The following is a 64,919-nucleotide window of genomic DNA, read 5'->3' as shown; positions in this document are numbered from 1 at the left end:
AGCGAATTCCTAGCTGACCAAATAGCTTCCTTCACACAATTAATGACCAACCAAATAACAATCTTTTTCTCAACCAAAACAAAATTAGTCATACCAAACAATCCACACATGATCCACACACCTCAATCCACCAATCCATTTCAACAAAACTCCAAACTTCTTCCAAACATCTTGCGCAAACGTACAATTCCAAAACATATGCATCACACTCTCATCACTCCTACACTCATCTCTCGGACACTGTGCGCTTGCCACCAGACCTCTAGCACGCTGAAAAGCCCTTGTAGGCAAACAGCCATGAACAATAGCCCAAGCAAGATCTCTTTGCTGATTAGACAAGGACTTATGTGAAACACATTTCCAAATCTCCTCAGACATTTTTGCATTAAAAGGAGACACCAAACAAACTTCCATACCCTCACATGCTTTAGCTTTAATTTTTTTATAATCCCTCACCACCTCCAAAGGCTCATTCTGCAACTTAAACATCCTCACAGCTTTCTCCAGAACAACATACTGCCATGGTAAAGACCAACATAAAGGCAACGCATTATCAAACAAAACCCACTTATGGTGCCTAAAAAAGAAACCAGCAGCATACTTCACAAACCTACCACACAACCCACCTTTCAAACAAGCATTAATATAAAAAGACAAATATTTAGAAAACAAAAAAATAGAAATATTTGGAAAATTCTTTCCACCTTTAGAATGATCAAGATATAACTTCTCTCTCTTCAAACTTTCCATTTTACAACCCCAAAAAAACAAAAACAATTCTCGAACCAACCTCTTTAAACACAAATCTGTAGGGGGAAAAACTAACCCCAAAAACAAAATCATAGGTAACACAATTTGTTTTAAAACTAAAATTCTGCCCTCTTTCGTTAAACTCCTCAAATTCCACATAAGCATTTTCTTTTTGATCTTCCCTAATAAAATTTCCCAATTAATTTCACCTTTGAAATCTTGGGAAAAATAAACACCCAAAATTCTTAATTTATCAAAAACAACCTTAACACCAACATTATCCACCCCTTCACATTCCCCATACACCAAGCACTCAGACGTATCTAAATTCAACTTAAAACCTGAAACTGTACTAAACCACTCAACATTCCTAATCACCCTTTGAAGGGAACACACCGACTTACACAAAATAGTCAAGTCGTCCATATAACCCAGGACTTTTAAACACACCCCTCCACCACCAGGAATTGGAACCCCACGAATAACCTTATCACGCCTAATAGCTTGTAACAAAGGTTCAACAGAACAAATAAACAACAGAGGAGAAAGGGGACACCCTTGTTTCACCCCACTCTTCAAACTCACACCTCTAGACAAAAAACCATTAACCAAAATTTCACTAACATTCAAACAATACATAGTAGAAATCTGTTTACATATGAAAACAGGAAAACCCATTCTTCTCAAAACAGACAACATCCACTCATGATCCACACGATCAAAAGCCTTCTCGAAATCCAAACTCAACATAACAACACTCTGACCTCTCACCCTTTCATACCATACAGCATCTCTCAAAACACTTAAATTCTCATGCAAACTCCGACCAGGCACACCACACACCTGATTCTCACCCACAACCTTAGCAATAACATTTCTCATCCTAAAAGCAATCAACTTAGCAAAGATCTTATAGTCACAATTTAACAAAGTAATTGGACGCCAATTTTTCAAACATTCTTTATCACCTTTCTTCTTATAAATAAGAGACACAATACCCCGTCTCCAAGACAAAGGTAACACATCCACTCTCATACATTCACGAAAAATCAAAACAAGATCATCTTTCAAAATCTCCCAAAACTGCAAATAAAACTCAACAGGCAACCCATCACATCCAGGAGTCTTACCAGAAGCAAAACTCTTAATAGCACTCAAAACCTCATCCTCACCAACCTCCCTACACAAAACTTCTTTATCATCTAAATCCAAAAATCTGACACACCATCAAGAAAAAAATCTTTCAAATGGGAATCAACAGGTCTTTTGGAAAAAAGATCAGAATAAAAATCAAAAACAATATTAAGCAAGTCATCAATATTAGAATGACCATCAAGACACTCCATCAAATCTCTACTGCGTTCACTAATTTTCTTAAAAAAATAACGAGAACATTTCTCATTATCTTCTAGATTTTGAACCCTAGAATTAAAGATAATTTCTTTCCCTTTTTCATGAAGGGCAGACTTAATTTCTTTTTTAGTTTTTTCAATTAGAGAAGAAACATCAATTCCTGCACTTCTCATCCTAAAATGAGACTGCAACTGAAAATTTAAATTTTCAAAAAACCACCTCTTTTCCAAAACCTTCTTCCTTCCACAAACACAAAAAAACTTCTTAATTTGACCTTTCGCCCATTCCCACCATAACAAAATATCACTTGTCCTCCGATTTTTCAATTTCCGATACAACACAATAAATTCATTCCTAATCCCATCCTCACCTAACAAAGAAACATTCAACTTCCATAAATCCGACCTACCTCTCCTAATACACGTACAATCACACTCACTCAACAACAATACATGATCAGAAAACCCATTAACAATCAAGGACATATGACTAACCTTAAAAAACCTAGGAATAAAAACAAAATCAATCCTAGAAGAAACAAAATTATTCTTCCATGTAAACCCATCCTCCACCCTATTTCCACAATTAATCCAAGCATCACATAACTGAAAATCCTGAAGTAAATTTTCCAAAAAATTAGATGTTTTGTCAATCCTACCACAATCAGCACCTCCTAACCTCTTTTCCCCAGGCAGCAAACGATTAAAATCACCCACTAATATAACAGGTGTAGAACCAGACATAAAGAAAGGTAACATTTGAAATAAATCTTCCCTATCATGAATCCCCACAGGGCTATAAACATTAATACATTTAAATAATTCTCCACAAAAACTAAATACAATAACTAAAGCTCTCCCTGGAAAAATCTCCTCAATAGATTTAATAAAAAATATTTCTACCACCTAAAATAACCACACCCGAATTCTTAGTGTCATTCTTAGTGTCATTCCCACCAGACCAAGCCGAGGGACCAAGGGACCACTCATGCTTCCAATCTGTATAATCTTCTTTTTTTTTTTTTTTCCTCTCAGAAACCTCTTAAATAGTCACTTATTATAACCTTTGTTTTCACATTTATCAGGTACAAATGACATACAGGAATCATCACAGAGGAGAGCCACGGAAAATCACAAAATATTATTCCACACCCCCCATTGCCACACTTCCCTTGCTTTCACTTTACCTAAATATTTACAATCTCTAAGAAAATAAATATACATAAGACTTAAAGTTAACCTAACACAATCCTCAACCGACATAACTTCTCTTCTAAACAAAAGCGAATTCCTAGCTGACCAAATAGCTTCCTTCACACAATTAATGACCAACCAAATAACAATCTTTTTCTCAACCAAAACAAAATTAGTCATACCAAACAATCCACACATGATCCACACACCTCAATCCACCAATCCATTTCAACAAAACTCCAAACTTCTTCCAAACATCTTGCGCAAACGTACAATTCCAAAAAACATGCATCACACTCTCATCACTCCTACACTCATCTCTCGGACACTGTGCGCTTGCCACCAGACCTCTAGCACGCTGAAAAGCCCTTGTAGGCAAACAGCCATGAACAATAGCCCAAGCAAGATCTCTTTGCTGATTAGACAAGGACTTATGTGAAACACATTTCCAAATCTCCTCAGACATTTTTGCATTAAAAGGAGACACCAAACAAACTTCCATACCCTCACATGCTTTAGCTTTAATTTTTTTATAATCCCTCACCACCTCCAAAGGCTCATTCTGCAACTTAAACATCCTCACAGCTTTCTCCAGAACAACATACTGCCATGGTAAAGACCAACATAAAGGCAACGCATTATCAAACAAAACCCACTTATGGTGCCTAAAAAAGAAACCAGCAGCATACTTCACAAACCTACCACACAACCCACCTTTCAAACAAGCATTAATATAAAAAGACAAATATTTAGAAAACAAAAAAATAGAAATATTTGGAAAATTCTTTCCACCTTTAGAATGATCAAGATATAACTTCTCTCTCTTCAAACTTTCCATTTTACAACCCCAAAAAAACAAAAACAATTCTCGAACCAACCACTTTAAACACAAATCTGTAGGGGGAAAAACTAACCCCAAAAACAAAATCATAGGTAACACAATTTGTTTTAAAACTAAAATTCTGCCCTCTTTCGTTAAACTCCTCAAATTCCACATAAGCATTTTCTTTTTGATCTTCCCTAATAAAATTTCCCAATTAATTTCACCTTTGAAATCTTGGGAAAAATAAACACCCAAAATTCTTAATTTATCAAAAACAACCTTAACACCAACATTATCCACCCCTTCACATTCCCCATACACCAAGCACTCAGACGTATCTAAATTCAACTTAAAACCTGAAACTGTACTAAACCACTCAACATTCCTAATCACCCTTTGAAGGGAACACACCGACTTACACAAAATAGTCAAGTCGTCCATATAACCCAAGACTTTTAAACACACCCCTCCACCACCAGGAATTGGTACCCACGAATTACCTTATCACGCCTAATAGCTTGTAACAAAGGTTCAACAGAACAAATAAACAACAGAGGAGAAAGGGGACACCCTTGTTTCACCCCACTCTTCAAACTCACACCTCTAGACAAAAAACCATTAACCAAAATTTCACTAACATTCAAACAATACATAGTAGAAATCTGTTTACATATGAAAACAGGAAAACCCATTCTTCTCAAAACAGACAACATCCACTCATGATCCACATGATCAAAAGCCTTCTCGAAATCCAAACTCAACATAACAACACTCTGACCTCTCACCCTTTCATACCATACAGCATCTCTCAAAACACTTAAATTCTCATGCAAACTCCGACCAGGCACACCACACACCTGATTCTCACCCACAACCTTAGCAATAACATTTCTCATCCTAAAAGCAATCAACTTAGCAAAGATCTTATAGTCACAATTTAACAAAGTAATTGGACGCCAATTTTTCAAACATTCTTTATCACCTTTCTTCTTATAAATAAGAGACACAATACCCCGTCTCCAAGACAAAGGTAACACATCCACTCTCATACATTCACGAAAAATCAAAACAAGATCATCTTTCAAAATCTCCCAAAACTGCAAATAAAACTCAACAGGCAACCCATCACATCCAGGAGTCTTACCAGAAGCAAAACTCTTAATAGCACTCAAAACCTCATCCTCACCAACCTCCCTACACAAAACTTCTTTATCATCCAAATCCAAAAATCTGACACACCATCAAGAAAAAAATCTTTCAAATGGGAATCAACAGGTCTTTTGGAAAAAAGATCAGAATAAAAATCAAAAACAATATTAAGCAAGTCATCAATATTAGAATGACCATCAAGACACTCCATCAAATCTCTACTGCGTTCACTAATTTTCTTAAAAAAATAACGAGAACATTTCTCATTATCTTCTAGATTTTGAACCCTAGAATTAAAGATAATTTCTTTCCCTTTTTCATGAAGGGCAGACTTAATTTCTTTTTTAGTTTTTTCAATTAGAGAGGAAACATCAATTCCTGCACTTCTCATCCTAAAATGAGACTGCAACTGAAAATTTAAATTTTCAAAAAACCACCTCTTTTCCAAAACCTTCTTCCTTCCACAAACACAAAAAAACTTCTTAATTTGACCTTTCGCCCATTCCCACCATAACAAAATATCACTTGTCCTCCGATTTTGCAATTTCCGATACAACACAATAAATTCATTCCTAATCCCATCCTCACCTAACAAAGAAACATTCAACTTCCATAAATCCGACCTACCTCTCCTAATACACGTACAATCACACTCACACAACAACAATACATGATCAGAAAACCCATTAACAATCAAGGACATATGACTAACCTTAAAAAACCTAGGAATAAAAACAAAATCAATCCTAGAAGAAACAAAATTATTCTTCCATGTAAACCCATCCTCCACCCTATTTCCACAATTAATCCAAGCATCACATAACTGAAAATCCTGAAGTAAATTTTCCAAAAAATTAGATGTTTTGTCAATCCTACCACAATCAGCACCTCCTAACCTCTTTTCCCCAGGCAGCAAACGATTAAAATCACCCACTAATATAACAGGTGTAGAACCAGACATAAAGAAAGGTAACATTTGAAATAAATCTTCCCTATCATGAATCCCCACAGGGCTATAAACATTAATACATTTAAATAATTCTCCACAAAAACTAAATACAATAACTAAAGCTCTCCCTGGAAAAATCTCCTCAATAGATTTAATAAAAAATATTTCTACCACCTAAAATAACCACACCCGAATTCTTAGTGTCATTCCCACCAGACCAAGCCGAGGGACCAAGGGACCACTCATGCTTCCAATCTGTATAATCTTCTTTCCTAGAAATATTACATTCTTGTAAACAAATTAAATCACAGTCTAAAGATTCTAAATAAGAAAACAAAGCAGCCCTCTTGGAAGAGCTCTTCATAGATCTCACATTGAGTGAGACAACCTTAAGCATCCTCACAAGATAACTTAAGTTATTTCCTCTTGATGTTTAGCTCCAGAACTTCCATCAGGCAAGGATTCCATTTCTGTTATAGCTTTAAAAGAAGAAACACAAGCATCCTCCAAGAAAGCTGAGGTAGATTCACTGGACAACATCACTTCTTGCCTTGTAGGATCATACGATGGACTTTCTATCCCCAAAGGGGAATCCGCCATAACTGACAAGACAGGAGTCCGCTCTAACTCAGATTGAAAATCCAGCTCAGCAGGAGGAGAGAAAGGCAGACGTTCCCCTGCCAGATCATCAAAAACAGAATCAAAAGAATCTTCTTTCTTAGATTTCTTAGCCAGCTGCTCAAATTCCAAAGAATCATGTTTATTTTTAGAAGATTTTACATCAACCTCCATCTCACCTTGAGCAGCAGTTTCAAGACATGAAGGACCTGCAACCTCATCTTTATCAGAAACAGCCACCTTTATATTAACTCCGGCCCCAGAGGAAACAGGTTTGGCAGATGACACACCAACCCCAGGGCTGGAACACCAAACACCAGGATCCCAGGATCCATCCTCTCTCTGGGTCCAACCGGAGCAAACCAAAGTCTCAGCAACAGGCAAAGCAACAGCCTGTTCAACAGCTTCGGGAGTAACAGACAAATTCTGCTTCCTCCTTACAAGGGATGAAGATTCACCCTGGAAACGAGCCTTCTTAGGACAAGAGTCACACAAATGACCAGTCTGCCCACACAAATCACAGGTCTTCTGTTTAGGACATTTGTCACGAGCATGCCCTTCCTGCCCACAATTTTTACAAGGATCTTTCTTAGGGCACTCATCCTTCATATGGCCAAAATCCTGACAGTTCCTACAAAAAAAGGGCTGCCCAGGATAAAACAAATAACCCCTATTGCGCCCAATAGAGAAATTTGAGGGAGGATGATCAAAACCCCCATGGCCATCAGAATTTTTATTGAAAATGACCATAAAACGCCTCTTCCCATTCCAGATGCCAAAATCATTCACAACCTTATATGTGAACCGTACCTGAGCAAAGTATCTTTTAAGAAAAGTTACAATATCCTCAGTTTCCACATAAGGATTGTACATTAGTACTGTCAAAGGCCTCTCAATATTTTCAGATGTGGAAGTAAACTCCACACCTTTGAGCAAAGGATGGCCCCTATTCTCCCTATACTTCTTGTACAAATCAGTACACAGGTTTTCACAAGCAAGGGTCAAATCATAAATACCTCGAACAGGATTATCTTGAAGGCAGAAGATTGATGCTCTTGCAAAGCCAAACAGACCTTCCAGAATTTCCTCCACCAGACATTTCAAATTCACACGACGTCTCTCCTCCTCCGAAACCGTCACCCGAAAACTGTTCCTCAAACGAGCTGTTGCCAACCGAAATCCAGAAGAACTCGCCATGATGCAATCAGGATCGCCTTTTCCCACAAAGCTTACTAGGGCAGTCACCCCCCAATAGCAGCAAAGGGCTTAAGATGACATAGTCACCGATGCCCTAAGGCCGAGGGGTCTCTTACCCTGATTCGCAAAGCCAAATGACACAACCAAGGATCGTGCCAAAAGGCCGAGAAGCGATAACGCAAAGCTCTTGTCTGGAACGCCGCACGCTCCGAGAACTCCCTCTGCCTCGAGGAGACACATCACAAACTTTGGAAATTCACAAGCTGCTGCTGCTGCAAACCACAACAACACAGGCCAGGCTGCTAGGCCAGGCAAACAAACACAACTAATACAATCTGCTTCAAGACAAAAAAGCAGCAGCGGCGACGACGACCACCAGGAACCTGCTGCCTGACTACTGGACAGATAGCTGCTCTCCAATTTGCATGGCTCCGCCTCCTCCACCCTCCCCCAAAAACGGCCCCCCTCCTTCCCCCCCCCCCCCGCCCCCGCCATCGTCAGCGCTGCACTCTGGAGACAGACAGGCAGAAAGGCGACAAAGCCACCAGGCTGATCAGGCTGATTGCACCTACCTAGCTGTTAGTGGATCTTGTGGGCCAAGCTGCCCGCCTACCTACCTAGCTAGCTAGCTAGCAGGCTACAATCATTTTCGAAAAAACTTCCATGAGCGGGCACCAGGTGGAGAAAGAAGCACACGGACAACATTGACAGCTCCAAAGACTTTTATTGTCTGCCAAGAAGGAGGGATAGATAGATAGATAGATAGATAGAAAGAAAGAAAGAAAGAAACAAACAAACAAACAAAAGAAAGATTTTATAAACACATAGATGTAAATCAAGCGATGGACACATCAAAATACATACAAGAGGATGACACACATACATCAATAAATAAATAAATCAACAAATAAATACATAAATAAATGCATAAATAAATTATTACATAATTACATAAATAAATTCACGCTGCAATACATAGATTTGTGCGGAAAGGCTCGGCCCATGAAAAAGGAACAACCAAGGCTAACAAACACGTCGCCTCGCCAGGTAAATACCGCTTCCTAGGCTTTTTGGGCACAGCACACAAGGGGTTAACAAGACTCGGAGAAGAAAGCAGGCGGGAAAGCTGCTCGTCGCTGAGGCTTTCTTGCAAATATCTGATGCTGCTGCAGCTCTTTTTCTGGCTTTTGGTTGTTGATGAGGAGGATCATTCTGTTTTTGTCACACTGCAAAAGAGAGGGGTGCACCGGTCCTGGAGGTACTGCAATACCAGGTCAATGCGTGGAGTGGACAGAGCAAGCTCTTCTTCCATCTCCCTGTTTCAAAAATCCATTTAATATATGGCACCCAGATAGGGCGCGTATCAGATATTAAACTGATAAGAACAGATTTTTTTTTTTTTTTTATATTTTATTGAAATATTCAAATATATACAGAACAGAAATAAAAACGTTAAAAACATATATATACAAAAAATATTGAATTACAACATATTCAATACATACAAATACACTTGCAAAAAAAACAAATAAAAGGAAAATACAAACATTACAAAACAAATTCAATAAAACAAACTGTCCCTAAACTGACCCTCACTTTCCCTAATTCTTATCCTTACATCTAAACTATAAACTAACCTTCACCCCAAAACTAAACCTAACACTAAACTAATCCTTTCCCTTCTTCAATCCCTCGTCATCTGTCCCTTCTTCTGTCCCTTGTCACACGAAGAAACATCGGAATAGATCTGCAAAAAAAGAAAAACAAAATATTAGACAAAAATAAAATTAGTTACATCACTATTTTCTTAGACCAATAATCAGGTTTCCATAACTCTAAAGCTCTTTGCTCATTCTTTTTCTTATCAAGCAAAAAATAAAGATAAACTAAACTTAAAGTAAAACCAACACAATCATCAACTAATAAATTATCTCTTTTAAATAAAAGAATATTTCGGAATTTCCATAAGGCTTCTTTGACACAATTAAGAAACTTCCATGCCATTACATGTTTATGATGCGCCATTGATAAATTCATACCATAAATCACCATTTCATAAGTAATGTTGGTCACCCCTGTCAAAAAAGAAACTAAAGGAAGACAATTACGCCATACTTGTTTGGCAAAAAAACAACTCCAAAAAAGATGATGTATAGTTTCAGATCCCCAACATGTGTCTCTCGGGCAAACCTCTGATCTTACCAACCCCCGTCTATGCTGGAAGGCACGAGTAGGAATGCACTGGTGAACCGCTGACCAGGCTAAATATTTCTGTAAATTAAAAAGAGAAACATGAGATACCTTTAGCCAAATCTCTCTACAGACACTTTCAGGGAACCTCTCTACTGGGATTAAAGTAGATGTTTTACAAACCCAATCAGTCAACTTTCTTTGATTTTTAATAACTTCCACAGAAACAGACTGTAACTTAAAGTTATTAATTATTTTAACTAAACCTAAAAAGAACTTGGGAGGAGAAAAAGCAAAAGGAATATTTAAAGAGATCTTAAACCAATGATATTTATGCAAAGATCCTCCTGCAAAATACTTAAAGAAAGCTGCAGTCTTACTATGGGAATCAAAATTCCTAACAATATAGGAAAGGACCTTTAGATAAATAAAAATGGCAAGATCTGGGACCCCCTTACCACCCAAATCCTTTCTTTTACATACATTTTCTCTATTGATTTTATCCATCTTGGAATTCCAAAAGAAATGAAAAAGTGGCTTTTTAAGTCTTTTAAACCACAAATTATTAGGGGGGAAAATCATGCAACTGTACAAGATAATGGGCAACAAAACAGCTTTAATAATTAAAACTTTCCCTTCAAAAGAAAGATCCCTCAACTTCCAAAAATTTACTTTTTCTTGTACTTTACGAGTGACTTGCACCCAATTCTCCTGTCCTAACAAGGCTTGGTCAAACCAGACCCCCAATATTTTAATCTGGTCATACTTAATTTGTATGTTATCAGGCAAATCATCTTTCCATAGACCATAAACCATACAAGCACATTTGTCAAGATTTACCTTTAGGGCAGAAGCGAATGAAAAAAGCTGAACCCACCAGAGACACCTGTGAATAGAGGCAAAAGATAAGCATAAAACATTTAAATCGTCCATGTAGGCGACACATTTTGCCTGTTGTCCTTTAGTACCTGGAACAAAAACACCCTTAATAACTTTATCTCCTCTGATTTTATTAAGAAGAGGCTCCAGACAGCAAATAAACAAAACTGGAGACAAGGGACACCGCTGCCTTACCCCAGACATAACTGGGAAGGATTCCCCACAGTGACCATTAATCAAGATCTTACTGGTGCCACTACCATATAAAACTTTAATAAAAGACACTAGGGATGATGGAAAACCCATTTTAATCATAGTTGCAAACAAAAACTTATGGGAAACAGAATCGTAAGCTTTTTCAAAATCAAGGGAGAGTATTGCAACAGGTTGTTTCCTACTTTTTGCATAAAGAATGGAATCACGCAACAAACTAAAACTGTCTACAATACATCTCCCTGGTACCCCACAAGACTGGTCATCTTTGACCACAAAATTAATAACTCTCTTAATCCTGTTTGCAAGTACCTTAGTTAACAATTTATATTCACTGTTTAATAAAGTGATGGGTCTCCAATTTTTAATGTTTTCTTTTCCACCCTTTTTATAGAGAAGTGTAATAACTCCTCTAGAAAAGCCCTCAGGAATTACCTTAAAGGACAACAGACAATGAAAAACCTCCAACAAATCATTCTTAATAAGCTCCCAAAAAACTTTAAAAAACTCATAAGGGAGCCCATCCAAACCAGGAGATTTATTCTGTGCCGCCTCATCCACTGCTTGTTTTAATTCAGCCTCAGAGATATCACCACACAGCTCCACAGACTCATCTTCCGGAACAAAATCTGAAATAGAATGTAAAAAATCTTCCTCCGATTCTGTCTGCTTCTCAGCAAAAAGATGGGAATAAAAATTATTAGCAACATCAAGCATTCCCTCATTGGATGTGTGGTGAATCCCCCCTTCCTCAAGTGCACTCATGTGATTAATTTTAAAAGATTTCTTAAAAAAATATCGTGTACATTTTTCATTCTCTTTAATATCCCTAACCCTAGATTTAAAAATAATCTGTTTCCCTAAAGCAGTAATTTGTTTTTTAATCTCAACTTTAGTTTTAACAAGATCTTCCTCTACCTCAATTCCCTGATCCCGTAACCTATACAGAAACTGTAGACGAGATTGCATACCATCATACACCTGTCTCCTCTCTCGGGCTATGATTTTACCCCATTTTACAAAAAAATGTTTAACTTCAGTTTTAACCCTAAACCACCAGAAAACACAAGATTTATAAGATGACTTGATAGCCTGTAAGTTACGATATAACTTATGGAATTCTGCAAGAACTACTTCGTCTTCCAGCAAAGAGGTATTTAGCTTCCAAATCCCAGGCCCTCTGAAATGATCAGAAACAATTAAAGAGGCACATAAACATTTGTGATCTGAAAAAATGTTGTCTAAAAGCACTGTCTGTTTAACTGAAAAAAAGGAAGAACAAAAAATAAAATCTATCCTAGACTGAGTGTTTGTTCTCCCCCACGTATAACCTGGATCCTGTGGGTTCCCTTGGCTCCACACATCAGTCAGAGACAGGTCTTCCACAAGCTCACGGAGAAGTCTGGAGGTTACATCAGTGACAATGTCACCTCTTTTGCGCTTCCTTCCTTCACCCTGGAGCACCGTATTAAAATCTCCTGCCAAAATGAATGGATCCACACCATGCAGAAAAAGGCGAATGGTCTCCAGGATCTCAATTCTCTCCTGCTTAGAGGGGGAAGCATAGACATTAAAAAGATTAACATTAACACCTTTAACATTAGCTTTAACAGACAGTGCTCTACCAGGAATAATCTCTCTACAGCTTATTAGGTCACACTCATGAGTATTAAATAAAATAGCAACCCCAGAACATTTGTTATCCTCCCCACCAGACCATACAGATGGACCATATTGCCATTCTTTCTGATAAGGGCTATAATCAGAACTAGAGGAAATAGCACATTCTTGCAGGAAAATAATATGAGCACTTAAAGTTGCCACATAAGCCAAAAGAGCAGCTCTGCGCGCCTGTGACTGAACAGAGCGCACATTAAAGGACATAATTTGTAGCTCCATTATAAACGGGAATCAGATTCACTGGCATTACTTTTAGAACAATACCGAACAGGACCTCCAGTGGTATCAGCAGAAGAGCCAGAAGATGAATCATAGCCCTCCTCAATATCCATGAGGCAAACTTGTGCAGAAGAAAAGGATTCAATGTTAGCAGTACCTGAAAAAACAGTTCCAGAAGAAAAGGAGCCAATATTACCAGTACCAGCAGGAACATCATCAGGCTTACGCTTAGGATCCAGCTCATGGTCCCTTCGCTCCCCATCCGAACTTCTCCTCTTATTGCACTCTGACTCATCCATCTCGGAATCATCCGTCTCAGCTGGCATCTGGGAATCTACATCAAAGGAGACAACCACATCAGTGCCTACCTCCTCCGATAACTCCGACTGACCACTTACTGGCGGAATCTGTGCACAGGTAATACCAGAATTTTCCGGAACAGAGGAAGGAATCTTTTCTTCTTCCAAAAGGGAGGATGGACCACTGTTAACAGCTTCCTTACTCACACCTGTAGGCTCCACTGCCACAGTCTCGCCGACCTGCTGAACTTTTTCACTCTTAGTGCTGGTACAAGATTTAGTTTTGCTCCTTTTAGGTCGAGGCTCTTTAGGAAAATCTGAAATAGAAGAAAAAACAGCAGGAATACTTTCCAAAGAGACTTCTCCAGAAGCCTCTTTATTCTCTGCATCAATCCTCTCCAGCTCTTTCTCCTGTTCTTCCTCAGGCACAGTATCCTTAGGTGGAAAGATCATCTTATGTGCCACTCCAGGTTTAGACATAACAGGCTCATTTCTCACAACTCTGGCGTAAGATGCTTTCTTTGGGCATTCTCTAAAAAGATGGTCAAGTGAGTCACAGAGGTTACATCTTTTAACTTTACAGTCTTTAGCAACATGGTTATCAGCTAAACAAACAGTACAACATTTTTCAGTACAATTCTCAAGAGTGTGACCATAGCTGAGACATTTCCTGCAAAAAGGAGGTTGCCCTCTATAAAAAATCCTACCTTTATTAGGACAGATAGACACATTCATAGGAGGGGATCTGAAACCTTGGGGACTAGATTCATCTTTAATAAATTATAACACATACTGACGCTTACCATTCCACACGCCAAATTCATTCAATAATTTCCTTTGAAATTGTACCACAGAACAAAACCTGAAAAGATATTTAACAATATCATCTTCTAAAATAAAAGGATTAAACATATGTACAGTAATAAGAACAGTTTCTTCCCTATACACAAAATCAGCTTCAATACCCTGTTTATTTAACTCTTCCTTATGAAGGTCATATTTCTGCTTAAAATTATAACACTGAGCAGAATTAACAAAAGTAATGTCAAAAAAACCCACACGAACAAAATCCTGAGAACAATGAAAATGTTCAATTTTAAACTTCATCATTCCTAACAAAATAACCTGAAATAAATATTTCTCAGTAACTAACTCCCTACTAGATTCCTTCACAAAAATCTGTACTGTATTACGGAGTCGCGCCCCTTGGGCCGACAAAAAATCTCTGTTCGCCATCCTTCAAAGAAAACAAGGGAATGCCTCCCCCCCAATAACAGCAAGTCCCCAACCTACAAGAGGATGGGGAACAAGGCCGAGGGGGAGGGTCCTCGTAAAACACCTACCGATCACTTCCCGTTGACTCAGAGTCGTGCCCAAATACCTAATAGCAGCAAGGTACCAACCCCGAAGGGAAGGCACACAGGGCAAAGTAAAGGGCTCTCTGAGTCACCTAAAGACTAGACCAAGAAAAGAAAAATTACCCCTTGATCTAGCCAAAAGGCCGAGAAGCGATAACGCAAAGCTCTTGTCTGGAACGCCGCACGCTCCGAGAACTCCCTCTGCCTCGAGGAGACACATCACAAACTTTGGAAATTCACAAGCTGCTGCTGCTGCAAACCACAACAACACAGGCCAGGCTGCTAGGCCAGGCAAACAAACACAACTAATACAATCTGCTTCAAGACAAAAAAGCAGCAGCGGCGACGACAACGATCACCAGGAACCTGCTGCCTGACTACTGGATAGATAGCTGCTCTCCAATTTGCATGGCTCCGCCTCCTCCATCCTCCCCCGAAAATGGCCCCCCTCCTTCCCCCCCCCGCCATCGTCGGCGCTGCACTCTGGAGACAGACAGGCAGAAAGGCGACAAAGCCACCGGGCTGATCAGGCTGATTGCACCTACCTAGCTGCTAGTGGATCTTGTGGGCCCAGCTGCCTGCCTACCTACCTACCTACCTAGCTAGCTAGCTAGCAGGCTACAATCATTTTCGAAAAAACTTCCATGAGCGGGCACCAGGTGGAGAAAGAAGCACACGGACAACATTGACAGCTCCAAAGACTTTTATTGTCTGCCAAGAAGGAGGGATAGATAGATAGATAGATAGAAAGAAAGAAAGAAACAAACAAACAAACAAACAAACAAACAAAAGAAAGATTTTATAAACACATAGATGTAAATCAAGCGATGGACACATCAAAATACATACAAGAGGATGACACACATACATCAATAAATAAATAAATCAACAAATAAATACATAAATAAATGCATAAATAAATTATTACATAATTACATAAATAAATTCACGCTGCAATACATAGATTTGTGCGGAAAGGCTCGGCCCATGAAAAAGGAACAACCAAGGCTAACAAACACGTCGCCTCGCCAGCTAAATACCGCTTCCTAGGCTTTTTGGGCACAGCACACAAGGGGTTAACAAGACTCGGAAAAGAAAGCAGGCGGGAAAGCTGCTCGTCGCTGAGGCTTTCTTGCAAATATCTGATGCTGCTGCAGCTCTTTTTCTGGCTTTTGGTTGTTGCATGGATGATGAGGAGGATCATTCTGTTTTTGTCACACTGCAAAAGAGAGGGGTGCACCGGTCCTGGAGGTACTGCAATACCAGGTCAATGCGTGGAGTGGACAGAGCAAGTTCTTCTTCCATCTCCCTGTTTCAAAAATCCATTTAATATATGGCACCCAGATAGGGCGCGTATCAGATATTAAACTGATAAGAACAGATTTTTTTTTTTTTTTTTTTTTTTTCCACTCAGTCAAGACATAATAAATTAATAATAATGAACTAATCCGCCAAGTCCATTCTTCATATAATTATGTTTTAAAACATCATAGTGGAAAAAGTAATGTGATATTCTGTGGAATTAAATTCTGTGGCAAGCCGGAAATAAAGAAAATACATATAATATAAAATAAGGAAATTAACATGCTAAAATCACATTCCATAATAAAAATCCCCAAATTGTATCTGCTCTCTTTTTCCCAACCCTCTTAACATCCCTCAAATAATATACATACATAAAACTAAGACCTAAAGAGATACAATCTTTAGGAGAAACAGTTTCATTCCTAAAAAGTAAAATATTTCTAACTTTCCATAAAGCTTCTTTAAAACAATTAATTGTTATCCACACCCATAAAAATTTTGCTTCATCTATGCAACCAAACTTACCATATAAAACTGCCTCGTGATTTAAAAACTGAACCCCACCCAACCATTTAATAAGTGGCCCTGTCAGTCTCCACACCACTTGAGCAAAAGGGCAGTTCCAGAAGATATGGAGAGGTGTTTCATCAACTGTACAGGTAAGTCTGGGACACTTAGCTCTCGCCACTAACCCCCTTCTATGCTGAAATTCCCTGGTACTTAAACAATCTCTCACAATACCCCAGGCCAGATCCTTTTGGAAATTACTTAACTCCCTCCTAGAGACATTCCTCCAGATCTTAAGGGACACCGAGCCTGAGAAATTACACACGGGCCCCACAACCTCAGCTCGCTTAAATAAAACCAAAATCTTTCTATGATCAGATAAAATATCCAGAGGAACATCTCTAAGACGAAATTCTCGAACTACTTTTTCTAAAATCACATATTGGGGAGGAGGAATAAAAGCAAAAGGTTTAGATAAAATGACTTTAAGCCACTTATATCGATAAAAAATAGAGCCGGCAGAATATATAATAAAATTCTTAAGCATGCAATCATCGGGCTGAAGCACAATTTTTAAAACAAAAGCTAAATACTTAAAACTTAAAAATTTCTTAATGTCAGGAAAGTTTTTCCCCCCATTCTCATGCAATTTGTACATTTCTTCTCTTTTAAACCTCTCCATCTTAGATCCCCATAAAAATATAAAACATTCTCTAATAACTCTCTTCAGCCATAAAACAGGTGGGAATAAAATCATAGATACATATAAAATAATAGGCAGAAGGACTTGTTTTATAACTAAAATTTTACCTTCCAAGGTTAACTTCCTAAAATTCCATAAAACAATTTTCTTTTTAATTTTCTCTAAAACCATTTCCCAATTAATATCACTTTTCATATCATTTGTAAAATAAATACCCAAAATTTTAATTTTATCAAACACAATCTTAACTTCAACATCCAAAAGACTCACCCACTCCCCATACAACATACACTCGGACTTATCCTCATTCATCTTAAAACCAGACACCCCATTAAACCATCTAACCACCCTTACAGCACGCTTCAGAGATACACTATCACCACATAACACAGTCACATCATCCATATTGGCCATACACTTCATTTGTACACCACCACCACCTGGAACATGCTCTCCCTTTATAGATTTCTCTTCACGCAACGCACACAACAAAGGCTCAATCGCACAAATAAATAAAATAGGGGACAGAGGACAACCTTGTTTAACACCAGATAAAATCTTTATTTTCTCAGTAAAAACACCATTAACAGACACCACACTCGTACTATTATTATATAAAAGCTTAATCTGATCACACACTTTCTCAGGCACACCCATCCTCACCAACACCTTAAATAAAAACTCATGGGATACCCTATCAAAAGCTTTTTCAAAATCGACAGAAAGGATTGCTAAATTGTTTTTATTATCAAGGGCTTTAAAAATACAATCTCTAAGAATAAATAAATTATGATCAATACTCCTTCCTGGAACAGCACAAACTTGATTAGGGCCAATCACCTTTTTAATCACATTCTTAAGTCTACTAGCAAAAATTTTAGCATAAATTTTGTAATCAGCATTTAATAAAGTTATAGGACGCCAATTAGCCAAATTCTCCCTATCACCCTTTTTATATAATAAAACTACTACCCCCTGCTTCCAGGAAGGAGGTAAAAACAGCTCATTAAAACATTTATCCAATAAAACCATAAAATCATCCTTTAAAATATTCCAAAAAATCAAATAAAATTCAATCGGTAAACCATCCAAACCAGGTGTCTTAAAACGCTTAAAACTTTTAACAATTTCTAAAACTTCATTTTCATTAAAATCACGAGACAAAAAATCCTGGTCATTAGCATCAAAAGAAGATTCTAGAAGAGATAAAAAATATTCTTCAAGAGAAACATCAGTTTTTTAAAAGAATATAAATTAGAATAAAAATCACAAGTCTTATTTAAAATACCTTTAAAATCTGTAACACCATCAATCTTAACAATTTTCTCCTTTTTAGCAACAATTTTCTTAAAAAAAAACATAGAACATTTTTCATCATGTTCTAAAATCTGCACTTTGGAATTAAAAATAATGGTCTTACCTTTTTCTTTCAACAATTGAGCAATCTCTTTCTTAACTTCCCTCAAGTCTTCTTCAACCTCAATTCCATTCTCTCTTAATATCAGTAGCATCTGCTGTCTCATCTGCAACACATAATAAAAACGTTTCCTTTTCTCCATACGTACCTTCCCTTCCTTAATAAAAAAATCATGCACCCTCACTTTCATCCAGTCCCACCAAGAAAGCACACCCATCCTATCCCTCTCCACACACCACTCACCATACGTCCCCTCTCCACACGCCACTCACATACGTCCCCTCTCCACACGCCCCTCACCATACGTCCCCTCTCCACACGCCACTCACATACGTCCCCTCTCCACACGCCACTCACCATACGTCCCCTCTCCACACGCCACTCACATACGTCCCCTCTCCACACGCCACTCACCATACGTCCCCTCTCCACACGCCACTCACATACGTCCCCTCTCCACACGCCACTCACATACGTCCCCTCTCCACACGCCACTCACATACGTCCCCTCTCCACACGCCACTCACATACGTCCCCTCTCCACACGCCACTCACATACGTCCCCTCTCCACACGCCACTCACCATACGTCCCCTCTCCACACGCCACTCACATACGTCCCCTCTCCACACGCCACTCACCATACGTCCCCTCTCCACACGCCACTCACCATACGTCCCCTCTCCACACGCCACTCACCATACGTCCCCTCTCCACACGCCACTCACCATACGTCCCCTCTCCACACGCCACTCACCATACGTCCCCTCTCCACACGCCACTCACATACGTCCCCTCTCCACACGCCACTCACCATACGTCCCCTCTCCACACGCCACTCACATACGTCCCCTCTCCTCACGCCACTCAGCCTACTTCCATATGAACCTTTCCCTAACACACTCATCCTCAAGTAAACTCACATTTAATTTCCAATGCAAGCTTTTCTTCTCTTTCTTTCTACCCACCTCACACACACAATCAAACAACCTATGATCTGAAAACACATTATCTAACACTGACACATTCCTAATTCTAACATTATTATCAGTAAAAATAAAATCAATACGAGATTTAGTGTTTTCATTTGACCAAGTAAAAACATCTTTCTTTCCCATCACAACAGCAACATCCTGTAATCTAAAATCATCAATAATACCTTTTAAAATACTTGCAGACCCATCTGCCCTATCCTGAGAACTAAAACCAATTCTTTTTTCCCCAGGATAAACACAATTAAAATCTCCCCCTAAAATAACAATTTCAGAACCAACTAAAAATAAACTTAAAATCTTAAAAGGTTCCTTTCTCTCTTTTTTATTAACTGGTGCATAAACATTAATACATTTTAAAATAACATCATTAAAAACAACTCTACATGATACAATTTCTTCTGAACTCAACACACTAATACTATTACCTTTAAAAAGAATCCCTACACCTACACCATTGTTATCATTTCCACCTGACCATACTGAGGGACCTTTATGCCAACAAGATATAAAATCATCATACTTAACTTTACAATCAATACCACATTCCTGCAGAAAACAATATCGTGATCAAGACACTCTAGAAAATCACACAAAGCATGGCGCCTAGCAACGCCCCTAATGCTTCGTGTATTTAATGAAGCAATTTTAAGTGCCATTGAGAGTCGCTAAAAAAGGTCATCCTCTCAAGACATTAAAAACTTACGGAGATTCATCCCCTCCTGACATAATATTATTGCCAGGGGAAACAATATTTAGCTCTTCATCACTGGACGAAAGCTGAGGAAGACAATCACTATCCATTTCAACAGGAGTAAAACCAGATGCAGCACTAAAAGACAAATCCTGTATATCCACAGGACCTGACTCAACAACAAGAGTCCCAGGTACAAAAGAGATATCCAAAGGATCCAAACATGCTTCAACATCCCCGACTCAGAAACATGAGTCTCAGGTAAGGAAACATTCTTACTTGGCTCTGACTCATAAACAAGAGTCCCAGAGACCAAGGCACCTTGCTGAGGTTGTCCAAGACATCCCGACTCACTAGACAGAGTCCCAGGAACCTGAACAGAAGCCACAACACCTTGTCGTTGCTCCTCAGACCTCACACAAGCTGAATCCGGAATTTCTGCTTCCATCTCTTCTCCTCCACTCTCCTCAACTTCAAGACCAGAAAAACGATTCCTGGTCTCCACAAAAGGAGACCAGGCAGAAAGATGCATGCCAGAAAGGAATACTTCCTTTCTGGCATGCATCTTTCTGCCGCAAACTTCGTATCAAATCATCTTCAGAATTCATATTTTGCGATTTCTTCCTTTTTTTCTTGGGCACTTCAAAGGGCAAATCTTTAGGTACTTCAGGGTTCTCCACGACTGGCTTTGGAACAACTTCAGTGGACATGCCACCAGATGATAAAAACTTAGCCTGCTCCGCAGCTTTTTTAGCCACATAATCATCTTTATGCATCCAGGCACCCACATCAGAAGTGGCACTCTCACAACGCACAAAACCCATTCTTCTGAGCTCTTCATCTCTCTGGGCATCAGAATAGTGAGAAGTAAACTCTGTACCCCCCCCCATCCTGTGCACCAGAACCAGAATCCGCCCGAGAGAATCCTTGTTTTTTCTTAGGACACTTAAAATAAGTGTGGCCAGGAACCCCACATAAATCACAATGCCAATTAGCACAATCTTTAGCCCTATGCCCAGGACGCTCACAAAACTGGCAAAAGAGGTCTTCATCGCAATGGCAGGAATCATGACCGTATTTAAAACAGTTCCTGCAGAAATCAGGCATGCTGTTAAAGAAGAGAAAACCTCTTCGACCCCCCAAACTAATTATAGGGGGTGGCCTCCTGATTCCACCGTAACAATCAGGATCCATCTGGAATGATACCCGGATCTTGTGTTTCCCACACCAAATTCCAAAGGCATTAAACACTTTTCCAACATAAGAAACCGGGTTGCAGAATCTACTTAAAAATACTGCAATGTCTTCCACAGGGATGTGTGGGCTGTACATATGGACAGTCACCAAACGGTTGGATAACCCAAAAAGAGGGGTCACACGTACACCTCGAAAATCCTCCCTGTCTTTCTGGCCCTTATATTGCTCATAATAGCCACCCGCTGAGTGTTCCGACGTAAAGGTGACATCATACGTTCCTCTGCGGGGGAAATCTTGAATGCACAGGATCTCCTGTCTTCGGACCTTCAGAACCTCATCCAAAAAAACAGTCACGATAAAATTTAGGTCCTTTAATCACCACAGCTCCTCCGTAACTTCAAAGCGAATAGTATCCGCAATATCCATTGTTGCAGAATTAGTCTGGAAACCAGCAACTTCCATCTCGAACGCTGCACCACTATTCCTGACCTACCCAAGGGTTCGACCAGGTTTAGGGCGATCGCAACTCGTTGCTTAGGGTAAGAATCCCCCCAATAGCAACAAGTGGCTTAAGACCTCACAAGGAGGCCGATGCCACAAGGCCGAGGGGAAACGTCCCTTTAGCACCTTCTGACAAAGACACAAGTTTACACTTGATCTTTGCCAAAAGGCCGAGAAGCGATAACGCAAAGCTCTTGTCTGGAATTCCGCACGCTCCGAGAACTCCCTCTGCCTCGAGGAGACACATCACAAACTTTGGAAATTCACAAGCTGCTGCTGCTGCAAACCACAACAACACAGGTCAGGCTGCTAGGCCAGGCAAACAAACACAACTAATACAATCTGCTTCAAGACAAAAAAGCAGCAGCGGCGACGACGACCACCAGGAACCTGCTGCCTGACTACTGGACAGATAGCTGCTCTCCAATTTGCATGGCTCCGCCTCCTCCACCCTCCCCCGAAAACGGCCCCCCTCCTTCCCCCCCCCCCCCGCCATCGTCGGCGCTGCACTCTGGAGACAGACAGGCAGAAAGGCGACAAAGCCACCGGGCTGATCAGGCTGATTGCACCTACCTAGCTGCTAGTGGATCTTGTGGGCCTAGCTGCCCGCCTACCTACCTACCTACCTAGCTAGCTAGCTAGCTAGCAGGCTACAATCATTTTCGAAAAAACTTCCATGAGCGGGCACCAGGTGGAGAAAGAAGCACACGGACAACATTGACAGCTCCAAAGACTTTTATTGTCTGCCAAGAAGGAGGGATAGATAGAAAGAAAGAAAGAAAGAAAGAAAGAAACAAACAAAAGAAAGATTTTATAAACACATAGATGTAAATCAAGCGATGGACACATCAAAATACATACAAGAGGATGACACACATACATCAATAAATAAATAAATCAACAAATAAATACATAAATAAATGCATAAATAAATTATTACATAATTACATAAATAAATTCACGCTGCAATACATAGATTTGTGCGGAAAGGCTCGGCCCATGAAAAAGGAACAACCAAGGCTAACAAACACGTCGCCTCGCCAGGTAAATACCGCTTCCTAGGCTTTTTGGGCACAGCACACAAGGGGTTAACAAGACTCGGAAAAGAAAGCAGGCGGGAAAGCTGCTCGTCGCTGAGGCTTTCTTGCAAATATCTGATGCTGCTGCAGGTCTTTTTCCGGCTTTTGGTTGTTGCATGGATGATGAGGAGGATCATTCTGTTTTTGTCACACTGCAAAAGAGAGGGGTGCACCGGTCCTGGAGGTACTGCAATACCAGGTCAATGCGTGGAGTGGACAGAGCAAGCTCTTCTTCCATCTCCCTGTTTCAAAAATCCATATAATATATGGCACCCAGATAGGGCGCGTATCAGATATTAAACTGATAAGAACAGATTTTTTTATTTTTTTTTTCCACTCAGTCATGAGCCTGAGACCTTAGAACTTGGATTTTTTTGGATTGGATTGGATTAAAACGCATCACCGGAACCTTCAAATCCATAAAGTTCTGCTCAATCACATCATAGTGGATATAAAATGTGCCTTCAATAAATATATCGGATGTAAAACCATTCAGTGCATAAAAACCACCCATAAAAATAAAATAAAAATAAAATACTAAATCTAACCCTTCATTATCCCTAATTAACCAACACTGAAAAAGCTATCCCTCACTTCACCAACCCACTACATATCCCTAAAAATCTATCCTAGCAAATACTGTCCCTCAAAACTGACCCTAAAAGAAACAGAAAAGAAACTGAAAACCTATAAAAAAAACCTTAAACAAAACCCTCAAACCTCACCCTCCCTTCACCACACCCAACTAACTATCCCTACAAACTGCCCCTATAACTTACCCTACCAACTGTCCCTTACAAGGAAAAGAAGAAGAAAAAGGAAAGAAACCTAAAAAACAGCTTTATTCCATAAATAAAATCCCCATTTGTATTTTGCACTTTTTTCATCCATGGTTTTACAATCTCTTAAAAAATAAATATGAATTAAGCTAAGAGCGTACTGTATGCAATGTCATGATAAAATAGTTTCATGTTTAAAAAGTAAAAGATTCCTTGCTAGCCAAAGGGCTTCTTTAAAACAATTTAAAATTAACCTAGTATATAAAAACTTTTCTTCGTCTATGCATAGCAGCCTTCCATATAAAATAGCCTCTTCATTTAAAACTTTAAGACCCCCTACCCACATTAAAAGGGGACACACCTTCTTCCACACCTCCTGTCCAAAAGCACAAGACCAAAAAACGTGTAGCACATCCTCATCGTCATAGCATTCTGGACGAGGGCACTTGGCTCTGGCCACCAAGCCCGTTCTATGCTGAAAAGCCCGGGTGGGAAGACAACCAGCAACAATTCCCGAAGCCAAATCTTTTTGTGCATTGCTTAACATTTTATTAGATACATTCTTCCAAATTAAAAGAGAAATTTCATCTGAAAAACGTAAAACTGTAGAGACCAGCTCACCAGATTTAAAAACATTTAAAAGCTTCTTATGGTCTTGTAAAATATCTACAGTAAAACTTTGTAACTTAAAATCTCTAATAATTTTATCTAAAATCATAAAATGTTTGGGTAAATTAAAAGCATGAGGTCTGTTTAATGAAAAAGGAAACCAATTATATTTTTTAAAAACAAAACCAACAGAGTATTTTAAAAAGAGGCCAGCCATACAATCATCATCCCGAAGAGCTATCTTTATATTAAAAGCAAGGAATTTAAAACTGAGAAACATATTAATATCAAGGGCATTTTTCCCACCATGTGCATGTAGTTTTTGTAATTCTGTTCTCTTATGTCGTTCCATCTTAGCCCCCCAGATAAAAACAAAACACTCCCTAACTATTCATCTTATCCATAAAACTGGGGGAAATAAAACCAAGGCTGTATATAAAAGAACTGGTATAATAACTTGCTTTATAATTAAAATCTTCCCCTCTAGAGTTAATTTCCTAAAACCCCATAAACCAAATTTCTTTTTAACTCTAGCTAAAATAATCTCCCAATTAAAATCATACTTCATATTCTGAGTAAAATGGATTCCTAAAATCTTAATTTTGTCTCTTACAACATTTATATCCACATCCAACAAACTACCCCACCTTCCATACAACATACACTCTGATTTCTCAAGATTCACCTTACACCCAGAAGCCTCACAAAACCACTGAACAGTTCTGATTGCACGCTTTATAGACACCGGATCCGTACATAACACAGTCACATCATCCATATAAGCTAACACTTTCACCTGACACCCATTCCCACCAGGTACACACACACCTCTAATCACCTTATCCTTCCTTAACACACACAACAATGGCTCCATACAACAAATAAACAAAATAGGGGAAAGGGGACATCCTTGCCTCACACCTGATCTCACTTTCACACCTTCAGTCAAAAACCCATTCACAGACACAGCACTCTCACACTCATCATACACACTTCTAATCTGCCTACATATCTTATCTGGGAATCCTAACTTCTTTAAAACATCAAATATAAACTTATGGGATATTCTATCGAAAGCTTTTTCAAAATCAATAGTTAAAAGTGCTAAACTCTGATCTCTATCCAAGCAATAAAAAACCGAATCTCTAAGTGTACATAAAAGTTCTGTTATGCTTCTCCCAGGCACCGCACAGCACTGGCAGGGAGCAATAACCTTGGATATAACAGTCCTAATACGTGAGGCTAAAAGCTTAGTAAAAATCTTATAATCGCAATTCAGCAATGTGATGGGACGCCAATTCTTTACTTTGTCTTTATCCCCCTTTTTGTACAACAAAGTAACCACCCCCTGCGTCCAAGATTTAGGTAAAAAATTAAAATCACCACATTTCTGAATTAAAAAAATAAAATCTTTCTTTAAAATATCCCAAAAAGTCACATAAAATTCTATTGGCAACCCATTCCCCGGGGTCTTGCTATTTTTAAAACTCTTAACAGCATTTAAAATCTCCTCACTAGTAAAATCCTGGGCTAAAAAACTTTGGTCATCAATATTAAAAGAAGAATCTAAAAGGTTTAAAAAATGTTTTTCTAAAGAACGATCTAAAACTTTAGGAGAAAATAAATTATCATAAAAATCAAAAACAACCTTTTTAATATTTAAAATCCCAGTTTCCCCTTCTAAAACCTCAATAAAACTCTTATTACTGGCAAGTTTTTTAAAAAAGAAACGGGAACACTTTTCATCTTCTTCTAAAACCTGAACTTTAGAATTAAAAATGATTTGTTTTGCTTTATTTTCTAAAACCTTTTTTATTTCTCCCTTAACCCTAATAATATCCTCTTCTACTTCACACCCAAAATTCCTAGCTTGATATAATGCGTTTAAACGAAATTGTAAAACCGAATAAAATTCTCTTTTTTCTTTAGCTTTCCTTTTGCCAGCATTTATAAAAAACGTACGAATTTTAGCTTTAGCTGTATCCCACCACCCCACAATATCATTATCACCCCTAGTAAAACTTAATCTCTCATAAAACTTAATAAAATCATCACATACACGTTTATCTGTTAAAAGAGAGGTGTTTGACATGCTCTGGTTCCGGGGGAGGAGACTGAATGCAGGACAGGCTCTGAGCAAGCTCTCTCTAGAGACTCCCACAACAGCCATTTGGCGGTAATTCGCGCTGAAACCCTGGTCCTGGGAGGCTATTATCTGGAAAAAAAACTGGATACCGGTTCCATATTGGTGCAGGTACATCACACCATATTGCTTTGGCCCTTATAGCCTGTAATGAGCTGGGCATCTCTTAAACTTTACAGAGAAATTGAAGTCTATCGGCTTAACCCTACCCCTCCCACCGGTGCTGCGTGAGGTGGTAGAGGGGACGCTGTTACAGAAGGCTGATCTTTTTAAACTAAGAGGAGCGCGGACACGGAGCGCACAGTCACCTGAACATAATTCTAAGGTGACTGACGGCGTCAGACCGTAAAGATCGCGGATACAGAGCGCACAGCAGTTTGAATACATTCCTCAGGCTATGTAATGGCTTAAACACAGCCTCCTATAATTTTTAAGCTCTAATGGATTCGCTTGCTCCCTAAACCGAAGTAATACTGCTTGAACTCGGCTATCGGTCCCCACCCCTCCCACCGGTGCTGCGTGAGGGAGTGGAGGAGACCCTGACCTTACAGGGGAGGCTACCACTTAGAGCTGGAGAAGGAACAGCCAGCGCACCACATTTTCCTATACACCGGTGCTGCTGGTGAAAGTGCGGCTGATATCCTAGCTAGAGCTGGAGAGGAAAACAAATACAAACAACAATCCAGCTTAGGAAGAAAAGGAGCAGGAAATTGGATGCCTGGCTATAACTATTGCACAGAGCTGCATGGTAAAAGGTACATTTTACTTTAAAGGAATAGTGGCTCAAAAGTTGGGAAAAAGCAACCATACAAAGAAGCTATTGTGAAATATTATTTTTCCATGGGAAACTAACCTCAAAAGTCTTACAAAAAAGTGTTTGCACAACATTAGAGTGAAGTAGACATAAGCCACCTTTTAAAGTGAGAGACATTCCAAGATTAAATCTTTTACAAACACCAGGAAAAAGGCAGCAGAAAAAGAGGAAATGACACGCTGCACACTAACTGCACGTGCTAATAACTTTCTCCAAATGCTATGAACTGCTTGCTTATCCCTCTCTTGCTTATTTTTTGACTTTGATTACTTTTCAATTCTTTTGGCATAAAGAGAAAGGAAAGAAAGCTACAAAAGTACATGTATATGTTTTTTTTTTTCATGTTTATTAATGATATAAATGAACCCTTGGCCGCCTACTATGCAAAGCTCTGTAAATATAAGTATCTCAGGGAAGGTATGGCATAAAGTTTAAACTGCTAAATAATACCCTAATTGTATAAGCCATAAGAAACACTGGCAAATTGATTACAAAGTATAAACAGACACAGAGTAACTCAATGTTAAGGGGAATAAGAAACATTGTGTTATCTTGGTTAGTTGCAAACTGCATGTGTTACTAATCTTTCTAAATGCTAATCATCTGCTGTGATTTTCCTCTCTGTTTTCTATGCTTATTAACACTGACAAACAGTTTATGGCTTGTTAACTATTACCTGAAAAACAAAATGTGTTGGTCCTAGGAGGATTAATATAAAAGAGGGGAGCGAGAAGGAAAGGAAGGGAAAAGAAAGGAAAAAAAAAAGAGATATATAAAAAGGTGTTTAGTGTTTAAAAGGTGCAGAGAAAATTAAACACTGTGCTTTGTTGGTAAAATAACACTTTTTGCTAAAAATGCCTAATTATTAATTATTATCCTTACCTTAATAGATGCAAATATTAATCATTTGGTGTAATACTGATATCAGTTTTGTCTTTTGGGTAGCTGAGGTTCATTCTTAATCCCTCTTGCAGGAAATAGGAAAACTGCTGTCTGGCATCTACACATGGTTTTGTCATTCTTTTATGGTTGTGTGAGGGAATTAACCCCTTCCAAGCATGTATTAAATTAAACTGAAAGAAGGTTTGAGACCCAAATTCTGATGAACAGAGCACTAACATGTTTAATGTTATACTTCTACTTTTTTCCAACTAATCAAAATATTCTTATCTATTGGAAAAAAGTATAAAGACACTTCCTTGATTCAATTATTGTTAGGACAAACTGACTTATTTATAGTGGCTTTAGACTGTCAGGGTACTCTACACTTTCTATATCTACCTGCTACACAATATATTTTTACTCATTGCATGAGATGAGGCTGCACAAGTCTAAGTGTAATCAGTAAATAATTGTTATCTGTGGTGTATATAAAGCTGTACTTTGTTTTAACTTGGGTACATAGAAGTAAAATATACCAATTAACTGGAAGCCTATAATAAAATATAGCTACTCTACTAATTGGTAGATAAGTAGCACATCGACTGTACACTATTAGATATATAATTGATTAGACAAAAAAGAAGTAGGAAGAAAGGATGTAAAGTAGTAACTGACCCTTTTCTCTTTCTTCCTTAGACAAATTTATCTAAACTAAAGGAAAGAATAGGAGAGATAAATTAAAAACTGAAGGGATATTATTCTTTCTAGGATTATAAGGATGAGCTAGCAATTGACATAAAGACAGGAGATATCTAGTTTGGGATAGAATACACCTAGGTACTAATCTTGGTACCAAGTGGAAACTTAATATTGAGCAATTGGACAAGACTTTTTAAAGTCCATAAAATAATAGATTTTAGCAAGTAATTCCTATATCAAGATCACCTACTAACCTTATTTTTATAACCAAAAACACTAAATCACCCCTTTTTTTTTTTTTTTCCTCACCAATCACTTCACACCCCACTAACCCTCACATATATCACTCCCCCCCCCCATTTTTTCCCTCCCTTGCATCCCAGGGGGGGACTCTGCCCCCTCTCCTCCAATTTCTTTTTTTTTCACATCACTAATCTATGGATAAATTTTTGCACGCACACACTAAAACTCCCTCACCAGCCATGGCGGCAAAGCACAGAGATAGGAAAAATAAAGGTGTTTCAGAAACTCAGATGGACACTCATTCAGTTCGCTCTAATCTTACCTATGATAAAGAGGTACCAGACATGCAAATATTAATAACTAATATAACAGAGGCTCTTGCTCCAAGATTTGATTCTATGCAAGCTGAAATCAAACAAGATATTCTTTCCTTAACCAATGAAGTCAGGCTATTCTCAAATAGGCTTGAAGAAGTCGAACAAAGAGTGTCAGACTTGGAAGATAATAGCACGACGCATAGCTCTAAGTTAAAAGACATAGACACAATTCTATCTAAAATGCAAATTAAAATCGAGGACCTAGAGAACAGGTCTAGGAGGAATAACGTAAGAATAATCGGGGTCCCAGAGGGGAAACAGTACGAGGACCTGGGAAAATTCATATCTACAACTTTAGTGCAATTATTAGGCCTGCCTTCATCTTATCCCCCAATAATAGTGGAAAGGGCCCATAGGCTGGGGCGACAGACAGAGGGGGGTAAAGGAAATGTAAGACCAAGACCAGTTATAGCAAAGTTATTGAATTTCCAGGATAAAATTATTCCAGTACTATCGGAAAAACCAACCCATTGTATTAGGGACAACTAACATATATCTATTCCAAGATTTCTCCGCAGAAACAGCAGGGAAAAGAAAAGAGCTATCCCCAATCTGCACAAAACTTATCCTTTCGGGATATCGTGCAACGATAATTTACCCGGCTAAGTTAAAGATCATAGTCAATGATGAAGCTCATTTCTTTGAATCTGCCAAAGAAGCGGAAAAATTTGTAGATAAGCTAGGGAATCAAGATAATAGGTGATAGAAGGTAAAATAGCCTTACATTTCAAATTTTATCGGTTGATATAGGTTACAAGGTTCAAGGGCCAACAAGGGGCCATGCGGGGCCCCCGGGAATCTTCCGCAACAGGGGGGTGTTGTTTGCTTGTTATGGTTTATCCTTCCTCAGTTACGCTATGTTTTTGGGTTAGTTGGTCTCCCTTCAAGGGGGCGTTGTGTTTATCTTTATTTATTTTTTTTTATTTTATTTATTTATTTATTTTTTTGTTTCTGTTGGTTTTTTGGCCTGGATGGGTGAGGAATGAGCAGAGTGGATACATGTAAAATAACCTCTTGGAATATTGGAGGTCTTACCTCCCCCATTAAGCGAAAGTCAATTTTAGCACATCTACGAAAAATTGATACCCACATAGCTCTTTTGCAAGAAACTCATTTAAATTTAGAAGAAGTGCTGAAACTGAAGTCTTCTTGGGTAAAAGAGGTAGTTGCTGCCACAGGCATAGAAAGGAAGAGAGGAGTGGCAATTCTGTTAGGAAAAAATATTAATTATGAAATTCTTCATAGTATTCTAGACCCAGAAGGGAGATATGTAATTCTAAAACTAAAAATAGAGGGAACTTTATATACACTTTGCAATCTATATGCACCCAATGTGTTTGACCCAATATTCTGGGATAATCTGCAGGCAAAAATTCTCACTGAATCAGTAGGATATCTAATTTTAGGCGGGGACTTTAACATGGCTCCACATTATCCATTAGACAGGTTAAGACAGAAGCCAATGGCAGGGAAGAACAAGCGAGATAATCTGGAAACCAAAATGTTTAAGAAAATGTTTCAAAATCTATTAATAAGGGATATATGGAGATAGCAGAATCCAGAGGTAAGAGACTATACCTGTTTATCCAGAGCTCATAAAACTCTATCTAGGATAGACTTATTTCTTATCGACGAAAGACTTTGTAAAATGCAAATTAAAGCTAAAATCTTCCCTATCAACATATCAGATCATAGTCCTGTTACAATAGAAATTTTATATAAAAACTCCAAATCAGGATCTTCTCGCTTCTTCTTTCCTGTATGGTTGGTAAATGACTTAAAATTTAAAATTTGGCTGAAAGAGAAATTTCAAGAATACACGGAGATAAACAAAGACTACGTTGATCGTCCGAATATCTTCTGGGAGGCCGCAAAGGCAGTTCTCAGAGGAGAAATCATTTCATATAGTGCTAATAGACTTAAAACACTAAAGATGAGAGAGACAGAAGTGACAAAATCAGCAATTAACTCATATAATAATTATTTACTTAATAATTCTCAAGAAAACTGGATTAAGTATAATAGATCAAAAAGTGAAAGAGATACATTCCAAATTTATAAAGAGACGCAGAAGGAGTTAAAGCTTCAGGCAAGACTCTACCGACATGGGAATAAAGCCGGAAAACTATTGGCTAACTTGATGAGAAGGGAAAGAAGATCCCCATTAATAGATAAACTCCATCATAAAGAGAAAATCCATATAAATACGGAAGATATCTCTAATATTTTCTCAGACTATTTTAGAAAGATCTACTCCTTGAAAAACTCAGACAAGGTCAAATCTGAAGAATTCTGGAGTAAAATCACTCATCCGACACTTAATAGTGAAAAGATGACAATAGTAAACTCTCCAATATCTGAGGAAGAAATCTTAAAAGTTATCCAAGATCTCCCATTAAGTAAAGCATCAGTGCCGGACGCACTGCCCAACGAATTTTACAAAATTCTCACGCCATTGATAGCTCCACCCCTGAGTAAGCTTTTTAATCATATCTATACAGAAGGGACTGCAGTCTCTCCTCAATTCTGTGCCTCCTATACAACTTGAAGCCCGGGAAGGATCCTAACAATAAAGAGTCCTATAGGCCCATAGCACTATTGAATGCTGACTACAAAATTCTGACCTCCATTATAGCTAAAAGATTGCAGTTGGTACTCCCTGAAATAATCCATAAAGATCAAGCAGGGTTTCTGCAGAAACGGAACTCATCAGCAAAAGTCAGAGAAGTTTTAGTTACAATAGACTATTTTAAGCTCGCAGAGAAGGTGGGATTGGGGAGAGAGGGGGATCCCGCAGATTTAGCAATTGTCTCTATTGATGCTGAGAAAGCGTTTGATTCAATTCATCATGATCATCTGGTCACGTCTCTAGTTAAATTTGGTCTTAAGGGAAACTTTCTTAAATTTGTTGAGAACATATATAATAAGTCACATACAAAGATAATTGTTAATAATATTCTATCTCTCGAGATACCACTTGAAAGAGGGACACGTCAGGGGTGCCTCCTCTCTCCTCTTCTCTTCGATATTTCAATTGAACCTCTGGCAATAATGATAAGGGATCAAATGGAAGGTATAAAAATAGGTAAAACAGAGCTCAAAATTGCGTTGTACGCTGATGATATTCTTCTATACATTTCCAATACACAAAACAATATACCTATAATTATGTCAATTATAGAACAATTTGGATCCTTCTCGGGCTACAGGATCAATGCGTCCAAGTCGGAGTTACTCTGGATCAGAAAGACCTCGGGTTCCCTTTTAGATATACCCTTCAGAGTCTCTGAATCTTTCAGATACTTAGGGATAATAATATCACCTAATATAGATCAATGTTATGATCTTAATATAATACCAGTGATGAACAAGATCAGGGATAGTATGAAAGTATGGCAGAACCTTCCACTTTCAATCTCAGGGCGTATTGCTGCATTCAAAATGATACTTCTCCCGAAATTATTATATATTTTGCAGAATACCTCAGTAATGCTTAAACGGAAGGATGTTGGTAAAATTAACAGCATGATAAGAAACTTTATATGGCAGAACAAAAAGCCCAGAATATCTCTACTGAAACTATCGTTACCTAGAAAGTATGGGGGATTGGCACTGCCAGACATACAATTATATAACCTGGCTTTTCTTGCTCGAATAGTGGTCGACTGGATTTTAAATAAAGATTATACAATAAACAATGAACTGGAAAAAAGTGTAAGCTCTCCCTTTCTTCCTTTAGCTTTAATACATTGTAATATCAAATTAATTCCCCAAGAAATCAAAAGACTCAAAACGATAATATATCCTTTACAAGCATGGTGGAAGATCTGTAAGATATTATCCATCAAAAGCAGCATTTCTGACTATATGCCAATTAAAGGAAACCCTAAATTTCAAGCGGGACTACAATCGGTTTCTTTTCAGAACTGGCACACTTTAGGCTTGTATAATATTTCTCAGATGATAGATAAGAATAGACTTTGCATTAAAACGTTTGAGAACTTGAAACGAGAATTTAACCTTTGTAATAAAGAATTCTTTGCATATTTACAAATAAGGCATTTTATCTCCAAGATGGTAAATGAATCGGGCTGGAATTGGTCCCTGGGAAAGTTGGAGAACTGGCTTGTGTTAGCAATGAACGGATTTATGTCAATTTCCCCATGTTATCAATTCTTCATTTCTAACAAAGGGGAAAAGAATTTAGGAAACTTATCAACCGCATGGAATTTAATAATACCTCAAGAGGATATAAATGTAAGTAAAATTCATGCTTCCATTTCAAAAGTCTTACAAATTACCTTATCAGCTACATGGAGAGAGACTCATATAAAGTTATTATATAGGACCTACTATACCCCGAAGAAGGGGTCTAGATATGGGAACATTAATTTCTGTAAATGTCCAAAATGTTCATTTTTATCAGCAGATCTCATTCATATGATCTGGGAATGTCCCAGAATCAAATGCTTTTGGCTTAAGATTGAATACTGGATCAATCAAATATTAAAAATTTCCCCTTTAAAATTAAAAGTGGCTGATGTAATTTTTCTATGGGACGCGACTAAAAATCTGCGGATGTATAATAAAATAGTGAATATGATTATCTTGGCGGCAAGGTACTTGATTTTTAAGAAATGGAAAGGAAGTAGGAACCCTAGTATAAATGAGCTTAAAAACTGTCTAAAAAAACAGTGTATACTAGAGCAAAAAGATACCAATATGGAAAAGGAAACGGATATCGAAGGTTTCTTTAAAAAATGGTCAGTACTTATTAAAACGCTGTCACCAAATGAGATAGAATATATGATTTACCCTTTCAGAAATTCAGAGCTAGTTTTGCTGGGGGTTTGGTAATCCGCTCTGCTCAAGCCTCAAACTGGTGGGTCAAGATTCCTTCCTTCTCCCCCTTTTTTTTTTTTTCTCTTCTCTCTTTTTTGTTGTTGTTTGTATGTGTTTTGTTTTTTAATTTTTATTTTTTCTTGTTTGTTTGTTTGTTTTTTTTGTTACTGTACGGTTATTTTTTCTTAAAATTTTTCAGATTACTGTATAGTAAAAGGTCTAATTTGTTGTAATGTTGAGAGAATGGAATAAAAAAGGAAAGAAAAGACTCCAGCAGAGAATATAATTTATTTTAGAATCTATGTCTTGGTATAATTCTGTGAAATACTGACAACTTTTTTATTTTTCTTGTATTGTCTACATTAATTGTAATATGTAACATCAGGCCCTGCGTGGCGCAAAATTTGTAATTTGATTTCTTTTTTTCTCAATATAATGCTGGATTTAAATAAAAGTTTAAAAAAAAAAAAAAAGAGAGGTGTTTAATTTCCAATATGTTGAAGTACATTTCTTTTCACCAGGTAAATCACAGGTACATTCAACAATCTTATGATCCAATAAAACATTCTCACATAACTGACAATCCAACACCTTAAAAGCCTTTGATAAAAAAATAAAATCAATCCGGGACTTAACACGAGTGTTACCCCACGTAAAACCGTCACCCACACTACCACTCACCTTCCATGCATCCTGCAAACACAAATCCTCAACCATCCCTTTCAGAGCACTCGCAGAACCATCCAGACCAGCACACATACCCAAACTCTCTCTCATCTCACCAGGCCACACACAGTTAAAATCCCCACCTAAAATCAAAGGCTCATTGCCAGCTAAAAACAACTCTAAAATACTAAAAAACTCCACCCTCTCCCTCTTAACAGTAGGGGCATAAACATTAATACACTTGAAGCTAAAATTATAAAAACTGACATAAATAACTAAAATCCTACCCGGTACAACTTCCTCTACCCGATTAATATTAAAATCATTGCTACCAAATAAAATGCCCACTCCAACACACTTGTTCTCATTTCCTCCCGACCAAACTGAGGGGCCTCTATCCCAACCTTTTTGTAAGGATTCTACGTTAAAATGAGTATCGATAGCACATTCTTGTAAAAATAAAATATCATTAAAACGCAACTTCAGAAAATCATACAGAGCGGTCCTCCGAGGAAGACTCTTAAGGCTCCGTACATTTAAAGATGCCACACGGAGCATTTATAGAAAGTGAACGGTCTCAGCTATTTGTTGTAATTTCTAGACACATGCAGGCCCTGACCCTCTGACAAGCAGTCACTGAGTGCAGGGCTCTGTCCACTTTCTATAACAGGCATCTCATTGATCCTGAATTCCGCATCACTCACATCTGACACAAAGTCCTCAATTACTCTGGAGGAATCCACGGGAGGTGATAAAGGGGACTCAAACTCCTCAATATCCATTGATGACCCAGGTACAGGTGAGGATATAGTAGAAACGTCTGGGAACAAAGCAGCAAATCTGTTTGCAGACTGAAACAAAGCCAAGCCTAGATCTTGGGGAGACTGCAAAGGGGACAAGGCAGTAGCTGGAATAAACCCCGACACATCCTCTAGGCTGGCTGACAAACATACAGCTGAATTCCTTAATTTGGAAATATTTCCACGCTTACTCTCCTTCTCTTTAGCACTCCTCTTAGGGGAAGAAGGCAAACTTCTCTTCTCTCTACTACACCTAGTAGGGGAGAAAACTGGTCTCTTAACCTTCACTCCGACTGAAACAGGGATTGCCTCAGTTACAACGGGTCTAGCAGCAGCATCAGCCCCATCTGTAGAGACTTTTGCTACCACTTCACATGGTACAGGCTTTTCCACGACAACAGGCTTGGGAGGGGCAACAGGACCCTTTCTACTTTCCCAACGCCGCCTCTCAGGGCAATTGCGGAACTCATGCCCAGTTCCACCACATTCATCACAGGTACGGTCTACACAGTCTTTACTAAGATGACCTGTTTTCCTGCAAAATCTGCAGACCTGATCTTTTTTGCAGAAGGTGGTGTCATGCCCATAACACATACACTTACGGCAATAAAGAGGCATTTGACCATACACCAAGAACCCTCTATTATAACCAATAGAGAACATAGGAGGGGGCCTTCTGTATCCCCCATATTCCTGGTCATCAGGCATAAAGGTCACTAAAAACTTCCGTTTACCTGTCCAAACATTAAACTGATTATAAATCCTGCCTTTCCGCTCTACCTTAAGGCAATATTTATGCAAAAAATGCACAATGTCATCATCTGTAACATGGGGATTGTACATTTGAACTACAATTAATTTTTCTGCGTCACCAAACAAGGGGAATATCTTCACCCCTTGAAGTAGTTCATGGCCCTTATACAACCTAACTTTCTTCAAAACTTGATTTGCAATTGCTTCCGAGAGCAAGGTTAAGTCATAAAACCCCCTCCTCTGAAAATCATGGAAGCACATAAACTCCGAATAATGAAACTTAAACAGCTCATGCATAAGAGTCTTTTGTAAAAACTCACCATTCTTCATTGCTTGATAATTTTCCTCCACCTCAATCCTGAGGGTATCCAAAGGTCTAAAACCTGGCGTTCTCCTTCGAGTCCCTCCAGCAAAAACACTGGGTTCGCCATCTTTGGCTCGACCTGCTCCTGATCCTCCAGATGTTCCTCCATCACTGATCCCAGGATCTCCTCCTATCGACTCCTGAACTCCAACTCCGACTCCAACATCAACTTCAACTCCGACTCCGATTCTCTCCTCCTCCTCACGAACTCCTCCAGCCACTCCACACTCCTCCTGAAGCACTGCCATACTGGCAACTTGATCCCTTCTCGTTGTCTCAGATAGCTACCCCCCCAATAGCAGCATGTGGTGCACCCGAAGGAAACACCACAAGGCCGAGGGGGTAGGTTCTTCAACACCAATTGGCTCAGACACTTGATCTTAGCCAAAAGGCCGAGAAGCGATAACGCAAAGCTCTTGTCTGGAACGCCGCACGCTCCGAGAACTCCCTCTGCCTCGAGGAGACACATCACAAACTTTGGAAATTCACAAGCTGCTGCTGCTGCTGCAAACCACAACAACACAGGCCAGGCTGCTAGGCCAGGCAAACAAACACAACTAATACAATCTGCTTCAAGACAAAAAAGCAGCAGCGGCGACGACGACCACCAGGAACCTGCTGCCTGACTACTGGACAGATAGCTGCTCTCCAATTTGCATGGCTCCGCCTCCTCCACCCTCCCCCGAAAACGCCCCCCCCCCCCCGCCATCGTCGGCGCTGCACTCTGGAGACAGACAGGCAGAAAGGCGACAAAGCCACCGGGCTGATCAGGCTGATTGCACCTACCTAGCTGCTAGTGGATCTTGTGGGCCTAGCTGCCCGCCTACCTACCTACCTACCTACCTACCTAGCTAGCTAGCTAGCAGGCTACAATCATTTTCGAAAAAACTTCCATGAGCGGGCACCAGGGGGAGAAAGAAGCACACGGACAACATTGACAGCTCCAAAGACTTTTATTGTCTGCCAAGAAGGAGAGATAGATAGATAGATAGATAGAAAGAAAGAAACAAACAAACAAAAGAAAGATTTTATAAACACATAGATGTAAATCAAGCGATGGACACATCAAAATACATACAAGAGGATGACACACATACATCAATAAATAAATAAATCAACAAATAAATACATAAATAAATGCATAAATAAATTATTACATAATTACATAAATAAATTCACGCTGCAATACATAGATTTGTGCGGAAAGGCTCGGCCCATGAAAAAGGAACAACCAAGGCTAACAAACACGTCGCCTCGCCAGCTAAATACCGCTTCCTAGGCTTTTTGGGCCCAGCACACAAGGGGTTAACAAGACTCGGAAAAGAAAGCAGGCAGGAAAGCTGCTCGTCGCTGAGGCTTTCTTGCACAAAATCTGCTGCTGCTGCAGCTCTTTTCGGCTTTTGGTTGTTGCATGGATGATGATGAGGAGGAGGAGGAGGATCATTCTGTTTTTGTCACACTGCCAAAAGAGAGGGGTGCACCGGTCCTGGAGGTACTGCAATACCAGGTCAATGCGTGGAGTGGACAGAGCAAGCTCTTCTTCCATCTCCCTGTTTCAAAAATCCATTTAATATATGGCACCCAGATAGGGCGCGTATCAGATATTAAACTGATAAGAACAGATTTTTTTTTTATTTTTTATTTTCTTTCCACTCAGTCGTGAGTATGAGACCTTCTAAAACTTTTTCTCCCACTAAGGGTTTCATGGAAATCGCAACATAAAAAGTCACTCAATCGCATCATAGTGGAAATATTTTAAAACCTTATAAATATAAAAATTAAATAATAAATATAATAAATATAATATTAATAATATTAACCAACACGTAGATGTTTTTTGAAGAGATAAAACTGTCCCTCAAACATATCCCTCACCACTGTCCCTTCACTCTTTCCCTCTCTTCACCCAACCCTCTATCTGTCCCTCAAAAACATCCCTCAAAACTCTCCCTCAAGACTGACCCTAAGAGAGAAAAAAAAAATGCAGTAGAATCAATGAAAAGAAATTTTGTTCCAGACATAAAAACCCCATTTTTCTTTTGCACTTTTCTCTCCATAAACTTTAGAATCCCGTAAAAAATAAATATGAATGAGGCTTAACCCATATTTAACACAATTCAAAGAAGAGAGAGTTTCATGTTTGAGTAAAAGTAAATTCCTTGCAAACCATAAAGATTCTTTAAAACAATTTAAAATTAACCATGAATATAAAAACTTTTCTTCATCTAAGCATAACGCTCGCCCATATAAAATAACCTCATGATTTAAAACATTAAGACCCCCTACCGATTTTAATAGAGGGCTCACTTTCCTCCAAACTTCCTGTGCAAAAGGGCAGTTCCAAAAAATATGCAAATGAGTTTCACTGACCACACAATCAGGCCTCGGGCACTTGGCTCTGGCTACCAAGCCCCTCCTATGTTGGAACTCTCTAGTGGGGAGTGAGCCAGAAACTATCCCCCAGGCTAAGTCCTTCTGGCCATTACTTAGCCTTTTATGGGTACATGTGGGTGAAATCACACTGTCTTGTGAAGAAACACCTCTATCAGACTTCTTAGGAGTGGAGACCAAAACACTGGAAACACCAGCATCCTGACTGACACTCACAGCACTCCAAGCACCAACATCAGAATTGGCTTTAGGGTCCTTTGAAAAACCAGCTCTGAGGAGATCTTGTCTTGTCTCATCATCCAAAATAAAGGACACAGAGGGCCCCTTTTCCTGTGGCATTTGCTTCCCTGTTCCTTCTTTTTGTGGGATGCCATGAGAAGCTACAACGGCTCCTCTACTTTCCCATCTCCTCCTGGTGGGACATGAACGATACTCATGTCCTATCTCTTTGCAATTGTCACAAGTCTTATTCTCACAATCTTTACTTGCATGACCTGCCTTTTTGCAAAATCGACAAACTTGCTGTTCAGAACAAAAAGCGGTATCATGCCCATAGGTCAAACACTTCCTGCAAAACAGAGGCATCTGATTGAAAAATAGAAAACCTCTGTTATTGCCAATTGAAAATATTGGAGGGGGTCGATGAAATCCCCCATATTCCTTGTCATCTGGCTTGAAGGAAACCAAAAATTTCCTTTTCCCAGTCCAAACATTAAATTTATTAAGGACTTGACCCTTAACCTCCACATTTGTGCAAAAACCCTTCAGGAAGTTGACAATATCCTGCACATGAACATGTGGATTGTACATGTGGACAACCAACAATTTTTCCATTTCTCCAAACAAAGGGGTAATCTTGACTCCACGCATATACTCATGATCCCTATAAAGCCTTGCTTTCTCCAAGACTCTATTAGCGAGATCCTCAGTTCTCAGACTAAGGTCAAAGAAACCCCTTCACTGAAATTCCTGGAAGCACATGAAATCCGTATAATCGAAACCAAAAAGCTCACTTCCAGAGTCTTCTTTGGGAAATCCCCATTTTTCTCAAGTTGGTAAGCCTCTGCAATCTGAATGCGAAGTGTGTCCAGAGGACGTCTACCTGGAACACCACCTCCTCCTCCTCCAGCCTCAACATTCCAAGATTCTCCTCCTCTGGCTCCACTCTTGTCTGCAACACCTTCTGCTCCAACTCCATCATTCTCTCTCAATCCGACTCCTCCCTCGACTCCGACTTGATCTTCCAATCGGGACATCTCCTCTCCACCTCGAACAACTCCTTCTTCCACTCCAATGAATGCCGCCATAATAGCAACGTTGATCCCAACTCGGTGCAGGATAGCTATCCCCCCAATAGCAGCATGCGGTGAACCCGAAGGAACACCGCAAGGCCGAGGGAATAGGTTCCAAAAGCTCCAATTGACAAGAAACAAGTAAACTTGATCTTGCCAAAAGGCCGAGAAGCGATAACGCAAAGTTCTTGTCTGGAACGCCGCACGCTCCCAGAACTCCCTCTGCCTTGAGGAGACATATCACACACCTTTGGAAATTCACAAGCTGCTGCTGCTGCTAACCACAACAACACAGGCCAGGCAAACAAACACAACTAATACAATCTGCTTCATGATAAAAAAAAAAAAAAGCAGCAGCGGCGACGACCACCACCACCACCAGGAACCTGCTGCCCGACTACTGGACAGATAGCTGCTCTCCAATTTGCATGGCTCCGCCTCCTCCACCCTCCCCCGAAAACGGCCCCCCTCCTCCCCCCCCCGCCATCGTCGGAGCTGCACTCTGGAGACAGACAGGCCCAAAGGCGACAAAGCCACCTGGCTGATCAGGCTGATTGCACCGACCTAGCTGCCAGTGGATCTTGTGGGCCTAGCTGCCCGCCTACCTACCTACCTACCTACCTAGCTAGTAGGCTACAATCATTTTTGAAAAAAATTCCATGAGCGGGCACCAGGTGGAGAAAGAAGCACACGGACAACATTGACAGCTCCATAGACTTTTATTGTCTGCCAAGAAGGAGGGAGAGAGAGATAGATAGATAGATAGAAAGAAAGAAAGAAAGAAAGAAAGAAAGAAAGAAACAAACAAACAAACAAACAAACTAAAGAAAGATTTTATAAACACATAGATATAAATCAAGCGATGGACACATCAAAATACATACAAAAGGATGGCACACATACATCAATAAATAAATAAATCTACAAATAAATAAATAAATAAATAATTAAATAAATTCACGCTGCAATACATAGATTTGTGCGGAAAGGCTCGTCCCATGAAAAAGGAACAACCAAGGCTAACAAACACGTCGCCTCGCCAGCTAAATACCGCTTCCTAGGCTTTTTGGGCCCAGCACACAAGGGGTTAACAAGACTCAGAAAAGAAAGCAGGCAGGAAAGCTGCTCGTCGCTGAGGCTTTCTTGCAAAAATCTGCTGCTGCTGCTGCAGCTCTTTTCGGCTTTCGGTTGTTGCATGGATGATGAGGAGGAGGAGGAGGATCATTCTGTTTTTGTCACACTGCCAAAAGAGAGGGGTGCACCGGTCCTGGAGGTACTGCAATACCAGGTCAATGCGTGGAGTGGACAGAGCAAGCTCTTCTTCCATCTCCATGTTTCAAAAATCCATTTAATATATGGCACCCAGATAGGGCGCGTATCAGATATTAAACTGATAAGAACAGATTTTTTTTTTTTTTTTTTTCCTACCCTATCACCTATCACCAAATTATTCACATATATACATATCCACAAATTTACAATAGCTAACTCGTCCAAATCAAAATCCAAATCAATCCAATATCCTCGCCAAATTTCAAAAGCCAATTAATCAATCCATATAAATCTTTCAAATAATTTCCAATAATTCGTTCTTGGTGGAAATTGCAAAAAATGCCAGGCCAGCGTACCCACACAGGCGACCGCTGCCGAATGCTCTGGGAGGCCAGATACAAGCAAGAAGAGGTTTCACAACCCCCTCAAGCCCGATACCCAGGCCCCCCCCGACCCCTGACCAAGACCAAGCTGTTCTCCACCCTGCTAGGGGATTTCAGGTCAACCCAGAAAACCACCGAAAACCAGGGCACCCTTACTACCCCCATGTGCAATGCAGGGCAGATACTACACATGATCTTAGCCAAAAGGCCGAGAAGTGATAACGCAACGCTCTTGTCTGGGACGCCGCACGCTCAGAGCACTCAATCTGCCTCGAGGAGACACATCACACACCTTTGGAAATTCACAAGCTGCTGCTGCTGCTGCTGCTGCAAACCACAACAACACAGGCCAGGCAAACAAACACAACTAACACAATCTGCTTCATGATAAAAAAAAGCAGCAGCGGCGACGACGACGACCACCACCACCAGGAACCTGCTGCCCGACTACTGGACAGATAGCTGCTCTCCAATTTGCATGGCTCCGCCTCCTCCACCCTCCCCCGAAAACGGCCCCCCTCCTTCCCCCCCCCGCCATCGTCGGAGCTGCACTCTGGAGACAGACAGGCACAAAGGCGACAAAGCCACCTGGCTGATCAGGCTGATTGCACCGACCTAGCTGCCAGTGGATCTTGTGGGCCTAGCTGCCCGCCTACCTACCTACCTACCTAGCTAGTAGGCTACAATCATTTTTGAAAAAAATTCCATGAGCGGGCACCAGGTGGAGAAAGAAGCACACGGACAACATTGACAGCTCCAAAGACTTTTATTGTCTGCCAAGAAGGAGGGAGACATAGATAGATAGATTGATAGATAGATAGATAGATGATAGATAGAAAGAAAGAAACAAACAAACAAACAAACAAACAAAAGAAAGATTTAATAAACACATAGCTATAAATCAAGCGATGGACACATCAAAATACATACAAAAGGATGACACACATACATCAATAAATAAATAAATCGACAAATAAATACATAAATAAATAAATAATTAAATAAATTCACGCTGCAAGACATAGATTTGTGCGGAAAGGCTCGTCCCATGAAAAAGGAACAACCAAGGCTAACAAACACGTCGCCTCGCCAGCTAAATACCGCTTCCTAGGCTTTTTGGGCCCAGCACACAAGGGGTTAACAAGACTCGGAAACAGAAAGCAGGCAGGAAAGCTGCTCGTCGCTGAGGCTTTCTTGCACAAAATCTGCTGCTGCTGCTGCTGCAGCTCTTTTCGGCTTTTGGTTGTTGCATGGATGATGAGGAGGAGGATCATTCTGTTTTTGTCACACAGCAAAAGAGAGGGGTGCACCGGTCCTGGAGGTACTGCAATACCAGGTCAATGCGTGGAGTGGACAGAGCAAGCTCTTCTTCCATCTCCCTGTTTCAAAAATCCATTTAATATATGGCACCCAGATAGGGCGCGTATCAGATATTAAACTGATAAGAACAGATTTTTTTTTTTTTTTTTTTTTTGATTTTTTTTTCACTTCAGTTAAGAGTTAACCTCCAGTTTTAATTCCTCTGAAGGAGAATACGCACATAAAACCAATGAGGGACTCAATCACATCATCTGTGAAAAAGCCAGAAAAATCAGTAAAAACTGGCATATACAGACAGACATAAAACAAACTGACATAAACAAACAGACATAAAATGACATAAAACAAATGGCATAAAATAACTGGCATAAAACGACTGGCATAAAACTGGCATAAAAGAACTGTCCCTTAGAATAACCCTATAAGCTCACCCTCAGCTCTGTCCCTCTCTTCACCAACCCAACTAACTGACCCTACAGCTATCCCTACAGCTGTCCCTACAACTGTCCCTAGAAAAGCATAAAATATAATTAAAAGGAGATCCGGCTCCAGAACAGAAAGCCAAAATGTGCTTTAGCGTCTTTATCTCCGATGCTTTTCTTGTCACGTAAATAATAAATATGGATTAAACTAAGAGCATATTGTACACAGTTCTTTACAGATAAAAGTTCATGATTAAAAAGTAAAATATTTCTGGCCAGCCAGATGGCTTCTTTAAAACAATTGATAATAAGCCAGACATATAAAAACTTTTCTTCCGCTATGCAAAGCATCTTGCCATATAAAACAGCCTCATGGTTGAGAATCCTCAGACCGCCTACCCACTTTAGAAGGGGACTAATTTGCCTCCAGACCTCTTGTGCAAATCTGCAGTTCCAAAAGATGTGAAGTGGCGTCTCACAACTCTCACACCCTGCTCGAGGGCACTTGGCACTGGCAACCAGGCCCCGTCTATGCTGGAATTCCCTGGTAGGGAGAGAGTCTGTGACAATCCCCCAGGCCAAATCCTTCTGGAAGTTAGATAGAAATTTATGCGCCACATTCTTCCAGACTTGTCGAGAGACAATTGCAGAAAAATTTATAACAGGACTTATAACTTCGCCAGTGAAAAATACCCCAAAAATTTTCTTATGGTCAATCAAAGTCTCTGTATTAAAATTCTGCAACCTAAAAACTCGAATGATTCTCTCTAAAACCACATAATGTTTGGGCAAGTTAAACGCATAAGGTCTATTCAAAGCCAATTGAACCCATTTGTATTTGTGAAAAATAAATCCAGTGGTGTATTTTATAAACAAACTAGCAATGCAATCCTCACTGCAAAGAGCCATCTTTATATTATAGGATAAAAACTTAAAACTTAAAAACCTATCCATGTCCAGAGCGTTCTTCCCACCATTAAAAGACAATTAATTCAGTTCTTTTAAAACGCTCCATTTTAGCCCCCCAATAAAAAATAAAACATTCACGAATAATTCTCTTTAAAAATAAAACCGGGGGAAATAAAACCATGGATACATATAAAACAATGGGTAAAATCACTTGTCTCACTATTAAAATCTTACCCTCTAAAGTCAACTTTCTAAAAGCCCACAACTGAATTTTTTTCTTCACTTTAGCTAAAACGGTTTCCCACATAAAATCATATTTCATGTTACCCGTAAAATAGGTGCCTAAAATCTTAATCTTATCTCTCACAAACGGCACAGTCACATCAAGCAAACTGCCCCACCGGCCATACAACATACACTCAGATTTATCCGCATTCATCTTACACCCAGACGCACAACAGAACCACTCCACAGTCCTTACTGCTCTATTTAAAGAGACTATGTCAGTGCACAGAATGGTGATGTCATCCATGTATGCCACGGTTTTAGCTTGCGTTCCTCCCCCTCCAGGAACAGGCACAACACGAATCACCTTGTCTTTTCTTAATGCACATAATAGTGGCTCAACATAACAAATAAATAAAATAGGTGATAAGGGGCAGCCCTGCTTAACCCCAGACTTAATAAAAACACCATCAGTTAAAAACCCATTAACAGACACTCTACTCACACAACCATCATACACACTCTTAATCTGATTTAGCATCCGTACAGGCACACCCATCCTCTCTAAAACCGTAAATAAAAACTCATGTGACACACGATCGAAGGCTTTCTCAAAGTCTACACTAAAAAGAGCCAAGCTCTGGTCCCTATCTAAACAATAAAATATCGAATCTCTAATCGTGCTTAAAATTTCCGTTATACTCCTCCCAGGCACCGCACAGGCCTCACAGGGGGCTACAACTTTGGAAATGACAGATTTCAAACGGGATGCTAAAAGTTTAGTAAAAATTTTATAATCTGTATTTAAAAGTGTAATGGGACGCCAGTTCTTAATATTATCTTTATCACCTTTTTTATAAATTAAAACAACAACTCCCTGCGTCCAAGATAAACGTAAAATATTAAAATCACTACACTTTTTAAATAAAATCATAAAATCATCCTTTAAAACATCCCAAAAAACCCTATAAAATTAAATTGGTAACCCATCATTTCCTGGGGTCTTACCATTACTAAAACTTTTAATAACCCCTAAAATTTCTGCACAACTAAAATCCTGAGCTAAAAAAGATTGATCATTAAAATTAAAAGAAGAATCCAATTGTGATAAAAAATGTTCTTTTAGGGAGGGATCTAAAAATTTGGGAGAATATAAATCCGAATAAAAATTAAAAACCTCTTGCTTCATACCATTAATATCAGATTTCCCCTCTATACTCCCCATAAAACTCTTTTTACTAATTAATTTTTTAAAAAAGAACCTAGAACACTTCTCATCCTCCTCTAAAACTTGTACTTTAGAATTAAAAATTATTTGTTTCCCCTTTTCTTCTAAATTTCTCCTAATTTCTTCTTTTAATTTTAAGATATCATCGTCTACATTAAAACCATAAGATCGTGCTTGATAAAGTGCTTGAAGTCTAAAATTTAATTTACAATACAATTCCCTCTTCTCCCTAGCCACTCTCTTACCCATTTTAATAAAAAAGTCCCGAATTAAAACTTTAACCTTATCCCACCATAAAATAATGTCCTCATCCCCCCGACTAAAACTCCACTTCTTATAATTATCAATAAAACTCTGTCTAATAAAATCATCATCTAAAAGAGAGGTATTCAATTTCCAATAAGAGGATTTAAAATTCTGCTCAGCAGGTAGATCACATTCACACTCTTAAAGCTTGTGGTCAGAAAACACATTCTCACTTAAAACACAAGACCGCAAACTGAAAACCTTTGATAAAAACATAAAATCAATACGGGATTTAACCGCCCTATTACTCCACGTAAAACCAGGATCCGCACCATTCAACCTCATCCATACATCATTTAGCCTAAAATCCTCAATCATACCTTTCAACACACTGGCAGACCCATCCAAACGCTCACTCACACTCACACTCTCCCTCTTCTCACCTGGTAAAACACAGTTAAAATCCCCACCTAAAATCAAAGGTTCTGAACCTGCTAAAAACAAAGCTAAAATCTTAAAAAACTCTAACCTCTCCTTTTTAATAACGGGAGCATAAACATTAATACATCTAAAACTAAAATTAAAAAAACTAACATGGACAACTAAAAGCCTACCCGGGACAATTTCAATAAAACTATTAATAATAAAATCATGGCTATTAAAAAGGATGCCCACCCCTACAGATTTATTCTCGTTACTACCTGACCATACTGATGGGCCCCTATCCCAATATTTTTTTAAAACTTCAACTTTATCATTCTTGTCTATACAACATTCTTGTAAATAAAAAATATCATTATTAGTGTTAGCTAAAAAATCACACAGGGCCGCCCTCCGAGGAGGGCTTTTAAAGCCCCGTGTATTTAGAGATGCTATTCTAAGCATCTGGAGAGGAGCAGCACAGCATCCTACCTAGAAGACCTCCTAAGCAGTAAACCACCCTGGCCCTCAGAAACGTCACTGGGCGCAGGGCTTGCTACAACCTCTCCATCAGGCATTGATGTATCAACAATCCTTATGACGCTAGCTGCATCACTACTAGCGTCCGAAATGATATCAGTCCCAGTCAGAAGCTGAAAGTCAACGTTCTGTAAAACTTCATTAGGGGAAACCGGGTCCTGTTCTAGAGGAGAAAATCTGTTCTCATGCACCAAGTGGCCCATAGAACAGGAAAAAACCTCCTCAGGTTGAAACTTCGGCTTCTTTGAGGGATTCCCATCCCCCTCAGCCACAACATCCACTACAGACTCTAAAGACTTCGGCTTCACAGAAATAGATTTCTCAGCCTTAAATCCAAATTTTGTTGAAGATACGACAGACCTCTTTTGCTGAGAAGAGGTAGGAGGGACAAAAGACCCCTGAATTGAACCAGAGGTACCCACTTCACTAGTGTCCATAAGAACCTGTTTTTCAACAGGAGACACAGGTTTTAGAACAACCTGAGAACTGGTGAAATGCAACTCTTCACCCCCTTCTTCCATAGGAGACAAAGTACCAGGCTGTTCCGCCACAGAATGCACCTGAGACTCCCCCTTTTCAGAAGGAGTACCCAAGTGCACCACCAAGGGCTGCCTCCTTGTCTCCCACCTTCGCCTCTCAGGGCAAACACGACTAAGGTGATCCAACTCTCCACAGAGATCACACACACAAATCTTACAGTCTTTACTCAAGTGACCAGTCCTCTTACAAAAACGGCACACTTGGTCCTCAGCACAATCAGACGAATCATGCCCGTACCTTAAACACGTACGACAGTACGGGGGCATCTGATTGAAAACCAAAAACCTTCTGTTGCTCCCGATGGAGAACAGAGGGGGGGTCTTAGAAATCCACCAAATTCCTCTTCATTTGGGCGGAAAGAGACGCGGAATTTCCACTTCCCACTCCAAACCCCAAAAGAATTAAACACTTTACCTTCCGGATTAATTCTGGAACAAAACCTCATTAGATAACGGGTAATTTCTGCCTCCTTCACATGGGGGTTATACATGTGTACAATCAATAATTTTTCACCACCACCGAACATAGTTGAAAATTTAACCCATTGCAAATCATCATGTGCTTTATAAATTCTACATTTTTCTAAAACTTCATTCACCAGTTGATTGGAAAGCATTGTCAGATCAAAATAGCCTTTCCTAAAAAAGTCTTGAAAGCACATAAATTGTTCAAATGCAAATCCAAATAAATCAACCATAATGTTTTTTTGAATAAAAACACCATTTTTTAAAACCTGATATTCAGGAGCCACTTGGATACGCAATGTATCATACGGGTAAGTCCCAATAGAATTCACCCGCCTAGGTCCTCCTGATTTCCCCTTACCACGATCTCCAGCTTCCTCATTACCTCCGACACCTCCGACACGACCAGCACCTCCAACACGTCCAGCACCTCCGACAAGTCCGACACCTCCGACACCTCCGACACCTCCGACGACTCCTCCGATAACACTCTCCGATAACACTCTCCATGGACACAACTCCAACAGTCGCCGCCATAATGGCAACACGATCGCAACCCGGACGTCTCAGATAGCTGTCCCCCCAATAGCAGAAGGTGGTGCACCCGAAGGAAACACCACCAGGCCGAGGGGAAAGGTTCTTCAACTCCTAATGACTCAGACACTTGATCTGAGCCAAAAGGCCGAGAAGCGATAACGCAACGCTCTTGTCTGGGACGCCGCACGCTCAGAGCACTCACTCTGCCTCGAAGAGACAGGGCAGCACTCCAATGCTAACCACAAATCACACCATTGCAAATCCAAAAGCAGCAGCAAATAACAACACATGGCTAGGCCAGACAAAAAACACAACTAGATAACCACTAAATAATCTGCTTAAGGAGAAAAAGCAGCAGTGGCGACCAGGAACCTGCTGCTGCCTCCTGACTACTGGACAGAGAGCTGCTCTCCAATTTGCATGGCTCCGCCTCCTCCACCCTCCCCCGAAAACAGCCCCCCTCCTTCCCCCCGCCATCGTCGGAGCTGCACTCCGCAGACACACAGAAAGTCGTCAAAGCCACCGGGCTGGCACATCAGGCTGATTGGACCGAGTAGCTGCTGCTGCTGCTGCTACTGGATCTTGTGGGCCTAGCTGCCTGCCTGCCTGCCTGTCTAGCTTGATAGCTAGCTAGCTAGCAAGCAGGCTCAACTCTATTTTTTAAAACTTCCCTGTCCAGGCACCACCAGGGGGAGAAAGAAGCACACAGACAACATTGACAGCTCCAAAGACTTTTATTGTCTGCCAAGAAGGAGAGATAGATAGATAGATAGATAGATAGATAGATAGATAGATAGATAGAAAGATAGAAAGATAGAAAGATAGAAAGATAGAAAGAAAGAAATTATTAGTAAACACATCAATAAAGCAAGAAATGGACACATCGAAATACATACAAAATGAGGAACCACAGAAATAAATAAATCAATCAATAAATAAATAAATAAATAAATAAATAAATACATAAATTAATAAATAGAGAGAACAAGAAAAATTATAAATGAATGCATGCATTTACACAGCAATACATAGATTGGGGAAGAAATGCTCATCAAATGAAGAATGAACACAAAAGGATAGCAAACACGTAGCCTCGCCTGCTTAATACCGTTTCCTAGGCTTTTTTGGCCCGGCACACAAGGGGTTAACAAGAATCCGAAATGAAATCAAGCAGGCAGGAAAGCAGCTCGTCGATGAGGCTTTCTTCCAAAAATCTGCTGCTGCAGCTCATTTCGGCTTCTGGTTGTTGGGATGAGGATGATTCTGTTTTTGACATACAGCAAAAGAGAGGGGTGCACCGGTCCTGGAGGTACTGCAATACCAGGTCAATGCGTGGAGTGACAGAGCAAGCTCTTCTTCCATCTCCCTGTTTCAAAAATCCATTTAATATATGGCACCCAGATAGGGCGCGTATCAGATATTAAACTGATAAGAACAGATTTTTTTTTTTTTTTTTTTGTTTCACTTTCAGTCAGGAGTTAACCTCCAGTTTTAATTCCCCCGTAGGAGAATACACACATAAAACCAATGAGGAACTCAATCACATCATCCGTGAAAAAGCCAGAAAAATCAGTAAAAACTGGCATAAAAATAAAACAAGGATAAAAAACATAAAAAACTGACCCTTAGTATGTCCCTTCAGCACTCTCCCTCACACTGTCCCTCTCTTCACCAACCCCACTAAATGACCCTAAAAACTAACCCTAAACACTGTCCCTATCTCTATCCCTAGAGAGCATTAATAGAAAAGCTTGTTCCAAAAATAAAAGCCAAAGTTGATTTTAGCTTGCTTTTCTCCTACTCTCTTTCTTTCTCTTAAAAAATAAATATGAATTAAACTAAGGGCATACTGAATACAATTTTTAACGGGTAAAAGCTCATGATTAAATAATAAAAGATTCCTAGCGAACCAAATTGCTTCTTTAAAACAATTTAAAATCAGCCAAACATATAAAAACTTATCTTCAGCTATGCATGAAAACTTACCAAATAAAACCGCCTCATGATTTAAAATACGCAGACCACCTACCCATTTTAAAAGGGGACTAATTTGCCTCCAAACCTCCTGTGCAAAACCACAGTTCCAGAAGATGTGTAGTGGCGACTCACTGGAGACACATCTCTCTCTCGGGCACTTGACTCTGGCAACCAAGCCCCTGCGGTGCTGATATTCCCTCGTGGGAAGAGAGTCTGTGACTATCCCCCAGGCCAAATCCTTTTGAAAATTAGACAAAAATTTTTGTGCCACATTTTTCCAAATTTGCTGAGAAACTTTACCAGAAAAATTTAAAACTGGAGACACAATTTCATTCGAATTAAAAACCCTTAAAATCCGCCTATGGTCAATTAAAATCTCCACAGTAAAATGTTGTAATTTAAAACCCCTAATAATTTTCTCTAAAATAACATAATGCTTGGGTAGATTAAAAACATACGGTCTATTTAAAAACAAAGTAACCCATTTATATTTTTTAAAAATAAAACCCATGGCGTATTTGATAAAAAGGCTGGTCATGCAATCATCACTACGAAGAGCCATCTTTATATTAAAAGATAAAAATTTAAAACTTAAAAACATTTCTAAATCTAAAGCATTTTTCCCTCCATTTTCTGGTAACTTCTGGAGCTCAGATCTTTTAAAACGTTCCATTTTTGCTCCCCAGTAAAAAATAAAACACTCACGAATTAATCTTTTTAACCATAATGTTGGGGGAAATAAAACCATAGAGACATATAAAATAATCGGTAAAATCACTTGGCGAACTACTAAAATCTTCCCTTCTAATGTTAATTTTCTAAAAGCCCACAACTGTATTTTCTTTTTAACTTTAGCTAAAACGAGGTCCCAATTAAAATCATATTTCATATCTGCAGTAAAATAAATACCCAAGATCTTAATTTTATCCCTAACAATCTTCACATCCACATCAAGCAAACTCTCCCATCTCCCATACAACATACACTCAGACTTATCCACATTCACTTTACATCCAGACGCACAACAAAACCACTTCACCGTTCTGACCGCTCTACACAGAGACACAACATCCGTACACAAAATAGTCACATCATCCATGTACGCAGCCAACTTCACTTGATTCCCACCTCCACCCGGAACATGCACACCACGAATCACTTTCTCCTTACGCAACGCACACAACAAAGGCTCAATACAACATATAAATAAAATAGGTGATAGGGGACAACCCTGCTTAACCCCAGATTTAATAATCACCTCACTTGACAAAAAAACATTCACAGACACTCTACTCACACAACCGTCATACACACTCATAATCTGCTTCAACATCCTCTCGGGCACACCCATCCTCTCTAAAACTGCAAATAAAAACTCATGCGACACTCGATCAAACGCTTTATCAAAATCAACACTAAAAAGAGCCAAGCTCTGGTCCCTATCTAAACAATAAAATATAGAATCTCTAATAGTACATAAAATCTCAGTTATACTCCTCCCAGGCACCGCACAGGCCTGACAGGGGGCTATAACTTTGGAAATGATGGTCTTCAATCTAGATGCTAAAAGTTTAGTAAAAATCTTATAGTCAGTATTTAAAAGTGTAATGGGACGCCAGTTCTTAAGGGTCTCTTTGTCTCCCTTCTTATAAATTAAAACAACAACGCCCTGTGTCCAAGACACCGGTAAAATATTAAAATCACTACACTTCCTAGATAAAACCATAAAATCATCTTTTAAAACATCCCAAAAAGTAGAATAAAACTCAACAGGTAGACCATCATTCCCAGGGGTCTTCCCATTTAAAAAACTCTTAATAACCCCTAGAACCTCTGCACTATTAAAATCACTACCTAAAAACAACTGATCATTAAAATTAAAGGAAGAATCTAACTGGTTTAAAAAATGTTCTTTAAAAGAGTCATCAAGTTTCCTTACAGAATATAAATCAGAATAAAATTTGTGTACCACCTCCTTCATTTTATCTATTTTGCATTCCCCCTCTATCTTATCCATGAGACTCTTTTTAGCAATCATTTTCTTAAAAAAGAACCTTGAACATTTCTCATCTTGTTCTAAAACCTCTACCTTAGAATTAAAAATAATCTCCTTCCCCTTATCTTCCAAATTTTTCTTAATTTCTTCCTTTAATTTTAAAATCTCCTCATCTACACTAAAACCATAAGATCTGGCCTGATAAAGGGCCTGTAATCTAAAATTAAGGTTATCATAAAAATCCCTTTTCTCCCTAGCTTTCTTTTTACCCATCCTAATAAAAAACTCCCGAATCTTAACTTTAATTTTATCCCACCATAAAATAATATCCTCATTACCCCGGCTAAAACTCCATTTCTTATACTGTACAATAAAAGACTGCTTAATAAAATCATCATCTAAAAGAGAGACATTCAACTTCCAATACGTAGACTTAGACATTCGCTCAGCAGGCACATCACATACACATTCAAGGATCTTGTGATCAGAAAAAACATTCTCACTAACCACGCACGACCTCAAATTAAAAACCTTTGAAAAAAACATAAAATCAATACGGGATTTAGTTTGTTTATTCCCCCAGGTAAAACCAGCATCATTCCCACCACACACCTTCCATGCATCACGCAACCTAAAATCCTCAATTACACCTTTCAAAACACTTGCAGACCCATCCAACCTATCACTCATACTCACACTCTCCCTCTTCTCACCTGGTAAAACACAATTAAAATCCCCACCTAAAATCAAAGGTTCCGGACCTGCTAAAAACAAACCTAAAAGCCTAAAAAACTCACGTCTCTCTTTTTTTAAAACAGGGGCATAGACATTAAAACAACGAAATTTAAAATTCTGATAAATAACATGGGCAATTAAAAGTCTCCCCGGGATAGCTTCTTTAAAACTTTCAATAATAAAACTAGGACTATTAAAAAGAATACCCACCCCTACGGACTTATTTTCGTTACTGCCTGACCACAGGGATGGGCCTCTATTCCAAAAGGACTCTAAAACCTCAATCTTATCATTTTTATTTATCCCACATTCTTGTAAAAACACAATATCATTATTACGTAAACTTAAAAAATCACACAGGGCAGTTCTCCTAGGAGAACTTTTAAAGCCCCGTGTATTTATAGATGCTGTTTTAAGCATCTAAGGAGAGAGAGTGACAAGAGATCTCACTTAGAAGATCTCCTAACAGGCGCCGAGTCCCGGCCCTCCGATAAGTCACTGGGCGCAGGACTAGCCACTCCCTCTCCAACAGGCATTGATAAAACATCAATCCTGAGTTCTGAATCGTCACTGGTAATGGACTCAGCTCGGGCTAACGCTCCAAAGTCAATTTGTTCATGTTCAGGGGGGAACACTGACTCTTGAGTCAAGACCAAAAACCTATTTGGATGCTCTAAAGCACTTAAATCAGGGGATATAGAGGCAGGTGTTACAACCTCCGGAACAGATAAAGGAACATATTTCAGCCTCTTAGAAGGGTTTATAAACCCCTTCTCCGCCATAGAATACAGTGGATCCTCATGACAGTCAGCAATATTCACAGAATTCTTCGGCGTCTTAGAAGACTTATGTGCATGCTTCTCAGCCCTAGATCCATTCATAGACTTAGATTTCCCTGGCTGAGGCTTCCTATCAGAAGGAGGGACAACAGAGCCTTCAGAGCTCTCAACATTGTCATCACCTCCCACTTCCATAGCACCGTCATCCAAAGTAGAAACTTCAGCCTGCATTGGCTCTTCTTCAATAGGAACAACATCTTCCTGAGGGTCCTCATCCACCTTCTGATCAGAGGAACTCCCAAGGGACACCACCAAAGGTACCCGTCGATCCCATCTCCGTCGCTCTGGACAATTTCGACAGATGTGATCTAAACCACCACAAAGGTCACAGGCTCGAACCTTACAGTCCTTGGACAGGTGGCCAGATTTTTTACAAAAGCGACACACCTGCTCCTTCCAGCAATCAGATCCCTCATGACCATATTTAAGACATGTACGACAGAAGGGGGGCATCTGATTAAAGACCAAATAACCTCTATTAACCCCAAGAGAAAATAAAGGGGGAGGTCTCAAAAAACCTCCAAATTCTGAATCATCCGGACGAAAGGAAACCCGAAATTTCCACTTGCCCGTCCATACTCCAAACTGGTTTAACACCTGCCCCTCCAATTTTATCCGAGTGCAAAAACGCATCAGATATCTAGTAATCTCGTGCTCACTCACATGGGGATTGTACATATGAATTATTAACAATTTTTCCCCTCCTCCAAAGAGAGGAGAAAATTTGACCCCCTTCAGAGCATTGTGTTGGTTAAAAATCATGCATTTTTCCAAGACTACATTGGCCAGTTGATTAGATATTAAAGATAAATCAAAATAGCCTCTTCTAAAAAAGTCCTGAAAACACATAAATTGATCGAAAGAAAAACCAAACAAACCAACCAAAATATTTTTCTGCAGGTAAGCAGCATCTTTCTCCGCCTGATATTCAGGGGCTACCTGGATACGTAGTGTATCATATGGAAAAGTACCTATAGGTCTTACCCTATGAGGTCTTCTAGGTTCCCCTCCACCACGATCTTCTTGGACAGTACCGTCCCGAGCACCTCCTCCGACATCTCCGACACCTCCAGCACCAACACCTCCAGTTCCGACACCTCCAGCTACAGCTCCGACTCCTCCAGCTCCGACTCCTCCAGCTCCGACTCCTCCAGCTCCGACTCCTCCAGCTCCGACTCCTCCAGCTCCGACACCTCCAGCACCAACACCTCCAGCTCCGACACCTCCAGCTACAGCTCCGACTCCTCCAACTCCGACTCCTCCAGCTCCGACTCCTCCAGCTCCGACTCCTCCAGCTCCGACTCCTCCGATGACACATTCCACAAACTTCTCTCCAGTAATCGCTGCCATAATAGCAACACGATCGCAACCTGGACGCTTTGGATAGCTGACCCCCCAATAGCAGCAGGTGGTGCACCCGAAGGAAACACCACCAGGCCGAGGGGTCAGGTTCCGCCACTCCTTCTGACTCAGACACTTGATCTGAGCCAAAAGGCCAAGAAGCGATAACGCAACGCTCTTGTCTGGGACGCCGCACCCTCAGAGCACTCACTCTGCCTCAGGGAGACAGGGCAGCACTCCAATGCTAACCACAAATCACACCATTGCAAATCCAAAAGCAGCAGCAAATAACAACACATGGCTAGGCCAGACAAAAAACACAACTAGATAACCACTAAATAATCTGCTTTAGGAGAAAAAGCAGCAGCGGCGACCAGGAACCTGCTGCTGCCTCCTGACTACTGGACAGAGAGCTGCTCTCCAATTTGCATGGCTTCGCCTCCTCCACCCTCCCCCGAAAACAGCCCCCCTCCTTCCCCCCGCCATCGTCGGAGCTGCACTCCGCAGACACACAGAAAGGCGTCAAAGCCACCGGGCTGGCACATCAGGCTGATTGGACCGAGTAGCTGCTGCTGCTGCTGCTACTGGATCTTGTGGGCCTAGCTGCCTGCCTGCCTGTCTAGCTCGATAGCTAGCTAGCTAGCAAGCAGGCTCAACTCTATTTTTTAAAACTTCCCTGTCCAGGCACCACCAGGGGGAGAAAGAAGCACACAGACAACATTGACAGCTCCAAAGACTTTTATTGTCTGCCAAGAAGGAGAGATAGATAGATAGATAGATAGATAGATAGATAGAAAGATAGAAAGATAGAAAGAAAGAAATTATTAGTAAACACATCAATAAAGCAAGAAATGGACACATCGAAATACATACAAAATGAGGAACCACAGAAATAAATAAATCAATCAATCAATAAATAAATAAATAAATACATAAATTAATAAATAGAGAGAACCAAAAAAAATATAAATGAATGCATGCATTTACACAGCAATACATAGATTTGGGAAGAAATGCTCATCAAATGAAGAATGAACACAAAAGGATAGCAAACACATCGCCTCGCCATCTTAATACCGTTTCCTAGGCTTTTTTGGCCCGGCACACAAGGGGTTAACAAGAATCCGAAATGAAATCAAGCAGGCAGGAAAGCAGCTCGTCGCTGAGGCTTTCTTCCAAAAATCTGCTGCTGCAGCAGCTCATTTCGGCTTCTGGTTGTTGGGATGAGGATGATGATTCTGTTTTTGTCACACAGCAAAAGAGAGGGGTGCACCGGTCCTGGAGGTACTGCAATACAAGGTCAATGCGTGGAGTGGACAGAGCAAGCTCTTCTTCCATCTCCCTGTTTCAAAAATCCATTTAATATATGGCACCCAGATAGGGCGCGTATCAGATATTAAACTGATAAGAACAGATACTACACTTGATCTTAGCCAAAAGGCAGAGAAGCGATAACCGCAACGCTCTTGTCTGGGACGCCGCACGCTCAGAGCACTCACTCTGCCTCGGGGAGACAGGGCAGCACTCCAATGCTAACCACTAATCACACCATTGCAAATCCAAAAGCAGCAGCAAATAACAACACATGGCTAGGCCAGACAAAAAACACAACTAGATAACCACAAAATAATCTGCTTTAGGAGAAAAAGCAGCAGCGGCGACCAGGAACCTGCTGCTGCCTCCTGACTACTGGACAGAGAGCTGCTCTCCAATTTGCATGGCTCCGCCTCCTCCACCCTCCCCCGAAAACAGCCCCCCTCCTTCCCCCCGCCATCGTCGGAGCTGCACTCCGCAGACACACAGAAAGGCGTCAAAGCCACCGGGCTGGCAGATCAGGCTGATTGGACCGAGTAGCTGCTGCTACTGGATCTTGTGGGCCTAGCTGCCTGCCTGCCTGTCTAGCTCGATAGCTAGCTAGCTAGCAAGCAGGCTCAACTCTATTTTTTAAAACTTCCCTGTCCAGGCACCACCAGGGGGAGAACGAAGCACACAGACAACATTGACAGCTCCAAAGACTTTTATTGTCTGCCAAGAAGGAGAGATAGATAGATAGATAGAAAGATAGAAAGAAAGAAATTATTAGTAAACACATCAATAAAGCAAGAAATGGACACATCGAAATACATACAAAATGAGGAACCACAGAAATAAATAAATCAATCAATCAATCAATCAATCAATAAATAAATAAATAAATACATAAATTAATAAATAGAGAGAACAAGAAAAATTATAAATTAATGCATGCATTTACACAGCAATAAATAGATTGGGGAAGAAATGCTCATCAAATGAAGAATGAACACAAAAGGATAGCAAACACGTCGCCTCGCCATCTTAATACCGTTTCCTAGGCTTTTTTGGCCCGGCACACAAGGGGTTAACAAGAATCCGAAATGAAATCAAGCAGGCAGGAAAGCAGCTCGTCGATGAGGCTTTCTTCCAAAAATCTGCTGCTGCAGCAGCTCATTTCGGCTTCTGGTTGTTGGGATAAGGATGATGATTCTGTTTTTGTCACACAGCAAAAGAGAGGGGTGCACCGGTCCTGGAGGTACTGCAATACCAGGTCAATGCGTGGAGTGGACAGAGCAAGCTCTTCTTCCATCTCCCTGTTTCAAAAATCCATTTAATATATGGCACCCAGATAGGGCGCGTATCAGATATTAAACTGATAAGAACAGATTTTTTTTTTTTTTTTTTTTTTTACCATTCAGTTATGAGCCATAAAGACTTTGCAATATTATTAGGCCTCTTACAAGTAAGAGCCGTCCAAAAAAAAACAAAGTCGCTCAGTCGCATCATAATGGTAATATAAATCCAATTAATAATTATTTTGTAATATTTTTTAAAAAGGATTTAATTTAAATATAAGTGAGCTTAAAAAGGGAAAAAAAGGAAAAGGGAAAGACAGGGACTAACCCTACATATCCCTAAATCCTTACCCTAAAAAACTGGCCCTCACTTCACCCAACCCCCTACCTCACCCTCACACTCTCCCTCACAAAATCCCTAAAAAACAAACCCTAAAAGGGGAAAAGGGAAGAAGGGGAAGGAAAGGAAATTAAAAAATAAATCGATTCCAGAAATAAAAACTATAAAATTTCTTTGCACATTTTTCACCTAAAAGCCTACGATCTCTTAAATAATAAATATAAATTAGGCTAAGTGCATAGGAGATGCAATTCTTCACAGAAAGTGTTTCGTTTTTAAATAAAAATAAGTTCCTCGCAAACCAAAGGGATTGTTTAAAACAATTTAAAAACAGCCAAACATATAAAAACTTTTCTTCGTCTATGCAACGCATACGCCCAAATAAAATAGCCTCATGATTTAAAAAATAAAGACCGCCTTCCCATTTTAAAAGGGGACTCACTTTCCTCCAAACCTCTTGCGCATATGGGCAGTTCCAGAACACATGTAGCGGAGTCTCATCCGCCGTACATTCCGGTCTCGGGCACTTGGATCTGGCTACCAAGCCCCTTCTGTGCTGGAACTCCCTGGTTTGGAGGGAGCCAGTAACAATCCCCCAGGCTAAGTCTTTCTGATAGTTACTTAGCCTTTTATGAGAGACATTTGTCCAAATTCTTTGAGAAACCTCACTAGAAAAATTTAAAACCGTAGAGACTTGCTTGCCAGATTTAAAAACATTTAAAAACTTTTTATGATCCTGCAAAATCTCAACGCTAAAAAATTGTAATTTAAAAATTCTAATAATTCTCTCTAAAATAATAAAATGTTTAGGAAGATTAAAAGCATACGGTCTAGTTAATAAAAGCGGAATCCAGTTGTACCTCTTAAAAATAAAACCCGCAGCGTATTTTATAAAAAGGCCAGCCATGCAATCATCGCCACGAAGAGCCATCTTTATATTAAAAGCGAGGAATTTAAAACTTAAAAACATATTAATATCCATTGCATTTTTCCCACCATTTATAGCAAATTTCTGAAGTTCTTTCCATTTTTGCCCCCCAAATAAAAACATAACATTCCTTAATAATTCTTTTTATCCATAAAACTGGGGGAAATAAAATCATTGCTACATATAAAAGAATTGGTAAAATTATTTGTTTAATAATTAAAATCTTTCCTTCAATAGTTAAAATCCTAAAACCCCAGAGTTGAAATTTCTTTTTGACCTTGGCTAAAACTAGTTCCCAATTAAAATCATATTTCATATCCTGCGTAAAATAAATACCTAAAATTTTTATTTTATCCCTAACCACATTCAAACTATCCCATCTACCATACAACATACATTCTGATTTTTCCATATTCACCTTACAACCAGACACCGTACAAAACCATTCAACCACTCTCACAGCTCTCTTAATAGACACAGGATCCACACACAAAATAGTCACATCATCCATATATGCCACAGTCTTAATCTGTCTACCTCCACCACCAGGCACAGGAACACCCATAATCATTCTCTCTTTCCTCAAAGCACACAACAGGGGTTCCATACAGCATATAAACAGAATAGGGGACAACGGACATCCTTGTCTTACACCAGACAACACCTTCACTTCCTCAGTCATAAACCCATTCACAGACACAACACTCACACATCCCTCATACACACTCTTAATCATTTTACGCATTCTCTCGGGAACACCCATTCGCTCTAAAACATCAAATAAAAACTCATGCGAAACCCGGTCAAACGCCTTCTCAAAATCTATACTAAAAAGAGCTAAACTCTGGTTCCTATTAATAGAATAAAAAATGGACTCTCTAAGAACAATTAAAATCTCAGTTATGCTCCTCCCAGGCACCTCACAGGCCTGACAGGGCGCAATAACTTTAGCAATGACAGTTTTAAGACGGGATGATAAAAGCTTATTAAAAATTTTATAATCGCAATTTAAAAGAGTGATGGAGCGCCAATTCTTTAAACATTCTTTATCTCCTTTTTTATATAATAAAACCACAACCCCTTGTAACCAGGATTTGGGTAAAACATTAAAATCCGCACATCTTTTAATTAAAATCATAAAATCGCCTTTTAAAACATCCCAAAACTTTTTATAAAACTCAATAGGTAACCCGTCATTGCCTGGGGTCTTCCCATTTAAAAAACTTTTAATAACCCCTAAAATCTCACTATCATTAAAATCTTGTGCTAAAAATTGCTGATCATCAGAATTAAAAGAGGAATCTAAAAGGTTTAAAAAATATTTCTCTAAAGATTGTTTAATCTTTAAAATCTCACATTCACCCTCTAAAACATCAATAAAACTTTTATTCACAGCTATTTTTTTAAAAAAGAAGCGTGAGCACTGCTCATCTTCCTCTAAAACCTGAACTTTAGAATTAAAAATAATTTGTTTTCCTTTTTGTTCTAAAACCTTTTTAACCTCCTCCTTTAAAACAATAATCTGGTCTTCAACATCACAACCATATGATCTTGCTCGGTAAAGTGCTTGTAATTTAAATTGTAAATCAGAATAAAATTCCCTCTTTTCCCTGGCTTTTCTTTTCCCTACAGAAATAAAAAAATAACGTATGTTAACTTTAACTTTATCCCACCATGTTAAAATATCCTCATTACCCCTATAAAAACGCCAAACCTTATATTTATTAATAAAATCAGCACACACACGTTCATCGTCTAAAAGAGTAGTGTTTAATTTCCAATATGTGGGTTTACGTTTAAAATCAACAGGCAATTCTAAAACACATTTTAGCAGCTTATGGTCAGATAAAACATTTTCACATAAAACACACGACGCCACTTTAAAAACCTTTGATACAAAAATAAAATCAATACGCGACTTAACTGATGCACTCCCCCAGGTAAAACCATCACCCACACTCCCACTCACTCTCCACACATCCTGTAAACGCACATCCTCAATCATACCCTTCAACAGACTCGCTGACCCATCCAATCTCTCACTTGTAGCAACACTCTCACGCTTCTCCCCAGGCCACACACAGTTAAAATCACCCCCTAAAATCAAAGGCTCATTGCCCGCTAAAAATAAACTTAAAACCCTAAAAAACTCCACTCTCTCTTTCTTACATGTAGGGGCATACACACAAACAGATTTAAAAGATAAATTATAAAAGCTAACATACCCAATTAAAAGCCTACCAGGAATTATCTCATCATAACCCTTAATCTTAAAAGCACTATTCCCAAATAAAATACCTACCCCAACATTCTTGTTTTCATTCCCACCCGACCATAAAGATGGGCCTTTACACCAACTTTTTTCTAAAATATTTATATCAAATCCTTTATCAATATTACATTCTTGCAAAAAAGTTATATCATTATTTTCATTACACAAAAAATCACACAGAGTGGCCCTTTTTATCGGGCTCTTACAACTCCGCGTATTTAAAGATGCTATACGTAACATCTAAAAAGGTGGAACAGAAACGCTTCTGTTACGCATACCGCACCGGACCCTGCTCCTCAGACAAAGCGTCACTGGATGCAGGGCTGGTTCCACCTTCCATAGCAGGCACCGAACTATCATCGATCCTGAGACCGCCCTCTGAAAAGTCCTCAATAATGATGGGTGAATCCACACGCTTACGGGAAGGAGACATGTCTTCAATAATGCAGGCAGTACCCTTCAAAGGATGATCTTCCTGCAGTGGTGGAGTTTGAAGACTTGACTCCTCATGTGTCAAAACCGAAAATAAATTGACACTGTGGAAACCGCTAAAATTCATAGCAACACCAGCAGATGATTCTACCTCCGAATCGGACAAATCAGCAGAAAAGGATGTAGGAAACTCCCTTTCCACCTCCTCATCATCTGCCACGGCAATTGAATAGTTCACTGCTTTCTTCCCCATTATTTTTAAAGACTTCTTCCTACTCTGGGAACCGACTTTCTTCATAGGAGAAGTCAAAACCTTCTTCCCAGCCTTTTTCCCAACTTTAGGAAGGGCCCTCTTGGTAGGCAAAACTTTTGATACACTTGGGGGAGCAACAACCTCAGTGTCAATAACCATAGAACTGGATAAGCCTGTGCTCATCCCAGCAGCATTGGGGCATTCAACCCCCTCCACTTGCTTAGAAACAATGGTCTCAACAGGTACAGTTTTCACAGGCTGTTGCTCAGCCCCCTTACTGGGAGCTACTATAGGAGCTTTCTTAGTCTCCCATCTGCGCCGTTGTGGACAAGCACAAAATTCATGCCCAGATTCTTTACAAATATCGCATTTCCGTTCCATACAGTCTTTGCTCTCATGGCCTGTCTTCATACAAAAACGGCAAACCTGACTTTTACGGCAAAGAAATTGTGTCATGGCCATACACTAGGCACTTTCGACAGAACAGGGGCATCTGATTAAAAAAAAGGAATCCCCTGTTATTGCCTATAGAAAACACAGGAGGGGGTCTACGAAAACCCCCAAACTCTCCAAGGTCAGATTTGAAAGTGACCAGAAACCTTCGTTTCCCAGTCCACACATTGAATTTGTTCAGGATCTTACCCTTAATTTCTACTTTTGAACAATAACCCTCAAGAAACAGAACAATTTCTTGCACACTCACATGAGGGTTATACATGTGCACCACCAGTAGTTTTTCCGGGCTACCAAACAAAGGGGTAATAGTCACCCCTGCCATAAGAGCATGACTATGAAAAATCCGGGCTTTTTCTAAAACAAGATTAGCAAGCCCTTCATTCCTCATGGATAAATAAAAAAAAACCCTCCGTTGAAATTCTTGGAAGCACATGAAATCTGAGAAAGGTAAACCAAAAAGGTCACTCACCAGCATCTTTTGAATAAAGTCACCATCTTTCTCCACCATGTACTTCTCAGCAATTTGGACACGAAGCGTGTCCATTGGACGAAATCCTGATGAACGACTCCGGAAACCTCCACCACTGCCACCAGCAAAGGCTCCACTGCCACCAGGATCTTCACCTCCTCCATGATCAGGTCCCTGATCTTCCGTCTCCTTCCCACGAACACCACCAGACTCCTCCATCTCTCTCCGATCTTCCTCCAACTCCAAAACAATCGACTTTCTTCCTCCTCCTCCGATAGATGCTGCCATAATGGCAACTGGGGATCGCAACCGGACGTCTCAGATAGCTGTCCCCCCAATAGCAGCAGGTGGTGCACCCGAAGGAAACACCACCAGGCCGAGGGGACAGGTTCTTCAACTCCTAATGGCTCAGACACTTGATCTGAGCCAAAAGGCCGAGAAGCGATAACCGCAACGCTCTTGTCTGGGACGCCGCACGCTCAGAGCACTCACTCTGCCTCGGGGAGACAGGGCAGCACTCCAATGCTAACCACTAATCACACCATTGCAAATCCAAAAGCAGCAGCAAATAACAACACATGGCTAGGCCAGACAAAAAACACAACTAGATAACCACAAAATAATCTGCTTTAGGAGAAAAAACAGCAGCGGCGACCAGGAACCTGCTGCTGCTGCCTCCTGACTACTGGACAGAGAGCTGCTCTCCAATTTGCATGGCTCCGCCTCCTCCACCCTCCCCCGAAAACAGCCCCCCTCCTTCCCCCCGCCATCGTCGGAGCTGCACTCCGCAGACACACAGAAAGGCGTCAAAGCCACCGGGCTGGCAGATCAGGCTGATTGGACCGAGTAGCTGCTGCTGCTGCTGC

General features: G+C 39.8%; 6 non-coding genes and 4 pseudogenes across 6 annotated transcripts; all 10 read right to left on the bottom strand.

Moving 5' to 3' along the window:
• Positions 1–9,268: 9,268 nt before the first annotated feature.
• LOC128654959 (U2 spliceosomal RNA) lies at positions 9,269–9,454 on the bottom strand. Its single transcript, XR_008401589.1, has one exon. It is a non-coding gene; the product is annotated as a U2 spliceosomal RNA (small nuclear RNA).
• A 6,645-nt stretch (positions 9,455–16,099) lies between these two features.
• On the bottom strand, positions 16,100–16,293 carry LOC128655040 (U2 spliceosomal RNA). The gene has a single exon (XR_008401630.1). It is a non-coding gene; the product is annotated as a U2 spliceosomal RNA (small nuclear RNA).
• Positions 16,294–23,426: 7,133 nt separating this feature from the next.
• Positions 23,427–23,609, bottom strand: LOC128655018 (U2 spliceosomal RNA). Its single transcript, XR_008401618.1, has one exon. It is a non-coding gene; the product is annotated as a U2 spliceosomal RNA (small nuclear RNA).
• A 15,096-nt stretch (positions 23,610–38,705) lies between these two features.
• On the bottom strand, positions 38,706–38,907 carry LOC128655024 (uncharacterized; annotated as a pseudogene).
• A 3,262-nt stretch (positions 38,908–42,169) lies between these two features.
• On the bottom strand, positions 42,170–42,369 carry LOC128654989 (U2 spliceosomal RNA). Its single transcript, XR_008401608.1, has one exon. It is a non-coding gene; the product is annotated as a U2 spliceosomal RNA (small nuclear RNA).
• A 309-nt stretch (positions 42,370–42,678) lies between these two features.
• LOC128655079 (uncharacterized) lies at positions 42,679–42,793 on the bottom strand (annotated as a pseudogene).
• Positions 42,794–43,872: 1,079 nt separating this feature from the next.
• On the bottom strand, positions 43,873–44,077 carry LOC128654997 (uncharacterized; annotated as a pseudogene).
• A 6,634-nt stretch (positions 44,078–50,711) lies between these two features.
• LOC128655044 (U2 spliceosomal RNA) lies at positions 50,712–50,904 on the bottom strand. The gene has a single exon (XR_008401633.1). It is a non-coding gene; the product is annotated as a U2 spliceosomal RNA (small nuclear RNA).
• Positions 50,905–57,574: 6,670 nt separating this feature from the next.
• Positions 57,575–57,765, bottom strand: LOC128654931 (U2 spliceosomal RNA). The gene has a single exon (XR_008401570.1). It is a non-coding gene; the product is annotated as a U2 spliceosomal RNA (small nuclear RNA).
• A 1,076-nt stretch (positions 57,766–58,841) lies between these two features.
• On the bottom strand, positions 58,842–59,046 carry LOC128654992 (uncharacterized; annotated as a pseudogene).
• Positions 59,047–64,919: the final 5,873 nt, after the last annotated feature.

Source organism: Bombina bombina, chromosome 3 (genome assembly GCF_027579735.1).
Source record: "Bombina bombina isolate aBomBom1 chromosome 3, aBomBom1.pri, whole genome shotgun sequence".
Lineage (NCBI taxonomy): Eukaryota > Metazoa > Chordata > Amphibia > Anura > Bombinatoridae > Bombina > Bombina bombina.
The sequence above is the reverse complement of the archived record's forward strand: the minus strand, read 5'-3'. Positions and strand labels throughout refer to the sequence as shown.